This window comes from Pyxicephalus adspersus, chromosome 1, assembly GCF_032062135.1.
Source record: "Pyxicephalus adspersus chromosome 1, UCB_Pads_2.0, whole genome shotgun sequence".
NCBI lineage: Eukaryota > Metazoa > Chordata > Amphibia > Anura > Pyxicephalidae > Pyxicephalus > Pyxicephalus adspersus.
In genome coordinates, this window is record NC_092858.1 from 34,732,463 (window position 1) to 34,804,551 (window position 72,089).

The window sequence follows — 72,089 nt, forward strand, 5'->3', positions numbered from 1 at the left end:
TATTTATATCCATGTAAGGCTTAAGGAAGGAAAGTACTTGCATCCATTTTTTATTATCATGATTATTCATTTCTATAGCACCAACATCTTTATCTACATAATACATAGCAAAGATAATGGGCTATAACAATACTTTTCACAAATATGTTAATCACTAAGTGCTAGAAGCCTATACAACAGAACATAAGATCATAAATGAGAGCAGACTGTAGCATGGTCAGCCTGCCTATAGACAGGGCAGGTATGGATAAATAAAGCCCAGGTTCCAGACAGGTAGGCAGAGTGCAAACTGCCAATAGAGGTAACAGGCTGAAAATTGGATATAGCACAGACAAGTGAAATATAAACACATTCTAGTTTACAGGGAAACCTAAGGCATGGACAGATAGATCACTATTAGGGACATAAGCACATAGACAAGCAAGCTGATCAGATACTAGGTAGTAAGTACCTAGGTAAGTTCTGAGTTCCCTATAAAGGTGGTTAATAAGGGTTTAGTGTGCACAAAAGAAAAAAAAGCTGCCGGCGTCACATACTAACCAATAGATGGAAAAGGTTAAGGACATTTTATTCATTACAGTGGAATAGGAGAGACTTGATAGCAGTAAATACGTGTTGATTGGATAAATCAGTGAATATCAGGTAGTGAGAAAGATGCTATAGATCAGGGCTGTCCAACTCAATTCCCCAAGGGCTGGGATTCATTACTTTAGTATTTCTTTACCAGACAGCAGTAAATACAGTAGGTGTGGTTTATATGTTGGAACATGCTCTGTTTATATGAAATTCTGGCCTATTTGTGGTCCTCGAGGACTGGAGTTTGACAGCCTTGCTATAGATCATGCCTACACGCCTTTTTGGGTTTTCAGCATGCTTTTAAACACCTGGGTGTGATTAACTAAGGTCATAAGATGGTGTGATGTTCGTTTGGTCTCTGCCAATTTCATACTTTGATTTACTAAAGCAATGAGTGTGCAATGAGTGTGCATGATATAGACATGAATCCTAGCTCAAGACTACCTATACCCAAATTCAAAGTTAAGCAATCATTCCCATGTTCGGGATCTTTATTTATAAGTGACTATTTCAGCAGCTTATTCTCTCACCTATCTCCATCCTGCTCATTATACAATGAATTAAAATCATCATCCCAGTCCAATGAGCAGTAATGCCAAACTAAGAAGCAGCAGAGTGATCTACTCAACTAGCAAAAAATCTAATGCATCACAGGGATGGCTGGAAAAAGTTTAAATACATTCTGTACATGTGTACATGCAGTGCATGCTGGTCAGTCTAAAAATGCTTGACAGTACTACTGCACCCAGCACCCATGGACCAAGTAATGATCAAAGGGGCAATGTTTACCACCTCCTAGAGTTTACAATCTAGGAGGTGGGGGAAGTAAAACACAAAAGTAGAGGAGATGTGTAGTGGTGGGAAGTAGTGAGGGTTTTGAAAGACAGAAGACTGTTAGCCAAGTTTGAAAAAAATGGAGTTCGAGTGCTCTTTTAAATGAGCAGAAAGTAGGAGCAAGCTGAATAGGACGAGGAAGACCATTCCAGAGAATTGGGCAGCGCTATAAAAGTCATGGAGCTGTGCGCGTGATGAGGTTATGGGTAAGGAAGTCAGTAGTAGGCAAGGGGAGTATTTTTTTTTACCAGGTCAGAAATGTAAGTGGGACAAGAACTGTGGAGGGATTTGAAGGCAAAGCACAGGAGCTTGAATTTGATTCTAAGGTGAAATAGAAGCCAATGAAAAGAACTACAAAGAGATGTAGCGGAAGAGGAGCGGTAGGAAGGATGGATGAGTCTGGCTGCAGCATTCATAATAGATTGTAGAGGAGAGAGTCGGTTTAGTGGAATACCAGAGAGGAGGAGGTTACAGTAGTCCAGACGAGAGATGATAAGACCGTGTAGGAGTTTGGTGGTCTCTGGGGACAGGTAGGGGCGGGTACCAGACTAATCATATGAATCATCTTCAGGGTGCAAAGAGCAAATATGATTTGTGCAAATGTGGTATGTACTTAAAAAATGTTAAAAAATTATGACCTATATTAAGTATTAAAGTTTAAAATTTTTTTTTTTTTCTGAAGAGCCCAACATTTATGATTAACACAGAACTTTTACAAAAATTGTTTGGGTGTACTGCATGCCAAACGTGTTCACCACTAAACTGAGCGGGACTCAAATATGTTTTTAAAAAAATGAGTGAGGAAGAGTGCGGAACCCATCAGGTTTTTACCGCAATCTGTTTGTATCTGGATCACAATTTTTGGAAAATCGCTGCTCTTAATGTACCCTTTAAAACACACAATTAATATTTGGTTATCATTGCATTGTATTGTTAGCAAATGTTTTAAATCTTGGACCAGATCCATTCCATGATTATTGGATCACCCAGCTTCCCTGATGAACGTGTATCCTCTCCAGCCTTGGAGAGCTTTACTAAATCAGGCCCTTTGTTGGGATAAAAATTGCTTTAGTAATGCCCGTTGTTCAGTGTTGATCATAAGATATGTGTATATGAGAGTTTTAGATCTTATTACCTACAAAAACACAAATTTCTTTGTAAATCAAAAATACAAACGAAGCATAGCTTAAAATGCAAAGAAAAGAGTATTTATAATTCAATTTAGCCATAATGGGCAAGGCACTGTTCATCAGTTCTACCAGTTACTATCATGCACTGGCTCATTGTCCTTGGAACTTATTTTAAAATGTTGACAATGGGATTTCCACTTTTGCTAATGACCTTCCTATGTTCTATTTATATATTTCTTATCTCTTACTGTTTCAATTTCATATTTAATATAAAAGCGACAACCTAGAAAACAATGGTAATTTGGGTTTGCTGACATAATCGAGGGAAATGCTCAGCCTATTTTGTGTATAATGCACATAAGCTGTATATAGCTAACTTGCAGTAACCTATAAGTTACCATTTACAACTATTGTCAGATGTAAACTCCAGGTCTGAAATATAAATTTGTAAATTATTATTTTTTTTCCATTTTTCCTGGTGAGGTGATAAAATATATATTAGATTATAAAAAATATATCTAAAGCCATATTTTCTAGTTTGGATAAGAATACTGAAACCAACAAAGTTTTTTCTTTTTTTAAATTTAGATCAACAAAAAAACTTGGCTCCAAGCTGATATAAATTGTAATAAAAATAAAAATAGAGCATGAATCAACCCTGATACTGACCTTGCAGCAGAATTATTAATCAATCAGGTCTATCCCTTTCATCAGTGGTGTTAATCTATCCCTGTTACAATGCTTTCAGTAAGTTGGAAACACGAAGATGACTTTATAAGTGTCCTGATGCTCCTTTATTTTATTGTCCAATCACAGGCTGGGGAAGGCCCTGGACCAGGCTCCATTGCTTAGCTAATGTGCAGGAAAATAGGGTCATCTGCTTGGTGGTGCTTTCTGACTGCAGTTTCCAAATCACAAAATTACAAAACTATCCACAGTCGGCCCTAGGTTTCTGAACACTCTGTGCAAAATTAGACTTTGTACCCCCTCACTCAAGTTCCAACCAATAGGAAGTGGTTTAACTTCCTATTATGCCTGCCTACCTGTAGGTATGCCTGCCTACCTACATTTCCATGGTGATTTTAATGTTTTTGCTCCTTCACCCACCACCTACCCATGCCTACCTACATTTCCATGGATGCCCACATCCCCCTGTTGGCTTTGGGCACTAACACTCCTTACTTTCACTTACCACTCCAACCACTACATGCCTATACCTACCTAATTTTTCCTAGGTATGGTAAAGCATTCCCTTTTTGGCAGATATTAATCCCACCCTGTACAGTTACTCAGGTTGAAGACCTACCCATTGGTCACTATCATTGTCACTATCCTTAATTATATCATTATCATTTCTGATGGTATCATGCCACCTTTGATTATATCATTATCATCACAGATTATTTCATCATCTTTATTCTACATTTTACCACCATGGTTGTTAGTGATATCATTATCATCAAAGAAATGATCATTGTCAATTTTATGGTCTTCATCGACAATATTATCATGGATGATATCCTTGTCATTGTCACCATCTTATTCTCTATGATATCATCATCATTAATAATACCATGACCACCATCATGTAAAGTATGCATATGTATTGCTTCCTAAACTTTTTTGGTACTTCCTGTTAATGTTGTACAATAAGGGATTCTGTGAAAACATGTCATTGTATCAGACCCTGGTGCTACATTCAGACCCTGGCTACATTCATTCTAGCATTTTATATAGGATAAAGCTAAAGAATAATATTGTCCTTGCTACAGTTCTCTCTACTAAAAAAAAAACAGGTCTTTTTTTTCAGATGCCATGTGTCCCTGATGAGATGTCACAACAGAAGCACATAGACTCTATATATATATATATATATATATATATATATATATATATATATATATTGATAAAAAACAGTGCATGGCTGTATGGGGGATCAGTGAGTAATCTTGCAAAGAGGTCAAATAGTAACAAGAGACTGCACCAAGATTTAGAGTTAACATTGCCCCATTTATTGAGGATATATAGGAGCTCCTCAATGTGGCCAAACCCATAGGCTGTGGAAAACAGAATACACAGCATGTATAGGAGCTATAGGTTGTCTGATACACAGGGATATTGTCTAAAGTTTATTGTTATACACATGCTGCTAGAAAAAAATTTATTTCACTATATTTGAATCTACGGAACCAATTATTTTTTTCTTTTATTCCCTTTCTTCTAATGAATTTCCCTTAGTAGTAAGCACCCTTGCTTTTGCAGCGTTAGGGTACCAAGTCCAGGACCAGGACATTGTCTGCATAGCAGTTGTATGTTCACACAATATTTGAGTGGGTTTCCTCTAGACACTTCAGTTTACTCCCACATTCCAAAATTATGCAGGTAGGTTAAACATTGACCTTAGACAGTGCTAGTGACACATGAGTATGATATGGACCTTACATTGTGACCCCTTCTGGGAGATAGTTGATAATATGACCATGGATTTTGTAAAGTTCTGCGTAATATGTTGGCGCTATATAAATACTGAATAATAATAAGAAGAAACGTTACATTCAGTACAAGTGATTGCCCGCCCAGGGCAGTGCCAGGGGGTTTGACTGTTGGATTTCTTCTAAGGAACATACAAGTTGTCTGAGTCCTGGGGAGAAAAGTGTTCTACAAATGATGAGTAAACAGGATAATACAGAACCAGTCCTGTCAACCACCAATCACTTAGTGGCTATTTAACCATCCTATCTGTCTTCAGCAATTCTCTCACTAATGCAATTCACTTATTAACAGTAGTACAGCCAGAGACTCTTCAGGTTTAAAAATGGGAAATGATAATATAGATTCCCGGAACATACCACCAAAGGGAGATTTCTTTCCATTTGTAAATAATATATGGACCACATAGAATGGTTATTAGCACTATTTGTTTACCACTTGTTATCTGGTTAGACTTCACATTCAGACATCAGTTCTGATATTGCTGTTGCATTTGTATTACTTGCCTTTTGTATTATTTACAGAGTAAACAGATATATATTTATAAAACAATGTGATTTCCATAGGTATAATATACATATGATTGAGAATCTAAAATGTTACTTATCAAGACAGTACAATAAAAGGAGCATGTGGCTTCTTGTAAATGAAGCGTTATTCCTACGCTCATTTACAAGAAACTGAAGTCATATTAGTAATGCATACAAGAAACAGATGCAAATGTAAATACAGAGCACTCACAATTGCATACATTTACAATCTTAAATAAGAAAGAGGGAAGGGTTAAATCCCTTTTATACCCCCGCGCCAAAAATGAATATTAAACTCTCACAGCGGAGGTGTAGCCCATTTCAGTGTAAGTTTTTAATTGGAATTAGGACTCACATTAAATAAAGTCCATTTTAGTTAAAGCTAAAATATGAATAATTACAGATTAGTACAGCATGCATTAAGAACAAAAAGAATAAATATATACCAAAACTGAGTAGATTTACAGCCTATGTTACCATAATTACCATGCATATGCACAGTGTTATTATTCATTCCTTTGTATATGACCTCTGTAGTTTTGGCAGGTTTAACATACAGTTGACATAGCTCAGCTTACTTAATCAAAAAGCAAAAAGTAAATTGTATGAATTAACTTTGTTTCAATTCCAGGTGACATTCTGGCAACAAAGCATGAGAAATTGAGCGCCCTCTAGATGAAAATCAAGTCCATGGCCTTGGTATTCCATCAAGCAGCTATACAGTATAGTTGATTATCCAGTAAACACCGGGATTAGAAGCACAAAAGAATAATAACCAGAGGCAAATACGCACACAACTACAGATTTTAAAGAATTTGTTTCTGAAAAATGAGCCTTGCACAACTATGACCTAAAAGTCCCCAATTTTCCGAAACAAAATTATATTTTAATATTAAAGGAAAACAACAATTACATATAGGGGTAATTATGGTCTTTCAACTTTGTATATTATAAATGACAGTCTAGGATACACCTATTCAACAGTAATGCATGCCTGTAAATAATTGTTTTTAGTTGCCAACTTCAGTTTTAAAAAAATAGAACATTTTAGCCCTTGTTATCTGGTAGGTGAGAAATGTCTCCGCTGTCATTGGGTGTATAAAAATCAAAACTGTTTTATGTAGAGGATAGATAGGTTTGAGTCCTTCTCAGGTGTAAGCAAGGGAAATCCTATATTAGATACCTGTCAGCTAAACAGGTTTCCCCACTTGAATACTCCTCATATTCTTGTGACCATTTTAACATTTTGGAAAAACTCCTTGCACTGGAGATAAAATAGACAGATTAGCTAACTTGAAAAGAAGGTAATTTTACAGATAAAATGAAAACCTGCATATACAGAAACTTCAACCCAGTTTACTACAATTAGCTTCAAAGATCCTAGGGCTGTCATCCCCACCCTGCTACACTAATTAATCTGAGGATGATTAACAGATTCCTAGGATGCATCCACCTGGCCCCATCATTCTATACATCTTCTTTCTCCAAGTCTGGAAACCTTAAAGTGTCCTTCTACTAAAATGGAAATTCTATTTACATTTTCTTGTCCTTCTATAAATTCTCAACTGTAAGTAGGTGCAACCTACCAAAAACAAAAAAATTAGAATGGTATTTACCTAACCCCATCTTATCCTTGTGATGCTTGGGCAAAGTTGACGTTTCAGGAAGAGTCCTGTGGAACAGCAGCCAAAAATTCCTTGAGACCTTCTTGCAATGAACTGGAATGTCTATTGCAAGATTTTACCTACTGTACTTCCAAAAAATCTACCTGAAAGGACAGTGGTGCTATGCCCAGTCATGCAAAAGATATGGGTAGGGTAAGAGTAATTCTTTTTTGGTTCAAATTACACCTGCTAACAACAGGTGAATTAGGGTGGGGGGGCTTTAGCAAAATTAAATTGACCTTTCCATTAGAAAATTTTTATTACCTTTGGCCTTTTCACATTGGGTGTGATGTCCCAATGCCTAGTTCCTAACCTTAACCACAAGCTAACCAACCCAAAAATCTAACTCCTAACTAACCCAACCCGCCAGCACCTTAACTTTCCAGGTATCAGTATCTGATAGGTAACAACTCCGGCACTACAATATGGAAGCGCTATTTAAAATCTGAGGCGTAATTTACATTTAATTTAACCCCAACCATGCATATCTTGACTCTGGCTTCATGCAGCACAAACAGCGGTGGTGAAGCCACAGTTAATCTGCTTTCTTCTGGAATTTGCATACTCATTACCAGAGACAGCTTGGCTGTTAATTGTAAACATGTAACGAGCTGCGGTGCAGATTGCAGAGCACCCAGCCACTGCCAGCTCTGTATCTTCATCTGTGATAACATTTTATTCCAGTGCCCGATTAACCCCTTGCTACCAGTGGCCGTATCACACAGCAGCAAAAATCCTCCATTGAAGAAAAAAATATCTTTAATTGTTATAACTGCTAAACAGACATCTGTTTGGTATACTCTATTAATTACACTCATTTTGTTCTTCTTTATTGTTGACAAGATCTTGGGACCATATGAATGAGATGATAAAATTTCACTAATGGAGATGAAAAAGACTTTGTAGCAGAAGCCGACTGATTATGAAGATGTTGAAGGCTAAAAGCCTTGAATGACGAGGGTCCCTGTCATTTCAGAATAGAAATATATCAATGATATAGAATTCTGGGGAATATGGGTATATTGCTTTTATATTACCTGCCAGTATGAACATATATATTTAATGGAAGTCACAAAAGTCTAATAAACCCTCTCTTTTAAATATGATGGAACATGATAAGATTGATGAATTATTAAAATGTTGGACATTATTGCACTCAGAATTTAACATGTGTTTCATGGAGAAAATTGTATCCGGTATGCAATCGGTTAAGCGCTATACTATGTTAGATTTTTGCAGAATATCAGAAAGAAGAGCATTACAGTCTCCTCTGGCAAAGAAGTGGAATAGCTGCTGGTGACCTGAATTTCACCCCGCACCTATGAAATTCAGTGCACACTCCTTCTGTAGAGACATTGCTTCCAAACGAGTCAGAGAGGAGGTGAGCTGAATGCTAAGCAAGGCCGCCACAAGCAGCTGCCAACAGCCTAGCTCTCTATGTTACTGGCACATCCCAGCATTCTCTCTTATTTTCAGATCAAGCGCTGAGAATGCAGCCTGAATTACATTTATTTGGGGGCTTTGTTTACACAGAGAGCAGGCTGCATATTAAACTCCAGTATCTCATCTCTGCAAACATGCATTTCTTTGCCAAGTTGTGCATTTACAAACAGGCATTTAATAGCATAAGCCAGAGGGGATGAACCCCCCCTTTCCGTCAGCATTATTCAGACAGGTTCATCCTGTCTGCAAACCGTCCATCATGCCAGGCGATGGCTATGACATATTTGTAATGTTTGAACCCTGTGCACTGAATTGTTCAATGCCAATGGAATATTTCTTTATTAAATGTCCAACATAATGACTAAAACAAAGTGCATTGCTGTCAGAGTGCTTAAAGGGGCGCTTTCATCAACAAAAAAATAAAAGAAATATATAAAACGCAATAGTGACCTAACCCTTGCTTCCTTTCCCAAATCTTTATCTACATATCTTTTTTTCTGCATTTATGTGCTCATGGATACATTTTATTTTGTAAACTTTTACATGACAGCTACATCTCTGCATGCACATTAACCCATTTACATGTTTAGGAATAATCTGACTCCAAATCTATGGTAAATTGATTAGAATAGCGTCACCCAGCTGTTCATTTTATTTGGATGACATAAGAAAACATCCATTTAGGAGGAATGAGGTTGTAAAAGTGACTGAAAAAATGGAATAAATAAAAAGATTGCGTATTTTATATTATTATTTATTTATTTACTTCTATTTTTTTTTTTTTGTGTTAACATATTAGGCAGTGCATAGTTATAGTTCATAGTAATGGGGTACTAAGATAATGTTTGTATAGGACCAGTGCAGATGAAAAATGCAGCATGGTTAGTTTTGACACCTTGTACCACTTTTATGGGGTCAGCAAATATACACAGAATAGTCAATAAAATAAAAGATGAACAGAGAAATCCATAGTGGAGTAAGCTTGTGTTTGTTTATATATTTGCTCTCATTTACACCAATATTTGGGTTATTATTGCAGTCCCATCACCAATCCTGTTATAAATATTATTGTGACTGACCGCAATGCTTGGAGTTTTTATTGTGATCACTGTCATCATTGTGTCTACATATATAAATAATGGGGAATAATATTGTATCTGCCCATTGCAGACTATTAGTGCATCCACTAATAAATAAGCTGGAGGTTATTATAGCATGCACCTATAGCAATGCTGGTAGCTGTTATTGCATCCACTGAGAGAGAAAAGCGGGGGGTTATTATTGTAGCCACTGACCGTGATGGTGCGTGTTTACACCCACTTCCTCTTTGGTGTGTTACAAAAGGGGAAAGGTGCCATGCTACTAATAAAGTGCTGAAATCACACCCACTTTTTTGATGCATACCTACACACCTCCAGTTGGTGACAAGATCTGCAAGGCACAATTCCTCAAATTATTAGATTTAAGGTGTCCCTCCTAATCATCTTATAATGGTGCCAACTTAGGTTTACTATTATAACCACTGACACCAACCACCTAAACTGGTGATAGAATTGATCAATCTGGTGATAGACCTTTGCACTTCCCACCCAATGATGTAAAGGAAATTGGTACATACTTCTGACCATTGCACCCTACATTGCATGTTACATAGACCAAAGTATTTTATTTTCTTAACAGTTGTGGGCTGATAATTTTCCTTTCCAGTTTTAGCAAAGTTCCTCTCAAAGTTTGGCTCAAAAATAGTGTTAGCTCTCAATCTATAGTCTATATACAGAAAAACATATGTAACTGAAAAATTCCATTATAACAGTCTTTTTTTTACATGAGTTTCAGACAGTTCCAATGTTTTCCTATGGTAAGTTCTGCTGTATGGTGGGCCCTTTAAATACATACATACATACCGTACACACATATACTCACATACATACACACTACCTTGTGAGAACATTTACCACAGTCGCTTGCTCCTAAATATCCCTTAGTGTATTTTACATGATTTGATCTGTACCATGTTATAAATCTTTTTATCCATTACGTCTACGTACATGCTTCCCCTGCAGCTTCTCTGTCACATATCCATGTGAAATGTGATCACACGAAGCTAAGAAAATCGATAAATGATTGCATTGTCAGTAACTGGTTCGCAGATTGGTCATGTGCCTTTGAGCACTTTGATAATATGTAATTGATTTGCTGCAACTTTTATTTTAGGATCTCATCTGTTGTCAATGGCCAGATTCAATCCAGTATAATAAAATATCCAGTTCTCAGTCTGACAAAGGCTAAAAGTTGGAATACACAGTAGGTCTAATATAACCATATTTACTACATGGAAAAATTACCAATTTTGTTCATTTTCAGCATTAAAAAGTGTCAAATGCATGTAGGTTTTAGAGATGTATGTTTTGTTTCATGTTCTTTTATCATATGACAATGTATTCATTTTAACAACTTGTACATCAAATGGTCCTATAGTTGTTTTTTTTAATAAATGTTTTCCCTCAGACTGTAATTAGATAAAAAGTTCCTTTAGATGCCTGTACCTGTTCTCATTCTTCCCAATCACACCCTGCTGTCATGGTTGGGGAAACAAATCCACTGAGAAAGGGTTGAAGTATCTGCATGTGTATAGTGACATGTCGGCAGCACACAGTAGTACACATGATGACCCTGGAGTGCACTAGGGGTTAGTTGTAGCTCCAGAGACACAAGGCAAATGCTAGTGCTAGAGTGCTGGGGGTCACTGATAGCACTGAAACACTAGAGGTAACTGGAACAGGAGCAAGTAGCTTGCTCAAATGCACCTCGCTTGACAAAGTGGGTTAAATTGAGTAGGCGATAGGACAGGGGGCATTTTGTGCCAGAAAAAAAGTACAGAATAGAAAAGCTCTAGATTGAAGTGAATACCATAGCAAAAGTGGTTTATCCTTTAATTGGGCAATAATGTCTACTTTGCTATTTTTGAAGTGCTTGAAAAATGAGGTGTAACACCAGAGTAGCCCAGAAATTTACAGAGTTATCTCTCAAAGACCCAGCTTGTGAATATTCAAGAAAGTCAGAGTCCAGGGGAGAGGAGAAGAAAAAAATACAGGCTTTTGTAGGGCCAAGTGGTTTATCATAAAAAACTAAACTTTATTCGTGTCTTACAACCTAAAACCTAAACAAAGACCACATATGCTAGTCCTAGATCAACATAAGTGTACTATTTTACCATCTCGAGACCAGTTACAATAAGTTTCAACAATAATATTTTTCCCTGCCCAACACATTTCGCCCCATGGGGCTACCTCAGGGGATCAGGAGATCGTAATAGGAGAGGAGGTGCTTGTTGTATGAGAGAAGAAGTAAAACCAAGTATTGTCACGGACTAGCTGAGAAAGTGGAGGTGGAATGTCCCCTTTGTGGACAGCTGCAATCGGTCCGCGCTATACTCTAATTCTGCACCATCAAAAATCAATTCTGATTCAAATATCCTTATCTCCCTAAATACCTGAATATAGTGTTCAACCTACCAGTTTATCATCACATTATATACTACGCATCTGCCTTTAGTTATCTTTTTCCCAGTAGTTAACCCTCCACACAAAAGAGTGTCCCACAAATCTTCCTGCAATTTCATCGGTCAGTTTTGAATCGGTCTTCCACTTTATCTCAGTCAGTCCATAACAATACTTGGTTTTACTTCTTCCCTCATACTTGAGGAACAACAGGCACCACTTTTTGCCTCCTTTGAGAGTTTAAAGTTTCAGCAATCCCATTACGATCTCCTAATCCCCTGAGGAAGCCCCACGGGGCGAAACGTGTCAAGCAGGGAAATCCAGCCATGATTCTACATTATTATTGTTGAAACTTATTGTAACTGATCTTTGATGGTTGAAAAGTACCTATGTTGAGCTAGGACCAGCATAGGTGGTCTTTGTTTAGATTTTAGGTTGTAAGACGTGAATAAAGTTTAGTTTTTTATGATAAACCACTTGGCCCTACAAAAGCATGTCTTTTTTCCTCTCCTCTCCCCTGGACTCTGACTTTCTATTTTTGAAGTGCATTGGAGTGCAGCGGGGGGCACCTGTTGTAATTGTGGTAATCACTGAGGTGCCATTCTTAATGACATACTACTTCATACAAAATGGGATGTGCATCTGACAGGGTTTTCACCCAGGTTTCACAGCTTGGCAGGACTCAATCTTTTAATTTAAAAATCTGGGACAAGGTCTGAGCACAGCTATCCCTTTAATAATAAAAGAGATGTTTACTATAATTGTAAAGTTTTGCTTTATCACGGTTACTTTCTTTAGCAGAAAGCTTTACCTGTACACTATAATACAATTAACATTTATATGTTTTTTCTTTTTATAAAGTTAAATCCATGACTGTTTCAGAGAAGCCTCTCTCTTTTCCTGCATGGTGAGCATTAACAATATGATTTGTACCAGTTTTATTATTTTTCATCTACAGCACTTCAATACCAATGTACATTTTTTCTGACAGGGTTAACAACTCTCAGAGGTTTGGCAGCTTGAAAAGGGTTAAGTCAATTCCATGTGGGTCCATGGCAGATTATAAAGAAGTGAATTAAGTTAGCAGGGACTGCTGATTGCCTTTGACCAGCACACTGCACCAAAGGTCATCCATCACTTTTCCTGACAGCACTCAAGACTGGCAGAAATAGCAGAGCAGTATCACTTAGATGGGACCTGCAGCAGCAATACTGCTTACAAAATGCTATTAGTAACCTATGTGCTAATACCACAAACTTTTAGCCTTGTTTCAAATGAGGAAGCCCTGTGGTAGAGATATTGAGAAGCAGCAAAAACAGACATTGCTTGTGTTGGGGAATGTGAAAAACCAATTTTCTTATGGTTTATTATTATTAAAACAGGATTTATTTAGTGCCAACATATTACACAGTGCTGTACATTAAATAGGGGTTGCAAATGACAGACAGATACAGACAGTGACAAAGGAGGAGGAAAGGACCCTGCCCAGAAGACCTTACATGAGGGAAGTATCACACAACAGGAGGGGAGATATGGAATGGTGGTAAGTAATGAGGGTTTTAAGAGAAAGAAGACGCGTAGGCAAGTTGGGTTTTGAATGCTCTTAAATTAGCAGAAAGTAGGAGCAAGTCAAAAAGGACGAAGAAGACCATTCCTCTTGAAAAGTCATGGAACCGCGTGTATGATGAGGTTATGAGTGAGGAAGTCAGTAGTAGGTAATTGGAGGAGCAAAGAGAGCGGCTAGGGGAGTATTTTTATATCAGGTCAGAAAGGTAAGTGGGACAAGAACTGTGGAGGGATTTGAAGGCAAAGCACAGGAGCTGGAATTTGATTCTAAGGTAAAATGGAGGCCAATGAAGGTGACTACAAAGAGATGCAGCAGAAGAAGAGCGGTGGGAAAGATGGATGAGTCTGGCTGCAGAATTCCTAATACTGCATCACAAAAAAAAAAAAGATTGTCTGCTACTTGGTTTAATCCATGTGTCCTATACTAAATCAAGTGTGCTGAATCTAAATCTTAAGTCCAATTCTGCCTAGGACATCAGGATCTTAAGTTAATTATGTGTTTAGACAGATTAGCTACATTCCCTCATTCCACAGTTACTTTGTAATCTCTTAATACATAACTAACTTTTGCCTCATAGTTCCATTACATTACAAAAACATAGTTTTATTTTGCAACAACAGTTACAATTACACATAACATACCTGAGTCCTTGTTCAACACACATGTACACTTCAGAAGTCTTTCAGGCACTTGCTTTTCCATTTGTGGTTCTCCGCTGTCTCCCATTGCAGAAACCAGCAGTAGTCGCCCAATATGTTGGGGTTGCACCGGCCTTCCATAACAGAAATGTCCTGGTGGAACCTCTCCCCTTGTTCATCACTCACATCACCCAAATTTTGTGGGAAGGAGTCCAGATGGGAATGTAACAAAAATTTTGTACAACTAGCACAAATGAATCCCAAGCAGCAAGTTCAAGTGGGTTGAGTTTGTCTCTGAATGTGGCATCGCGCATCAAATTGCGGATTTGGGGACCAACAAAATGCCTAATTTCAGTTTAGCATCTGTTATAACTTTTCATCCTTCAAACTGAAAAACCCATACCATCACGATCCATTGCAACGACAAAGTTTTTCATTATTACAAGTTTAATATGAAGTGGTGGAAGGTAAACTTTCTGTGGATTAATGAGTGATTCACGTTGTACAGGCCAACAATGTGTTCAGGTCTGGGTGGCCATTCTTTCACTGTGTAATGGTTGCTGTCATCACGACTGTTCCACAGACACAGAGAGCACATATAGTTTGTATATCCCAATTGCAGGCCAAGAAGGAGTGCCACCACCTTCAGGTCACTACAAACGTTCCACTTGTGTTTTGAATAGTTAATCAATTTCAAAATGACCTCCATGGATTCGTATGTCTCTTTCATTCCCTCGGGATGAGCAAGAGGAACAGAAGGTTTAGCATTACCTTTATGCAGCAATACCGCTTTCAAACTTGCTTTGCTCAAGTCTATGAACAATCTCCACTGCTCTGGTATTTATACACAACCTAACTCCATCATCAGACCACTCACATCGGTACAGAAGCAAATGTCATTTTCCAGCTTGTAATAACCTGCAAACTTTGTGTGATGATCACGAAAGTGTAAAGTTGTGGTTTCTTTTTGTAGCAATGTCCACTCCTTTAAACCGGAGGCAGTTCAGACTTCTCTTTTGACAAAGACAGGTCCCTTACTAGATCATCTAAATTGGCTTTTAAAATGTGGCTTACCCTCTTCAAATTGGGGTTCATACCATTCATTAACATCGACATCATCCTCCTGTTCCTCATCCGACATGTAACTGTCAGTAACAACAGATGTAGGAGGGATGGTACTGGATTCTCTGCGTCATGTGGCTCTGGCTTCAGAGCAGATTCACAGACAGGATGGACGATTTTAGACTTAGTCTTCATCGAAAACCCAGCAATTTTACTCATACAGAAGTACCAGAGTGATGGTCTTTTGGCTCACGCCAAACCAATTCCTTTTCCCATTCAACCATTGCGTTAGGCCAACATATCACACCTGACAGCAGATATGACGTGCCCAGCTTTTATCCTGATCTCCAATTTCACATCCAAAGTAATACTTGTAACCAAATCTCACCCTCTTGGTTAGGTTCTTGCGTTGATCACACGTGGTGTGATCATGCATGCCACCAGGGGACGTGAATCAGCTGAGGCGGCAGCAGGCATAGTGGTAGCTGCAACTGTTATAATGTTCCCATGTAAAAATACATTAGCCAATTGCCGACCATTTGAACAGCTATAGCATGCTTATACCATAAAATCTGTACGTGATAGGCAAATTCTGAGTTCAGATTTGGAATCAGCACACTTGATATCATGTAAATCACGTGTTATTCCCAGAAGCAAAATCGCTGTTGTGCAGTGATAAATTATAGTCGGGTTAGTGGAATACCAGAGAGGAGGATGTTACAGTAGTCCAGATGAGAGATAAGAACATGTACAAGGAGTTTGGTGGTCTCTGGGGAAAGGTAGGGGGCGGATTTTGGAGATGTTGTGCAGGTGAAAGTGACAGGACCTGGAATGTTCTGAATATGAGGGGTAAATGAGAGGGCAGAATCGAAGGCAACACCAAGACAACGTGCCTGAGGGGAGGGACGAATAACAATGTTGTCAACCGTTAGGAGTATGTCAGGGGGAGGTTTGGAATTTGAGGGGGGAAGATGAGTTCTGTTTTATCTATGCTGAGGTTCAGAAATCTGTCAGACAAACATCATGAGATGGCTGACAGGCAGCATGAAACCTTGTCCAGAACTGAGGGAGACAGGTCAGGGGTGGACAGATAGATTTGAGTGTCATCAGCATACAGATGGTAATGCAAGCCAAAGGAGGATATTGTTATTATTATTACACAGGATTTATTTAGCGCCAACATATTACGCAGCGCTGTACATTAAATAGGGATTGCAAATGACAGACTAATACAGACAGTGATACAGGAGGAGAGAACCCTGCCCCGAAGAGCTTACAATTTAGTAGGTGGGGGAATTTCACACACAATAGGATGGGAGATATGTAGTGGTGGGAAGTAGTGGTGGTTTCAAATGACAGAAGACGGGTAGGCAAGTTTGAAAAAATGGGTTTTGAGTTCTCTTTTAAATGAGCAGAAAGTAGGAGCAAGCTGAATAGGAGAAGGAAGACCATTTCAGAGAGCTGGGGCAGCTCTAGAGAAGTCTTGTATCCGTGCGTGCGATGAGGTTATGAGTGAGGAAGTCATTAGTAGGTCATTGAAGGAGCGGAGAGAGCGGCAGGGGGAGTATTTTTTTACCAGGTCAGAAATGTAAGTAGGACAATAACTGTATAGGGATTTGAAGGCAAAGCACAGGAGCTTAAATTGATATGAGACTACCGAGAGAAGAGGTGTACAAAGAAAAGAGGACCGGTCCAAGGACTGACCCTTGGGGAACAGGGAGGAGAGTGGGCGAGGAGGAAATACCATTGAAAGAAACTTGAAAAGAACGGTCAGACAGGTTGGAAGCGAATTAAAATCGTTCGCGATTGTCTTGTCTAACAATCTAATGCTGAATGGCAGACCACTAATGATCGCTACTTCCCAGTACGAGGAAACCCCCATAACTCTGGTGTCACATCATTGGAATGAGGTCCTCTCTCCAAAAGATGGCCACTGTTTGGGGCAGGTGGTGGTCTGACTTTTGCCACTAGGAAAGGGGACTACAAGCTTTTTGGCAAGCCAGATTTATACTACATCACATACATTTATTACTACATCAGGGCATTGCTTTTTTAAGATAGACATATTAAGCAGAGTGTTATTTCTTGTCACAGTGGATTTACATTTTTTTAAATCTTTAAATGAATTAGGCTGAATTGGTCATACAAAGTAGATGTAATATTAAATGTCTCTTGATTTAAAGAATATACCCAGGCATCTGTATTGAGTGAAGATGCTGATATGAAGCCAGTTTTGTAGTATCACTTACCTTACTACAAAAGTCTCATTGCTATGAAGTGTAATCCTATGCCAATCTCACTCACCCAAAACTGTCTCCTCCAAATCATTCCCTGGAATTCTTACGTAGAAATAGAACTAATAAGTAAAGGGAGCAAAAAACACAGAAATGGGTTAAACAGTCCCAAATGCAATTTATACTGACTACATTGGAGTGACATTACATAATGTGTGCAGAAAGTAGGGGCAGCACAAATCTCAAAGCAATTATATCATATAGATTGTATTAAACTGTAACAAATCTAGTATATCTAATATCCCAGTCCCATATGGCTGACTAAGTTATTACCAACTCAACTGCCCATAGATGTTACTAAGATACTTGTACCAGCAGAATTCTGCTACATTTTTAAAAGACAAAGCAGAAGTCTCCGAATTATATATCACATACATAGACTTCCAGGCAAACCCTGCAAATAAAGATACAGGAGGCAGTTTTACCTAATAAATTATTTCTAACAGCACATAGAACCTTGGCCTTTTAGGAAGGTGATCTCACCTTCCTAAACTAAAGTTTAAAGGTCTCTATCATGGGAAAAGTATATGACTGCCATTGCTAATCTGAAAATCTTAGTACCCAGGGCTGTAATATTGATGCTTTGGCTTCAATACTTTGGGGTCTTTTTATCAAGCGGTGAATCTAACATTCACAGAGCATTCCCTCTGGAAGATACTCCACCAGGGAATGTTTCAGTGAAAGTTAGATTCCTCACTTTATTAATAGACATCTTTGTGTTTCTGACCTGAAATAAGTAATGATAAAGGATTCTGGCACTTATTTACAGCATACTTGCTTTAAATAATAAAGCTAAGTAACAACCTATGCTAACCACATTACATTGTGCTTTTTAGTACAGGTTGACATTGAGAATTCCAGGAACCTCCGGACCTGAGGATTTTCGAAAATTCAGAATTTTTGAAGGTTATATATGCTGTATAGATTAAAATGAAATAATACTAAAAATTAAATTACACTAAATAAAAAGCAAACAAAATTTAATGTTAACCATCATTAACATTAACATCATGTATCGCTATCAAGTTTTTTTTTTTTTTAGCATTTCCACTTTCTCTGCGATCGACAACGAACGATGTAAATGTTTTACACCTCTTTTCTTTGCTGAATCCATAATGCATACAGCAGCAGATAATTAAGAAGTAAAGCACGTGCAAGCAAGACCTCAGCTGTACTGGAGTACAGAACCATCAAAACATAAACTGCGCCTTCGGAAAACAGTGTAAATTTGAAAAAGCATTTGGAAATCCATGACAGAAAACTGAAGGAACCGGATTATCGATGGCCAGATTTTTGAATGTCAACCTGTATTTGCGTAGAGATCAGCTCTAAAAGTTATACAAAAAATCTAAAACTTCCACTGTATTATTATTAAACAGTATTTGTATAGCTCCAAAGTATAAGGCAGCACTGTACATTAAATACCATGTAAAATTTCCACTGGATGCCGTAAAGGCTCCATTAGAAAAACATTAAGGTAGGTCCTGTGTCTGTAATCTCTATTTTATAGGTAACTTTTCTGAACAGAATACCAAATGTTTTCATTATATACAGGTTCCCAAACTCTGTATACATTTATTTACCAAAATGTATTTGCTGCAAGTTATTCCTACCTGCATGAAGCCACAGAGCCTCCTGTATTTATGGCCATTTAATAGTTAGGCGGTTTATATTACAAGCGTTACCACTGTGGTTCATTTCTATGGAACCAACTCTTGACTATTAATGAATGACAGCAGTTCCCCTTTTTCCACAGGCATTTGATTTCAGCAGCTCCTTGCAGCACCTTAGGTTTGTCTCCCAATAATAGGGCCATTGTGGACTTGAAACTGACACAGTAGCTGGTAGAAGTCTATTGCCACAAGCTGTTTTCTTCATTCATCATCCTTTGACACTAGTCCGAAAAAAGGACTAGGGCTATCTGATCTCCACCAGCAATTAATGACTTGGCCCTTTGCTACAGTGAAAATATTTTGATACCTGCCATGATTTAGATCCAGTACTACCACAATGGCTGTGCCATGGTAAAAGGGTCTAATGATATATCAGGATTGCTTCTCCCCTCCCTCCCTTTTTGGTCTTTACCCTTGAGTTTTACTATTTGGTCCTTGGATACATGATCCTCCTGTCCCCTGAAGAAGCAGATATTGCAAAACGAGTCAGAACCTCTAGGACACTATTGTAATCATTGTTCCAGTAAAAACACCTTATTACAAAATAATTTCTCTATTTTTATTTTTTTGTGTGAAACCTTTGTACACAATTTTAACAGTTGTTCATCAATTTTTGTATGATAGAATAAAACTGTTATACTGACATTTTTTCAATAGTACTTTTTGAACCCCAAAAATCCCCTTTTACTTGCTGTGTGAATAGACTTTTTTACACTGTTTCTTGTTTGTTTGATCTGCCAATAAATTGAATTGAATCACTTTTCAACTGCAGTAGCAAGCAAGGACAAAGCGGCTGAAAGTTTTCAGAACTTACTAACTTTACCAAATACATGTGGATGCATGTCAACATCTTCTTCTTGGCACTCAGTTTCTACTGTACAGGAGCAGCGACGAGGAATATTGAAATCAGGGAACTGTTATGTCTGTCTGTTGGCAAAAGCTTTTTTTTCAGTCAGTTCTCATCAGCAAAATTCCTTTTCTTCTGCAAACTATATTGTTGTTAATAATATTATTAAACATTACATATATAGTGCCAACATATTACGCAGCGCTGTTCATTAAATAGGGGGTTTCAAATGAAAGACGAATACAGACAGTGACACAAAAGGAGAGGACCCTGCCCCGAAGAGCTTACAATCTAGGAATAAGCATAAAACATTTTTCTATGGTTCACCTTGTTTCCACTGAGTTGTTTCAACATATCCAGAGACAAAAGAAAGACCAGACCAAAACATGTAGCAGTAAGGTTGAATTTATTTAAGCACAATATGGTTTAAACTGCGTATACATAGCTGTACCTACTACAAAGGGAATACATATACAATGGACAGTGTTATGCAATCCCAACATTATAATACAGAGCAAAGAGTGACATACCTTTAATTATTAATTTCCTGCTGTATGTCACAACTGGATCTTTTCTCTCTCTGAGAATATTTCTCCACACACACATTGATGTCAGATATATCACAAAAAAGGTACCAAAGACTTTATTAGGTGTCACCCAATCCAAGCGATTTCTTTTACATTCAGCATATCTATGACTGAAAAGTGATACACCCCCTGATTGTTCTTGAGGAAATAGTGATTGTCTGTATATAAAATTATTGGACAAACAATACAGATTCCTTTTGTGTACGGGAATTGTCTTTATATCATTTCCATAATTAAAAAAGAAGAAAATGTGCATATTTATTGAAATATTTTTTTTTAAGAAATGTAGTGTTGACATAAATACGTAGGCTGCTACTGTTGAATCATTATCTAAATACTGCTTGACTGGCTGTATCTAGAAACAATACCCTGACCCAACCCAGCAATTACTTCAGTTTTCCCAAATCAGCATACTTGATTAGCATTTTAATGAAGAATATTCCTCTAAACTAGTGTTTCCCAATCAGGATTCCTCGAGGTTGTTAGGGGTTCCTTGAGTAACGAGCACTTTGTTCCTCTCTGATATTAATGATATTTTGTACCTATCTGTAGGGGTGACATTCTTTCCATTGGTCAGCAATATAAGAGTTATTCTTCCCAATTACCAGCATGCTAATGTACAGTGAGCTGTGAAAATATAAAATATAGCAGGGGTTCTCCCATGTTAGAAAGGGCGAGGAAAGGCTGCTCTAAAGACAAGTTTCCTGTAAAAATTAAGTTATTCTATTTTGAAACTTCTGACCACAGCCAGCCAGTATAATGGATCTGCACTGGAACTGGAAAAATAAAAATCAGAAGGAAACCATGAAACTCTGCAAGCTAAACTCTGTATATTTAGTCAAGAAAACAAAAAATCCTCCTTAAGTATGATCTTTCGATATACCTGTACTGAGGTGCAAAATTACATTACCAGGGCATTACAAATTGTACATTTTTGCTTGACATAATTTACAATGGATTGTGTTGTCCTTCCCACACGGGGGGATGTACTAACCTTTAGCGTTAATGCAATGTAATACTGGATGCAGAATATTGTCAATCTGCAAAACATGTCAATACATCCACAGGCAAAATGCACAAAACTGGAAAACATCTATCCTTATGGCTTACAGGTTACCAAACTGTGTGCATCTGTGGTTCTCTATTACATACTAAGCAAGGTCCTAATGACCCAACATTTGTTTCAGAGGTTTGGCCATACATTACCAGACATATCGACTGTTTCTGCAAAGGTTATAAATACAGACAGAGCATCTTTTGTTGTACCAGAAATGTTCCATTGATGTCTCGCTTCAGTAACAGAAAAAATAAAACCTACCAAACATCACTTGAATGAGTATACGGCCATCTTTTAATATTTACATCAGATACAATAATTGACAACATAAAAATAGGGTTAGTATACTACTAGCAACTTGGTGCAAATAGCTATATTATAACCTACAGCATTGTTAATACACTAATTTTCGCCAATCTAGCATAAAAAAAAATTCTAATGAAAGCAGAATGAGCCTTGTAAGAAAAGTGCCTGAAAATGCTTTGCCTATAGCAATCAATCTTCCTTTTTTTTCCTAATAAATGAGAACTGGAATCCGATTAGAGGCTAATGACAGAGCAGTTCCTACCCTTTCAGACACTCTTCATACATGACACCCAATATTACTAGCTATTAAGGGGTTATAACACATTTCAGTACAAAGGATAACTATTTCTGAAGCTTTCACAATATACGTATGTAAGGCATTCAATATATAAACTGCATTCACCTAAAGACATGACATAAGGTTTTCAGGCTGCTATCAAAATAATCTGCCAGCGATCAGAAAAATAGAAAGCAGACTTCTGGCTTTTACAAAAATGCACAAGACTTTCTATACATACAGAACAGTTGATAGGTCCCTAGATAAAACACTGCATTTCTCCATAGAAGTTATCCTGCAATTCTGACAAATCGTCAAAGCGGCAGGAAGTTTGGGGCTCGGGATATCACTATTACTGTTCCTTTTAATTAGAAGAGCGTGGTTTAAATAAGCAATGAGGCTACTTTATTAGCACAATAAAACTCTGTCTGTGCCCCTTGCCTCGCTGCATCTTCCACACATCAATTAGACCTAACAAGCCGGCCACCTCATCTTGCTGCATTCCAGACTCTTCTTCTCCGCGCACATCACTTTCTAATACAGAAGATGCCAACAGCACTGCATATGGCAGCGACAGAGAGAAAATGCACCTGCTGTCAGTGAAGCAGTCTCTCTCACCACACAGCGGTGGCTTGTGAACCAGCAGAGGTGATGCTGTACAATTTGCAGGAAATCTACTTCTCACAGACATCAATGCTTATTGAAAACTTGATCACACAATGTTATTTTACAGTTCTGTGATCTGTGCCACATGAAGGAGTGAAAACTACATGCAATCAGTAGCTGTGGGGTCAATTTATCAACAAAGATTGTAGATGCAGGTATTAAACACACGTGCAGACATGTGCAGGGAAACGGATACAAATATAAGAAGGTATGCAGCTTTCTGCTGCCCCCAACACATATGGTAATGCTGAAGGAGCCGCTGCTAGGTAGGAATGCATTGTGTGCAATAGCTTATTATCTGAGAACACCCCACAGGAGCGGCACAACTTTAACACTGAACTAAAAAATATGAATAATTGTGTCCTCTGAATGGTGAACACAAGCACAATATGGATGTATGGGGTTTATTTAATGATGGCTCTTCACCTAGCAAATATTGAATTTGGAAAGTGTATGTTCATAATAAAATGAATCTTCATAAATAAGGTAAATCTGTCCACACACTGGGTCTGATTTAATAAAACCCCCCAAACTGGAGAAGATAGGTGATCCAGCAATGGAATGGATTTGGTCAAGGATTGAAAACATTTGCCAAATAATAAGAAATTAGTTTTAAGAAATCCATTCTAGGTTTGTGGGTTCATCCAGGTTCACCCATAATAGTCTTGGAAGGCTTATATAAATCAGACCCAATGAATACCCAATCATTTGCTAGGGTTATGTAAACAACACATGTGTGGATATTCAAAGTGAACACAGCTTCACCATATTTAGGAACATTCATTCTGCAAAGTGAACTTCACCAGTGTTACATTTTTCACTACATGCATGCTGTACAATGCAAATTTCCCTTTATCGCACATAGTCATAAAGTTATGTGTGATAAATATAACTTTTTAATTCTCCCCATAGCCTTCTTTCTTTTATAGCAGTCACCAAGGCTCATTTCCACTGGTTTTCAGCTATGATATAACGGAGCCTTCACCATTTGCCATACACCTTAAACGGAAATAAATCGATTTTCCTGCCAACTGCCAATTGCACAATGATCTTCCAAATAAAGAACAAAATCTCTTTTGGCTAACTTCATTCCTTTATATACACCCTTGTTGGTGGGGAACTTACAGAAGGCTTATCATTAACCATTGAAATTTCAGAATATGAAAAAAATAAAATAAACCCCAAACAAAACACTGTTCACAACAGCAAAGTTGCCAAAAAAAATGGAGACTAAACTAAAAACACAATGATATTGAAGTATAGGTTTGATCTAAAAGGCGCAATCTAGCACTAATACATATTTAAGGGTTAAACATAAAAAATAAATGTAAAGTCTGTAAACATAGCTGTCCTTCTAAATACAAAGCAAGCACACCGTCTAGCAGAGTGCACTGCAGATTTGTACTGAAGAGGCTGGAGGTCTGCAATAGTCTGCTATACCCAACAATAATGTGAAACTGCTCCTAAGTCAGTGGCCGGCACAGACTAATAACAAAGCAGTGACAGAAAATAACTGGGTGGGATATACACAGACAACTGCCCGTCTCTGCATAAACAATAAGCTTTATAATGCAAAAAAGGACAAGAACTGTATTCCTAGTATAAATAGTTACACAAAGCACTTACAAACTGGATGCACAGTTGGTCACTGAAGCAAAAAGGAATGGTTTTAGGTCTCTACTCACAAGTCCTTAAATGGCAAACTCCTTGGTCCTTGGATATGTCAAGCTGTGATGATATGATACAACATTTTATCATAAGACGATACTGTAACCTAGTGGAAGGATTTTCTTCTATATAAAATGTACCAGTTACAAGTTATTTTGTATGATGAACCAAAAAAAAAAACAATTATTCACTGTAAGACTAAGTCTGGAACATGACGGATATCACACCATGAGGAAACCGCTACATTGAAAAGACAAAGGAAACATGTGAAGTTGTTCATTGAGATAATACTACTAAGTTTTTACCTAGATGTAATATTGGTTACAAACTATTCTACATTATATTTTCTTCAACAATTCCTAAGATAAACAGCGAATGACCAGGAAAAATGAAGGAGACTTTTTTTTTCTACATTCATAACACCGATTCTTGATATTCACCAGTAGGGAATAACAAAATTGTGAGATAAAGTAGCCGATACCATCTACATAATGAAAATCTGTCCATAAAACCACAGGTGTGATTCTTGGGATTTGTTTTATACAACATGTGAAGGTCAGGCAGCAATACTTAATTGTATGAATGTTCCATCTGTCCTTCAATGTGTTCCAGCATCACTTGGCAATCCTGCACTGACATTTCTGAAAGGCTGTCTTCAGCGGAAAGTGCAGTGGCTGCTATGCAGTCATTTAGGAAATGTTCTTTGTTCTATGTTCAAAAGGATTCAAAATTTTTGTTAACGGTTTACTATATTCTACAGTATATAGAAGTGTTTTACATATTCCATGAATACAGTCCGTTCCATTTCACTGCATCGTTCATACAATTGTTGACTTTTGAACAAGGCATAGTGTGGTACAAACAATGAAGAAAGTGGAGTTATTGATGTAGTGTATCAGTAACCATGTAGTCTAATCATGAAAGGTCGGTCCTTTTATCATTCAAACAAACAGTGACAAAACTCCCAGGTCCTGGAGCTGTGTCCTTACCAAGCTGTCCCAACCTTTATTGGCCTGAGGGTTCCTGGGAGATGGGTGCATTATACCCGTCACTGTAACATCTGATCCTTCCCCAGCCAGAGCTTTTCTAGCCCTCTGCTCAGAAAACTTGCCCACTCCAACCACCAACTTAACCCCGAGTGCCTTGACAGCTTGGCATAAGGCTTCATCACAGATATCCAGGAGTACATCTCTCTGAGCTTTAGGAAGATCCATTGGGGTTAGGTTTTTACCTGCTTGGTTCATGAAGATGAGGGGGCAGTGGTTGTGAACATAGCAGTGCTGGAAAAAATGTTCAGGCTGCCCACAAAGGGATTTAATGAGACCCCAAAATCGAGCACCGCTGACTTCGCTATGGGGACATTCAAACCCACGAATGGGCCTTTTTGGGTGCTCAATTTCCGGCTTATAAACATGGCCCTCTATTTGAAGCCAGTCACGCACATGTTTAACTTCCCCAAAAGGAACCTAAGAAAGAAAAAGAAGAAAGTTAATGGCTGTCTGTAAGACTTACCATTAGTCAAATTGTGTAAAGTGTAAATTAGATTTTATGTTCCCCAAACTGGCCACAGTCTGGTTGTTATGCTGACTAGCTTTACGAAAAGATGAGTTACTACTCCTATACAAGTGAAAAGATCAGATTTTTTTCCATCTATTGCCACATACTTGTTCCATATCTGTTAATCAAAGTAATAAAGTCAGAGAAAGCCCAGCAACAATACTTTTGTCAATACTTTTGGTTTAGCAAAACACACACATATTGATGCTGCTAGTAAAATGTTTAGCTTGAAAGCTTCGAGATTGCAACTGGCCATACAAATAGATTTCTCCAATATGTTTCCAATAACATTGACACCTACAGTGAGGGAAAGAAGTATTTGATCCTCTGTTGATTTTATAGGTTTGCCCTCTGACAAAGAAATGACCAGTCTATAATTGTAATGGTAGGGTTATTGTAGCTGTGAGAGACAGAATAACAACAAAAGAACCCTCAAAAACCCAGTGTTCAAAAGTCAGCTTAATGTGCATTGTAATGAGTGAAATAAGTATTTGATCCCCTATCAGCCAGCAGGATGTCCTAGGTGTCTTCACTGTATGCAGGTAACGAGCTGAGATTAGGAGCACCCTGTGTAAGGGAGTGTACATAATCCAAGCTTGTTACAGTACCTGTATAAAGGACATCTGTCCACAGAAGCAATCAATCACATTCCAAACTTGCCACCATGGCCAAGACCAAGGAGCTGTCAGGGACAAGATTGTAGACCTACACAAGGCTGGACTGGGCTACCTCTCTCGCCAACCAGCTTGGTGAGAAGGTGACAACAGTTGGCGTGCTAATTGGCAAATGGAAGAAACACAAAATAATTGTCAATCCCCCTCGGTCTGAGGCTCCATGCAAGATTTCCCCTTGTGGAGTCGCAATGAAGGTGTCCTGTCCCCTTTGTCAGAGGGCAAACGTACATAAAACAGCAGGGGATCAAATACTTTTTTCCCTCACTGTACATTCTTGTATTTGTAATGGTTTTGTAAATACCATTCTGCATCCCCCACATACCCCTATGTTCCTATGGTCATTTCAGGTCTACTACCAGCAAGTAGATCTAGAGGAGTAAGCAACAGAAAGATCTGCCAAGCTGGGACTTGTCTGATTGCATTCTATACAATTTGGACCAACTTTTTGTGATGACTTATTTCTTGCAGATGTTAAATATCTATAGCTGGTCACCAGATATACAGTTAGGTCCATAAATATTTGGACAGAGACAACTTTTTTCTAATTTTCTGTTTTAATTCAGTGGGTTGAACAAAAAGATTGCATAAAAATGTGAAGAACTAAAGCTTTTTTAACACAATCCATTCATTTCAATGGATGGCTCAAAAATAATTTGACAAATTAAAAATCTGAAAATAAAATGTTCATTTCTAATACTTGGTTGAAAACCCTTTGCTGGCAATGACAGCCTGTAGTCTTGAACTCATGGGCATCACCAGATGCTGGGTTTGTTGGTGGGCCTTTCTGTCCGAAGTTTAGTCTTCAACAAGTGAAATGTTCCACTTCTTTGCTTTATTAAACTCCTGGGTTGCTTTGGCTCTATGTTTTGGGTCATTATCCATCTGTATTATGAAACGCCTCCCAATCAATGTGACTGCATTTAGCTGGATTTGAGCAGACAGTATGTCTCTGAACACCTCACAATCCATCTGCTTCTGTCCTGTGTCACATCATGGATAAACACTAATGTCCCAGTGCCACTGGCAGCCATGCACGCCCAAGCCATCACACTGCCTCCGCCATGTTTTACAGATGATGTGCTATGCTTTGGATCATGAGCTGTTCCATCCCTTCTCCATACTTTTTTCTTGCCATCATTCTGGTAAAGGTTGATCTTGGTTTCATCTGTCCAAAAAATGTTTTTCCAGAACTGTGCTGGCTTTTTTAGATGTTTTTGAGCAAAGTCCAATCTAGCCTTTCTATTCTTGAGGCTTATGAGTGGCTTGCACCTTGCAGTGCACCCTCTGTATTTACTTTCATGCAGTCTTCTCTTTATGGTAGACTTGGATATCTATACGCCTACTTCCTGGAGAGTGTTGTTCACTTGGTTGGCTGCTGTGAAGGGGTTTCTCTTCACCGTGGGAATGATTCTGCGATCATCCACCACTGTTGTCTTCCGTGGACGTCCAGGTCTTTTGGCGTTGCTGAGTTCACCAGTGCTTTATTTCTTTCTCATGACGTACCAAACTGTGGATTTTGCCACTCCTAATATTGTAGCAATTTCTCGGATGAGTTTTTTCTGTTTTAAAGATGGCTTGCAGCTTAAGGATGGCTTGTTTCACCTGCATGGAGAGCTCCTTTGACCACATGTTGTCTGTTCAGAGCAACATCTTCCACATACAAGCACCCCCCCTAAAACCAACTCTAGGCATTTTATCTGCTTAATTGATAATGACATAACGAAGCCTATGAAATTGCCTTTGAGTCAATTGTCCGATTACTTTTGAGCCCCTGAAATGAAGTGATTGTGTAAAAAAAGGCTTTAGATCCTCACATTTTTATGCAATCTTTTTGTTCAACCCACTGGATTAAAGCTGAAAGTCTGCAGATCAACTGCATCTGAGTTGTTTCGTTTACAGAACTATATATCTATTGCTACTAATTTTAGAACTGGGTGGAAAGAAATAAAAATCCTTTACCAGTTAAAACTTTAAATTAAACAGTATTTTGAGTCTAAGGTTATGTACACACGTCAGATGATTCTCAATAATCACCTCAGGGCTGATATTAGACGTGAATCTGGCGTGTGTACAGGGCTAGTCGTTCATGGAACCATCCTGGCAGATCCACAAACAATTGTAATGGAAGGGAAGGGGAGAGAGCACAGCAGAGTGCTGCTCCGTTGTTCTCCCCCTCTCCTCTCCATTAAGCAGAATGGTGCTCTATGTACAGAGCTCGTTCAGTCTTTTGACGTTGGAAAGGATCAGAATTAGGTTGTCACTGTAAAGAGAAATATCAAATTTAGGTTAGTAAAGAAAAAGTTAAACAATAAAGCCGAATCACAAAAAACAGTGGAAGGTAATACAGAGATCGCTACATGCGATGACGCTTTTTTCCGTGACACCAATCTGGCTAGCAGCTTGAAGCAACATGTAGCCACATAACTCTTTCCCTATGCTGAGGTATGACGCAGTTTGGCATGATCTCAAAATGATCACACAGCTTAATAAAGGAATGGGGCAGAGAGGTGTAACCAATTATCACAGCCAGCAAGACTGTCTGACCTTTTCATATAGTGTCACTCCACCCACTCCCAGTCAGTCTCTCCATCAGCCATTAACAGATTTTTTTTCCTCTTGAGTGGCAGTCTCCATGTCAGGCCTGGTATTTAATTGAGCTGCAGACACAAGTGAGTAGGTTGGTGTTGGCAGACCTGGTATATGGCAGGTATAATCTTAATGAAGTAAACCATGATAGATTTATTGCAGGAAAAAAAGGACGGATGAACAAATGCTTTACAAGTGTCTTTATCAGAGATGAGTTAATGGTACGAAATGTTGAGGACATCTTTAATTGAGCAATTTTATGCAGGTTAATATGGCACTGATGCAATTAAACTTGAAAAAAAAAATCAATCCCTACCCTTGGAAGAAAAATAACCTCATTTCATAAGATCTTACCCCTGTCTGAGCCATGCCGTATGGTCCCGGGTTCATTCCTAAAAAGAGCACTTCCTTTTTTGATTGGCAGTAGGTCCTCACAAACCTCTCATGTGGGTCCCAGGCATAGAGCAAAGGATTGTACACATACTTTACTGGGTCCTGAAATACGAGATTCCCCAGCTTTAGATTCAGCTCCAATTCCACTTGTAGGAAGTCATCTGCGGGATTTTCCTCATCAGAGTTGCTGGCATAGGCGCCAGACTGAGCCTGGGAAAGAATCATTCCTCTGCCTTTTCACTACCTGCAATGATGGAAGACACAGTTCTCTTCAATGAATGAATTCCTGACATCTTTTGAAAAAAATTAAATACAAGCACAAAAGTAATAAAGGCTTTATGAAAAAATTAAGGAAACCATCCACAACGGAGGCAAAGAGGGGCGAGCAACAGAAAGCTAGGAAATGCACAAACACCAGTGACAGAATCCATGTAGGAGCAGTGATCACATTGCTTTGTTTACCTTTAGCATGTCTGCAATATACAACATTACAATTTAAAGGGAACCTTTTACTCCCAGATTTCCCCGGCTTATGTTAATATGGCTTTATTGTAAAAAAAATGTGTTATTTTTCAATATATTCCATGTATCTGATGTGGTAGCCAGTGCCTTCTAGGAAGACTACATTACCAGTGCCTTCCAGGGAGAGCACTCATACCCAATAAGGGGATCTAGCAAAACATTATTAATAATAAACAGGATTTATATAGTGCCAACATATTACCCAGCTCTGTACATTAAATAGGGATTGCAAATGACAGACAGTGACACAGGAGATGGGGAGGATCCTGCTGCGAAGAGCTTAAAATCTATGAGGTGCATACAATTAGGGGGGATATGGAATGGAGGGTGAGTAGTGAGGGTTTAGGAGACAGAAGAAAACGGGTAGGCGAGTTTGAAAAAATGGGTTGTGAGTGCTCTTTTAAATGAGCAGAAAGTAGGAGCAAGCCAAATAGGCGAGGAAGACCATTCCAGAGAGTCAGGGCAGCTCTAGAGAAGTCTTGGAGCCGTGCGTGTGATGAGGTTATGAGAGAGGAAGTCATTAGTAGGTCATTAGAGTGTTGGCAAAAGTATGCAAGATATGGAGAAAAAGTTAATTCTTTGCAGCAGCACCTGGGGTGAGATGTGTGAATATGAGGGGTGGACTTTGGATTGGGACAATAAAACAAGCATTTAGACCAAATAATCATTCTGATCTGCAGAATGTTTATTGGGGCTGCTGGCTAATTGTAAGTGTGTAAGTGAGGAGTCAGGGTCGGCTTTAAAAAAACTGTTCATTGTCCTCCATACCAGTGGACATTTAACATTCATTTTATATTGCACATGTTTAATTACTGGAGAAATGTTAAAAAGCAGCTAGAAGCATGCTTTCCCTGTAAGGGTTTAACCAAGATCCTACCAATCCAACACCACATTTTCATTCCTGTTGGTTTAGAACAAATATTTGTAGTGAAATATTCGTTTTAAACCAACAGGAATGAAAATGGCTCATTAGTGCCCATCGTCCTATAAGGAGAAGTTCCAGATCCCTCCATTTTAATGACCATGAAAACAAAATATACTGGGATTTTATTAAGGAATTTTCTCCATTTTCACAATTACCTATAAAGACATAAATATATAAAAACCGGGAGCTTTATTTTTATTTAACGATTTAGATGTAACACAAAATACAACAATAAAAGGCAAAGATAGTGTTATAAAATTATCTGCCACCACCTAATTTCCTATATAAAGATAGCCGTCTGAAGTTCAATTTAACAATATAAATGTCAATTTATTTCATAATAGCAAAGAAGTGATAAGTTTGAAAAACTGTATGGGGTCTATTTTTTTTAAAGAACCTTAACCCAACATTCACCAAAACATTCCCTGGTGGAGAATCTTCCACGTCCATATGTGCTCAATGGCAGTAATTGAATAAGGGAATATTTTTGTAAATTTCAGATTCACTGCTTTATAAATTGAACCCTATGTGTTTTATAAAGATAATGATTAGGAGTGCAGAGACATAGAGTGTAATTTTATAAAGTTCTCAAAGACTGGTAAAGATTTTGTATGCGGCTTCTCCCACCTCTTAGATTGTAAGCTCTTCGGGGCAGGGTTCTCTCCTCCTCTTGTGTCCATATACGTGGGATTGACTTAATTTACACTTTAAGGAAACCTGCAATTTCTAGTGTGCGATCATCAATGAAATGCTGATTCCTAAAGACCTGCAAATATATCTGTTTTTTAAAGCAATGAATCTGACATGTACATAAACATTCCCTGGTAGAGAATATTCCTGACTAATATGCTTCAATTGCAGTAACTGGTTCTTCACAGGGGAATGTTTCAGTGAACGTCAGATTTACTACTTTAGAAAAAGACCAATTTCAATGAAATCCCAATTAAACAACTTCTACTTTAATATTTATTCTGCTATTGTTGACACATTGCTGCCTCAGGGGAGAGGCTACAAGTAGATGATAACTGCCGCAGCCCAATTGAGAATGAATGGGGGGGGGGGGGGGGCAGGGAGAGGTTTAGCACCGCTCAGTGCTGCTTACTGTCAAATCTGCTGCTTTTAATGCTGAAGTAAAAGTGGCCGAGCTTGGGATCCCCTTATCAATGCCCTTAATGATTGAGAATGCAGTCACTGACCCCAAAAAAATTCTGTCAGTTCATGATTTTATCAAGTGTTGGCTTCAAGTTTATTAAAGTAGGCCAGCATTTGCATTCTTGGTCTTCTCTCTTAACATGTGAACATAAAGCTGACATTTCAATACACAGAGCCTGATTTATTAAAGCCTCTTCAAGGCTGGAGAGAATACACTTTCATCATTGAACCTGGGTGATCCAGCAAACCTGGAAGGGATCTGGCCCAGGATTCAAAACATTTGCTAGCAAATGACTTTGAAGCAATCCATTCTAGGTTTGATGGACCACCCAGCTTCACTGATGAAAAATCTTCCATTAGGTGCGCGTCGTCCCGGCATCCATCTCCCAGCCGGCACCCCACCATCTTCATCTCTTCTTCCGGTTTGGCGGGAGATCGGGTAACGTAGGTTGGAAAAAAAATTCTGATCTCACTGCACATGCGTTTTACCTTTTCACAAAAAAGCTCCTTCTGCGCATGACTGGGATGCTCGGGCATGCGCAAAAGGAGCACTTAAGAGGTGACGTAGGTCTCCCGGGAGGCTCTGCGCTACAATTCATGTCTGATCGCCTAGGCGATCGGGAATTGGGGGGGTGCTGCACCCTTTAAAAATCAAAAACAAATCAGAATTTTTATCTTACATAAAAGAGTTGTCTACCTTTAGGCATACGCTTTAATAAATCACACAGGCACGGCTCACGGTTGCCATCACTAAGAATGAATGCCATTACCTCTGTGTGGACAGGAAGAAACTGCAAAAAGGATTCAGGAGATCAGCAGCACAGAGATAAAGAAATAATGATAAAGTGATAATGTAATTTTAATAATTGGTAAATTAGAATGACATTTAGTGACATAATGTGAAATGCTGTGTGTTGCAGGGATGTGATTGATTCCTCCACAGATGATATTGATGGTGGCAATGCATGCAATGTATGATTAGAATCCTATGGGACATCTCTGACATTGCTCATTCCATGCAGCAGCTGGATTTCTGTTTCCTATACAATTCCCTGCACATTTCCTCCCTATCCCAGCCATCAGCCTGCATTATGTGAAGGCAGCGCCTGTCAGACCGCCCTGGCCCCGGCATAGCGGAGATTTCTTAGTAAATGTGAACAATGCTGCTTTCCAGCCAGAGCTCCCACAATGCACTGCGGATAAACAATCCTGATAGAAAGGCACCTACAATACAATGGCAGTGCGGTCACCAGGGAGGTCTATAGAATACACAGGCGGTGATTGTATAAGGCTGACAGCTTCCTCCCCATCAGCCTCTCACAGTCAGCGCCGCTTCCTTGTCATTTATCTCTATGGCATTTACCTTGCACTTCGATAGCAGCCAGTTCCCAGTCAGCGAAAAGGGGCCTTGGTGATACCATAAAAAGGTTGTCCACCCTTTTATGTATCAAGTCTCCATTCTGCACAGGAGCGAGCAGGGAAGCCCTGTTCATATCTAGGAGACATCTGTATGTTGGATGTCCTTAATTCGGGGACTACCTGTAGAGTCTGAAGTATTCTCCATCACTGCTCTTTATCCTAAACCAGAATATTGCAATTGTTTTACATCACAATAAAAATATTTGTTAAAACTAAGTTTCCACCTTTTGCTTCTACATCATTGCTCTGAATTTAATTAAAGCAGAACTAAACCCAGCCGACTCACCTGTCTGTGTTTCAGCACTGGCTGCCACCATCTTCCTTCATTTCTTCTAGTTCCGGACAAGCTTTAGCCGATTGGCTGTGTTGGGATGATAAATTCCCGCTCAAGTAGTTCATTCATCCCGACATTAATATTATTAATATTACACAGTATTTATATAGCACCAACATATTACAGAGCGCTGTACAAAGTCCATAGTCATGATATATGAAAAGGAAGTTTGAATTGCCAGGTTTCCTTGTTAACCAAAGCTGGCGCTGAGGCTTTAAAGCTTTTATTCCGGAAACCCGTTGCAATCAGGCAGGTAGGAAGCTTTATTGAAGAAGAGACATCATCTGTACCTTTCTGCAATAATGACCTGCCTGGGCATGGAAACTTTTTCTAGGTAAATGTAGTGTTTAGAATATGGGGAGAGGTAACACAGAGTTTATGGTTCATGGCAGAGTTTCTTCTTTTAACATGGACGAACCCTTTAAAACCCTTCAGGTCCTCAGGGAACCCCCTGATAAAATTACTATTGTTGGGAAACACTGGTGTATGGGGAATGTGTTGACTCTCAATGATAAGCCTGAAACATTTTTATTGAAATATTTTCCTCAATTGCCACCAATGATTCAAATCTAATATGTGCGCACCAAATGCTTCTCAAACCTAGTATTGCAATATAAACAGCGACAACCTCCCAGCACAAAACCAGTGCAGAATGCAGGAGATGTGGGAGGCTCCCAGCAGGCCCGCACATTACAGGCTGTCTGTATAGAACTGTATGGGGGGGTGTATACAAGACCAGACAGCAGCAGTGACAGGTCTGTATTACAGGAAATGATTTACTCTGGTATACTACACTGATCAGAAAGAAGTAAAGCACACTAAGGTTCAAGGAGGAATACACACGATTATTGTACTTACATAATATATACATATCCAGTGTTGAGTACAAACTTTGTTTTAAGCCGGGTGGGAAGAATTTGTAGGCGGGTGGCAGTCTGTTTTGTAAACCAACTCTTCAGTAACCGCCCAAAAATAGCTGAAAAGTGCTGGGTGATGCATCCGGCTAAAAAAGGATAGGGGGAACACTGATATTGGATGTAAATGCTGTTTGTGAAATAATGCTCTTTTTTATCCTTGGAAATGTCTGAATATCCCCTCCTAACTGCTATCATTGTAGTTGTTAAAATGTTGTTAATAATGTTAAACTTCTATTTTAGAATAGTTTATATTTCTTAAAATGAAACCAAACCTATAATGTAGAGGGAGGTTACAGTTTTTGTCGGGTTTTTATTGCTTTCTTTGACTTTACTGGGTAGATTTACAGTTTTTTTTCATGTCTTGGTGACCATTTTTAAGAACTGAAGGTGAAAAAAAATTTGAAGTTGTCACCCTAATACTTGTCCCAGTCACAAATGTCTAAGAAGAGATTGCTCAGACTGTCTTCTCACTTCTCCTGCCCGCAGAACAGGAAATAAAAAAAATCCCTAATTGTAAAGATAACAAAACAAAGTAACAAGTTTTATCCAATTTCTATTGTATGTAAAACTAAAACTTTTTTTGGCTTTAGTTCTACTTTTATTTCTATATTGTAGAACGAGGCAGCTGCTGGTCAGATGAATGTGCCAGATAATTATTGAGATACTGATTATTCAGATGGTTCTTATGAGGTGTAATTGATCTCTGCATTTTACAACTACATTTTAAATTCATTTCTAATACTCCATCCTGAAAAATGAAAATTGAATTTTTTAATATTTAATTCACAATAGCAAGCTACAGAATAAGAAGAAACCATGGTTGAAGAATGTTTAACCTGAAGACTAAACTCACACATAAGTAGCAGAAGGTAAAATGATATTTCAATAAGATGTTCACTCAGAATTATCATCTATTGAAAAGAAATAAAAATGTATAATTTCTTTCATTTCCAATGATTACTTTTTGCCAGAAACCTAGTTTTAGTTTTAGAATTGGGCTTTCATTTCATAGATAGTAAAGCAGATCAGAGCCTTAAAACAGGAAGTATCTGGATGTACAATTTTATTACAAATCCTGAAGCGACTAGGTGCTAATATACTAAAGTTCCATGTTTGCAAACGCCTAATCAGGCAGGTCATGATTGCAGAAAACGGATAGGTGATGTTTATTTTATGATTATTATTTTTAACAGGATTTCAATAGCACTAACATATTATGCAGCGCTGTACATTAAAAAAGGTTGCAAATGACAGACAGATATAGACAGTGACACAGGAGGAGAGGACCCTGCCCTGAAGAGCTTACAAGAGGTGAGGGAAGTAACACACAATAAGAGGGGAGATATGTAGTGGTGGGAAGTAGTGAGGGTTTGAAAAGACAGAAGATGGGTAGGCAAGTTTGAAAAAAATGGGTTTTAAGTGCTCTTTTAACCTCCCTGGCGGTATGAATACTAATTATTTTTAAATGTAAATGCGGTACAAATGTTTAGGCGGTACATTTAAAAATAATGGCACACACTCGCAAACATGCCCGGCCGGCATCTGCTTCCCCTGGCCTTATGTCCCCAATGTTCACACGCCGGGGACGCACATGCCGGCTGGGCATCGCCAGGTTACACAGATGCCCAGCCGGCATCGCCTGGGGAAGAAGATGCCAGGGATCGCTGGAGGGCGCCGCTGGAATGTGAGAACTAAGTAGGACTTTTAAACTCCCTGGCAATTCCACCCTGAGTGTGGCTGGAGGTTACTGCTTTTGGTATGGAAAATTCACCACAAGCCACACTCGGGATTACCGCCAGGGAGGTTAAATGAGTAAAAGGTAGGACAAGCCAAAGAGGACGAGTGAGACCATTCCAGAAAGTTGGAGCAGCTCTAGAAAATTCTTGGAACTGTGCATGTGATGAGGTTATGAGTGAGGAAGTCATTAGTAGGTCAGTAGAGCGGCTGGGGGAGTATTTTTCTATCAGGTCAGAAAGTAAAGTGGGACAAGAACTGTCTGATTTGAAGGCAAAGTACAGGAGCTTAAATTTGATTTTTAGGTGAAATTGAAGCCAATGAAGAGAACTACAAAGAGATGCAGCAGAAGAAGAGCGGTGGGAAGGATGAATAGGACAGAAAGGAGAGGTGATTCACCTTTTTTTTTTAAAGGGTATTGCATTTATAAAAAATAATATTTTTTATTTTATATAAAAGGTAATTTATGTAAAAACTTTGAGTTTAGGTCCGCTTTATGTTTCAGGAATCCGGTCTTTTTCCATTGATTCAATTCAACAGTTGATTCTTCAGGACGACTATTTACATAGTCATTGCAACAGGTAATCAGTGTTTTCTAGTTGGATCTACTATCAGAATAAGTAGATGGCATGTGATCTCTTTGTAAACAAATATCCTCTTGCCTTCAGGTTCAATATTTAATGATATCGCAGAGCAGAGGAAACCAGATGACAAATGATAATAAATGCCTTCTAAGCCTAGCTGTTCTTTACTTCACTATTCAGTGACAGGCCTTGCTTTGTGTGTGACCATTGGTTTACATTTCTTTTTGATGATCCCATTTATTATTTCTACACAGAGTTCTGAGAAAGTCATGCTGCTGCAGGCATACCTGCTAAACATGGCCAAAAAATAAATGTCTATCCCTTATTCTACAGTGCAAATAGTGAGAAAGAAGAATCCTGGTTAAGACAAGTAGTTTGTTGGATTCTTTTGGGATTATTATTGTTACACAGTTTTTATATAGTGCCGACATATTACGCAGCACTGTACATAGTCATATCACTAGCTGTCCCTCAAATGGGGCTCACAATCGAATGTACCTACCTCAGTCATATATCTTTAATACAGTCTAAGGTCAATTTTGGAGGGAAGACATTTTACCTAATTGCATGTTTTTGAAATGTGGGAGGAAACCCACGCAAACACAGGGAGAACCTGCAAACTCCATGCAGATAGAGTCCTGGCCGAGGTTCCAACCTGGGACCCAGCGCTACAAAGGCCGGAGTGCTGACCTTTTAGCCACTGTGTTTATTTTATAGTTTAGTTTGTTACAAGGTTGATTGGATATGCAGTTTCATTTTGTGTTTTCTAATAATATGGATTTCAATTTGATTTTTATTTTGTCATTTGTTGTATTCCTTTGTCATGTGTTCCTGGATCACCACCTGTCCCTCCTCTGGCTAACCTCATGAAGTCTGGGAGGATTGACTGGGCATGTGATTTCCGATGCGGGATATGTGAAGTATTATACCTAGAAAGGTGGAGGGGTTTGGTAAATATTCTCCTTTTCTCTCAGATCTGTAAGTGCAGTTTGTGTGATAGACCAATGATCATGGACAAACGCTGGCACTTAAACATTAGGGGCTCTATTTATAAAACAGGGAATCAGACATTCCCTTATGGGAATGTTTTTTTTTTTTTCAAAACGGTGAATCTGGCATTCACTGAAACATTCCCTGGTGGAGAATCTTCTAGGACAATGTGTTTCAATGGCAGTAATTGTTTCCCACCAGGGGATGATTAAGACAATGTTTGATTTGGTTTTATAAATAGAGCCCTTTGTGTTTATATTGAAGCAAGGAACAAAGTGAGTATTCAAACTATTGTTCATATTGGATGGTTGTTGTGTACGCAATGTACAGCCAATAATTTTTTTTTTCACAGTCAGCATCCTTATTTCTGTAACTAAGAGGGGTAAATAAAAACATTGCTCTTTGTTACTAAACTGGTCCATTGCCTCTGTTTTCATCTGTTTGAGTGGTTATGGAAATAAAAAACACTTTTAGGCTTTTGTATGTCATTTTTTGTTACTTTAGCTGCATTTTTTAATTAGTGGCAGGATCTTTTCAAGTGATCCCATAGTACCCTTCAGTGTTCTGGCCAATTGAAACAGCACAGCCTACACTTCAAATGTTTAGTGGTCGTGGTCCTTCCACTAAGTGCAACACAAGTTTATTGTTTTTCTCTATTCAATGGCTGCCTAGTCAGGACTGACCTTTGGTTATTTTGTGCTTTGTCTTTGATGTTTTTTTGGCATTGGAACTCTATGAAACCTAAAGTAAAAACCACATGGCTTTCCATTCTTTTTCTCAGGATTCCTGTAGTGCAGGATATTTACTACTATTTTGCTACCTGCTCCCTTAAAGGGTCTCTCGCTTCACGTTTACCAACTTTCCTCTAGCAGTAGATGAGGTCCTTGTACTTCTAGGAACAAAGCTTGTACTGTAAGTTGAGTAGATCACCGGTCTGTAAGGTTTATAGGTATGAGACAACCTGTTACCCAAAGACCAGCTTTGCTTTTAGTCATTTCAGTGACAGCCTAGCAAAAATACTTGGTTATTCTACCATGAACAACATTGTTTATTCACTTTTGGTTATAGAATGTCCTTCCCTTGTCTCATAGTTGTGCCCCCTAATTATCACTATGTCACACAGCATGCAATGAACAGTTTTCTTCAAAATAACTTTATTTTTTATTTATTCATATTTTAAATCAGAAAAGGCTGATCTCATATACATAAATCTCATCATAAATACTTCTATTGGTGCAATACTATGGGGAATGAATTCACAGTACCGTCAAAAGACCGATAACAAACTACCAGTTGTACAACAGTTTCACTACCGACTTACCATGACTTGCTTTACACTTGGACATGAATTATTAAAGCTCTCCAAGACTGGAGAAGATTGACTATCATGGGAATACCAGAACCAGATTCATTCCAGGTTTGCTGGATTACCTAATTCTCCCATGATAGTCTATCTTCTTGTAAAAATCAGGCCTTTAGGTTTTTTTAGAGTGGCCACCTTGGTAGTGGAGCAGGTCCTTGCCTCCTGAAGTTGAGAGAAATCTTGTTTTTTTACTGCAGATTTGGGGTATACATGGCAAGTTATTTATATCACTGTACCACAAGATGTGCTTATGGCTGATAGTAGACATATAGCCCAACCCTTCTTTAGAAGATAAATGGGCAACCTGCACCCTCTGCAGCTCACTTTAAAGATGGAATTCCTTCATCAGGTCAGTGTGGGGGAAATAGGGTAAGGTGAGGGAAGAGCCCCATTTGGGATGAGGTACCCTGCCAGAAACAAAATTGGGTTTTATTAAAATATATATGTAAGCCTGTCTGTGTCTGTCTGACACTTGCAACCCCTATTTAATGTACAGTGCTGTGTATTATGTTGGCGCTATATAAATACTGTTTATTATTATTAATAATAATAATAAATATTAATGTGTACCATAATTCATTTTTTACCATAATTTTTAATTCATTCCAGTTGCCATTTTAGGATATTTCTTATTTAAAGATAACGCTGAAAAAATCAGTATTTAAAAATGTGTTCTTTTATGTGATTTCTTTCTGTTAAACTTCCAGATAATATAAACTCCCCTATACTTATATAAATATATAAAGAAAAGATGTAGCTATAGCAAAATCTTATTTAAAACATACTTCATACTTCTGAAAGATGATTGTACATACGTACACTGCTAAACACCACTCCATTTCTAAAAATAGTCCCCGAAGTCCTCTGGGAAACTGACTCCTCCACTAGCGTTGATCACCTTGGTTCCCTGCGGTTCTCAGTGGTTCCTCCCGCTAACATCCAACATCATTAGCAGAAGAATGTGAACTACCAGAAAAGCATTGGACTCCAATATAGTTTAAAGTACCCAAAACAGCGGACCTATTAAAAAGACATTAGATGTGGTCTCTTCAATAGGGCAAATGTAAACTAATATTTAGACATCAAGAACCGTTCTCCAGCTCCAGGTACCTCGTATACATAAACAGAGAAAATACATTTAGATATTGGTTTTCATAAAGGGAAAATAAACTATTATTAGGTATCATTACACCATTTTCCTAAAGGTATTTTTTTTTGTGACATTCACATTTGCAATATATTGTTATTCCATAATTTGAATATTAATTTTTGTATAAAGATTTGTAAATATCCCCTCTATAGTTAGGTGACTTCCATACAATGTAATTAGCACACCTGCCTAATGACTACTCAGATGTGTTTAGTTAAAGAACTGTAAAGCACACTTATGATGTAGTGCTTCTGATAGGAAAGCAAAGTCTGGACTGTATTTTTTTTTTTTTTTTTTATAATTATGTCATGGGGAGAGAAGTGGAGGCCATTTGAAGATTTTTTGATAAACCTGCCCATAGACAGGTAGAGGTCCCCCTCCTCATATCTACTTCAATCTGCCATTATATTCTGGACATCCCATCCAATTTGTAAATCAGATGGTTACCACTTTTTTCATTTTCTTTACCGAAAAGAAAAAGGATAGACTTTTCTTTTCAAGCAAGTAAATATCTCTGCATGTTGTAATGAGCATTTCCAACATGGTCCCCATGAAGTCTGAGCAACACTTGATTGGTATTACAAACAATGCTTGATTCGGGTTGTATACAGCCATGATATGGGCTGTGCAGTCACAGGAGGGTGCCATTTGTTTATATCTTGTGTGAGGGGTTAGCTCCAAATGTATTCCAGATACCATTGCACATTTCACAAAAGAAAAACTCTAGAGGGATCCTAAAGTTCAGCCACCTTCCTGGGTTTGAGATGATTTCAATCTGCCTTTTCTTGTCTGCTTGTTGAATCCCAGAGATTGACATCCCAGAGATTGACATACAAGTCTAGCGGACTTCAATATCAGCCCAGTTGGAGAAAAACATAGTCCATGGGATTGGGAATCCACCTCACCCTCCTAAAGCCATTCTCAGTTTTTTTCTGAATCACCTGGGTACAGATCTATGTTTCCTTACCCTAGAAACTTCCTGGATTCACTTTTGGCTGCTAATGTATTTATACAAACCCAAAAAATCAAATATTTTCAGTGCTTACTTGCAGTGTTTTTCCTTTCCAAAAATTAATTTATTCTCTTGTACAGGTATGCTTGCATAGACGTTATGAATAGCTGTTTCCCTGGCAAAGGTCTCTGCCTACTTCTCATAACCATAATTCTCTTCTTCTGGGGGGTCTCATTATCTTTTGTGCTGGCCTAACTTCTCTGTTGACCCCCTTTACCTACCAACATATTCATTTCTGTAGCTACCAGAGGGTGAGTGAAGATGAATGAGTGACAGATCCCATCCAAAAACAACAATTTTGAGAGCTTTTGTGTGGCTACACTAGGGAGGCAGTTTTAGTAAATAATTTGCCTAAAATATGTAAAATGCACATATAATAAAAGGATTTTTGTTGGAATGGTCTGGTAAGTGACTATCCTTATTCTACTCTCAAAGCTGAATTCAGGAAGCTGTGTGAATTTGCTTTTCTGTTTTCTTTCAGGTCTTCTATAAACTCCCTTTTTAGTTCTAATATTTTGCTCATACTCTTTATGAAAAAAAAAAAAAATGACAGTATAATGTTGTGCACAGTGTTATGACCTCTTAAAAAATGAGTGCAACTGAGCTGTAAAGTATATCCTACAGAAATGCCACTGGAGTAAAAGCCACTGTGCTCCCTAAACCTGTAGGTATGTTTGAAGTATCTTACAACACTGTGCTTAGTCTAGTCCTCTTTTATTACAATACCGTGTAATGGTTGATATAAATCACTGCATACCCACAACATATTGTGGGTGGACTTTTGGTTATCCTAAGTTTTAGGGCATCATGAAGGGAGGCTTGCTATTTTTATAGCATATATAAACTCATTCCAGTTATCAACATATAGATAAATCTGCGCCCTTGTTCAATATTTATTTACACAAAAATCATTTGTATTTCATTTATTAGATTTGATGGATGTTTCATATTCACTGGGTAGCAAAATAATTAACTAATCTGCTGTTTTCAGCTGCTACCAGTATCTCCTGGATGTCTATACCCAGCAGAGAGAACTAGGACCTGGCTGTGTTTTGTGGCAAGGATTCATTGGTAGAAAAACTGGCTTACTGGAATGATACACCATTTAGGAAATAAATTATTCCCTTACATAAAGTATGTGTTTTGGCTATGTAGTTGTTTGCCTAAGGTTTAGACTTTAAAGTATACTAGTTTACTAATGTAAACTCTGACCATGAATTTTGCTACCTTTAATCTGTTAAATATATGAATTAAAATGTTCAAATGTTATATCCATGAAATGTTATATCCATGAGAGCTAAAATAACTCAAGTACTAGGAACTATGTGGTATTATGACAAACATTGTTATCAGAGCTGCCCGGTATTCCTCTGTGACCTACAGAACACTTTCCCTATGTTATGGGTATGAGGGACAATTTTGTAGAAATAACAATTAACACCCAAATATGCAGCAGAATAAATGTTTCTGTTCAAGCACTGGATAACAGTAAAAACCTGGCAGAGCTTATACCTCTTCTCTCTCCTAAAGAAAAAACTGTTTTGGCTAGAAAAACATTCCAGTGTTTTGCCTGACTTTTCTTCCTATATCCATCACAGTATATTACTTTCTGCAACACAGATATACATTTTTTGTGACTAATAACTAAGAAATGTGTGGACTGTTGAGGAGTGCAGTGCTTAAAATATCTTAATACTAAAGAAGCTGCAACATTAATTTAAGTGTGGAAAAATACTTTTCTGTTTACCTGTGGAATCCCCCTTTAGAATGAGGTGTGAAGTGAACCTTCTGCTCTAGTTTATAGCAGAAAGTGCCACAAACAGGTATTTGAAATCCTGGTGGGATGCACAGCATGTACTGTGTATATACAGACTTACAGATCTATTATTTAAACCTTACTGCGAGGTAGTGGATACCTACAGAATTATTCTAATGAATTTTTACTATATTTATTCAGCTAATTGTGCCTTATGTAGCTGCCTAAAAATGTGGTGTGATCATTAAAAATAGGATTGTATGTTGTAATGAAAGGCATCCATCCAGTCACATTTTGTTTTTTTATTATTTTACAGAAGTTAAGGTACTGAAACCTGGTATGTGATTTGTAACTACAAGCAAACAGGAAATGAGATCTTCAATTCTTGGCCATTAAACATGTTGAGAAAAATGTATTCTTCCTGACAGCTACTAACAAATTTATAGCAGGTATGATAAGGTGACCATATACAGTACTATCGTTTATACTCGCGTGGCTCCAATAATATTCTAGAGCTGCTCCAACTCTCTGGAATGGTCTTCCTCATCCTATTCTGCTTGCTCCTACTTTCTGCTCATTTAAAAGAGCACTCAAACCCCATATTTCTAAACTTGCTTACCTGTCTTCTTTTGTCCCTTTAGCCTTCTGGCACTTGCAAAACTCAACCCAGCGGTCAATTGCAGAAGTATTGATTTATAAGGAGGCTGTAATGACCAGCATCCCTAGCATTCTCTAGTAACAAGTGACCAGTTTCTGACACTTGAATGCAGACTAACCCTAGGCTCTAAGCACAAGTATAGCATAACTACCTCCTGTTGTATGTCCACAGGTTCTGACGGTCTTCTGTAGATTATATAAAACATCATCTTCAGCCCTTTGCTGCAGTTGGGATTCTTTCAGCTGCAGTGGAGGTTCTCTATAAACCAACCACAATTGGTACATACTGTGATAGTTACAGGCTGCAGAATTTAGGGGGGATAGAGCATGTGATGTGGTATTTTCTTGCATCATTCCATCACAACCAGAGGGTGCCATGAATATAATTCTTGTAACAACTCAAAGTAAAAGTACTTGTCAAAGTAAAAAAAGGGACAACTGTGGAGCAAAAAGGGACTGAAGGGTTTTGTTCCAAAATAGGACAAGTCCCTCCAATTGGAAGACAGTTGGTAGCTATGTAACAAGGTGACATAACACAACAAAAAGGAATACGTCTAGCTAAAAAGAAAAAAAAGTTGATAAAATGCTTTTTGGGTGATAGTGTGACTGCAATATACCATTCTCTGTGAAGGTGTAGGACAGAGGAAGGGTTAACCCCTCCCCCTACGCTGTATACTTACAGATGCAGTATAACTGAGACCCTGTATTGTACTTAGAGCGCCATCTATTGACTCACACCGCAGAGCTGTTAAGAGCTGGCTGGGGCCAGGCATCTGTGTCATTTTCTGAGTATCTTGAAGAAGGCAATCATGTGTACCTGACAAAATCAGAACAAGTCAATAATGATTTTTAGAGTCTTCTTGCTAATAAAGCGATATTAGATGGAGTCTTTCTAAGTAGCATTTTAGAGTAGAGAATGACATAAACAAATGTTTTTATATGTATTAAACCATGTACCCAAAAACAAGTGTTTATCAGTATTGCCTGGTATGAGTCACTTTGCTCCTGGCATGCATTTTTTTTATTGTTATTGTTTGATTAAAAAAAAAGAAGAGTGGCGAGGTAGAGGTAGCCCCAAAAAAATTAATCTTTGTGGTATGCAATATAGAAATCTGTGTCATTCATTACAATGAACAAAAATACATTTTAGGATCTGCACAAGCTGCCTATTACTTCTTAAATGTGCAACTGAGTTCCAGTGTTTCCATAAAGTGACATGGTTAGATCTCCCAAGCATACATATTTGTTACGAGATAGGAAGTAGGATTGAGAGAAAGGATTGAGCACTAGAATACCCTATACAACATGGCAGAAGAAAGCCTGTTAGGAGGTGATAATAAATGCACTCGATAGGAAAATATTTCTAGGATGTCCACTTGAATGTTGTTGGTATGGAATATTAGTTACATTTTGTCATGGCACTACATGTACACTCCTATCTTCATCCTGAAAAAAGTACTGTTTGTGTTATGACTTCCCTTGTTCAGGTATGGCAGGCCTATTTGCTGATATCCCCATGTTCTGAGTTTCCACATTTTCAACTTTGCATGAAGTGTAAAATGTATTTCATTTCGGTTTTCTAATTCGCCCTCTCTGTGCCACCCCCAGAGGATGCGCCATGTGTAGTGATCAAGGTGGGTCATAGCTTAATGCCAGTCAGGAATGGAATCCAATAGCTATAAGGAGACAGAGAGGCTGAATAGAAGCTGGACCTTGTATGCCATCCTTAGGCAGCACTTCTTTTTCAAATATTTTGTGTTTTCCACAGTAACTTTGAAAGTTATTTAAATAATGGTGAGTAAATAGAATAAATGCAGCTGCACATAACAGCGAAATAGAAAGCTTAGTAAAAAATTTAGCAGCTAGGGAGCACCAAAACACAGAGATAGAAATACTCTAATATTATGTATGTAAATCATATTCAGATATGCAAATGAGTATGCTTTACATCTCCCTCATATTCTTATTCTCTCACTCCCTGCTAGTTAGCAGTAGGTCAGTGAGGATTAAACAATGAATCATCGTTACTGAAGAATGAAATGGCTTTAAATAATCAAAGTTTAAATGGACAAGGGTTGGACACATAGCTGCACTTATCACTAAATTTACTAAAGGCCTTAAAGACAGTCAATAGACTTCTTCTTGGCCTTTAAAGTTAATAATTAGTATTTAACATATGAATTGTTTACTGTAGGTGCGTATGCCCAAAATGAAGTGAATTGTGATTGTTAAATAAATAAGTTTAGTGTATAACATGATGCTTCAGTCTTTGACTGATCTATTAAATGTGTTGTGTTGAATATTTCGGAAGGACGTTGTTCTCTGATTTTTTTTTTTTTTTGTAGAGAGGAGTGACAGTTGTCTTGTGTGTATGTCAAGTACATGACAAGGTCGAGATGCATGCACCTGTTTCTGGGGGAATCAAGAAACAGAGGTACGTGGCATTTCTGATTGTTTGATGGGGTGTGAAGTATGTGCCCCTAGTGATTCTCAGCAAGGTATGTGTCCTTGATGAATCTCTATGATAGAAGTAAGAGAGATCTAAGCCTAATGAACGTGTAGGAGGAGAAGATTGAGTTCATTGTCCCTAGTGTGTCCTATGTGCGCACATATGATATACACCTGGAATTTCAAAGGGCGTGACTCATACAACGATGTGATGAGTTTAGGCTTTTCAGGTGCACTTTGGGTCTGTGCCCTTGTATCTTCAGAAGGCGGAATGAGAAGTTCGTGTCCATGACTTATCCAGAGTATAGGCCAGAGTCTGGAAATGTGTTTTGTGCTTCATAAAAAATGAAATGCATATGTATTGGATAACACACTGTACATATTTCATCCAAAGCTCCGAAGGGGGGACAGCAGACCATTTCACAGATAACCCATTTGCAGCAGAAACAATACAGAGCATCGCCTTGTGCATCTTTACTCATTTTGTTTCTCATTGATTGCTACCAAACCTTCATTGGAGTTGATTAGGAGGAAAAAAAAGACTAGGGAGGGTAGGAGTAGAAAATTGAGAAAGGGATGAGAAAATTAAGTTGGTAGAGGAAGAGATGAGCATAATGAAAAAATGAAGAGGAAAGCAGAAGAGGAGAAGTGAGAAGGAAAAGCAGAAGAGGTGGGGGTGAGCGCTGCAGGGAGAGCGGAAAGGAGATGGATAGCTTTGTCCTGCAGATGAACCCGCCCGGCAACACGGAGGAAGTTATGAAGGATTCATCAGTCAACACACGTCCCTGCGCTTCCCTGAGGTGCTGCTCCCCTACCTCCAAATCTCATTTATATCTCAGAGGGCGGAGGGAACAGATACGCTGCTCAGTCTACCCATGGACACCCTTTTGCATTTGGGGCACGCTACCCCCCTTTTTTTTTTTTCTTAGTATTTAAGCTTTGTTAGATTGTGAGGGTTTAAAGGCCATCAAGCACTAACCCACTAATTCCCTGAGTCAAGGCACTGTTAAGCAGATTTGTGACTAACACAGTACACAGAACTGAGGCACTGCAATGTTGGGTGTCCTCCCTAAAATCTGCTCAACAGCCCTGGGGTTCAGGACGTACGTAAGTGACTTCTTACCACTCCCAATTTGCCCTTTTCTTTTCCAAGTCTTAATATAAAACAAAAAATATTAGTCTGCAGGTGTTTTTGTGCCATATGTCTGTGGCTGAATATGTGTTAATTAGCAGATAGATGTGTGTTTTAAAGGCAGACCGATAACGCCTAGGTCTCCCTGTCTTAGACATGTTAGCTAAGCGTGCCTAGCCTTCCTAAATATCACACGGCTTCACTACTGCCATTATATTTTGGATAGCTGAACATGTAAGGATGAGGTCTAGCATCATACATATTCTTTTTTTATATAGACATCATTCTTAACCTTAACCTTATGACAGACGTCTTGGTTACGTAGACTTTTTTCGTCTCATAGTTTCTAATTTTTGGTGACATTTGTGAATGGTTAAAAACAGGCCTCAGTAATCTTTATATGTCATTTGTCTGTGAAGTTCAACTCTTCCTCTTCACCTTTTTTCCTTTGCTTCTGTACATACATTTGTAACAGTTCAAGTTTGCTGCCCTTTGATCTGCGGGAAACGGATTACTTTTATATAAGTTTATGAGTTGGCTTTAATCTTTGCTCCTCACAATGTAAATAACAATATTTAAAGTGCTGTTTGTGGCCTGGTGTACCTGCAAAATCTAGCTAAAAAAAAAATACCCCTTGAGTGTAATGCGGGTGAACTTTTGCACTATAAACAATAAAATAAGGTTATTACTCTCTATTGACTTCTTCCCCCTGCATTTACCAAGCAAGTCTTTCAGCTTTCATTGTCCCTGAATTATTTTGCCCCTTAGTTTTTGTATTTTTATGCCACAGTACGCATTGGCTATTTGCTATTTCCTTCTGATTTTACTATTTTGCAGCCACTCTGTACTGTAATTTAATTTCCTCTGCTTATGTTCTTAGCTCCCTAGAGTCTCAGGATATAAAATCTCTTTTTTCCCTCTTTGCCCTGTTTCCTATCCTGACATCAGTGCCCGTGTATCTGCCCATTGGAGAGGAATGGGTCTCTGCACTGAGGCCATGACTGAACTCTTGAACCGACGGAAGATAAGTGAGTGGTATAGGGACCCATCGCTCCTGCTTCTCTCTTCTGCTCATTTGTCTCTCACTTTGCCCCTGGAGGGGATTATTTCAGCTGAAAAGATGGGAGGGGAAGCAGAGAAACAAGTGTAAGGCTGCTGTGAACATCAGTTGGCAAATCTTATTGGAATGGGTTAATTGGTCACATGCATCCCGGCACCTAAGGGGTTATTTAGTCTTCTTTCCCCAGATTCATTAAACAGAGCCCTGCGGCATCCAGTCTAACTCCTGCTTTCTCTGTACAGTGTTTAATGTTTCTCTTTTTATAATATTGGTGATTTTTTAACCTTTGAATTGGCACCTGTGAAAGGTAGAGCTTTGCACAGTAATCAGATTTGAGTATCCAATGTGTTAAAGGTCTGATTCTCATTGCTGCCGTTGTTTGATTTCTCTCTGTCCAAAGCCTTTGTTTTAACCTTTCATTATTTAGGAAAAAGGAAAAAATCTTCCAATTACTTGTTTCTTAGTTGACAGGAAAATTTGTAAATTTAATCATTTCATCCCAGGATGGTCCTGCTTGGCTTGTGACTAAAATGTCAATTAATGTCAAATATCCACTCTTTGAAATGTCATGTGCACCTTTGACTTTTCCCATTCATTAGGTATGGTAAATAATAACTATTATTAGAAATAGTCTAATATTGAATAAAATGGGATTCGCATGTAGTATAGATAATACTTTACTGTTATCAGATGAACAATAACATTAACATCTGCTGCGATTAACTTACTATCCTCATAAAGGGGACAAAGTTGGTAAAACTTTATAGATGTGCATGCAGTACACAGTAGTAAGGCATAAGGATAGATGCATATTATATAGAATATATATATATATGTATAAAATAGTATTCTTTATAGTATTGAATACTCCTAGAAGTGACTTAACGATACGGTATGTTTGCTAATCCATTTTTTCATCATACAAATCATACAAAATCCATTGTGTGCATGAAGTACAGGAATAATACACAAGAAGGAACTCAAAGTTTAATGTTTTGTATTAAAAATAATTTAAATACTGAAATTCATTAGCGCTAACTTACTAACCTATTAAGATATTTGTATGAAAAATCCCACAATAGCCCTTGCTGTCTCTTCCCTAACTGCTAGTCATTTGGTGACACTTTCTTCCAGGTCATAGACCTGCTGGACATAGAACAAAGGCTTTTCTAGCAGCTATCAGTTTGCAGGACAGCTCCTCTTTGTCTGTATGCATTACCTCTAGAGCGCTACATGAAGTTACAGAACAAATATGATCTATGGTGACCATTGCACTTAGGAGGTCATTAGTGAATCTTTATAACATGGTCTCCATTGTTCAAATTGCTAAAAGATTTTTCAATGCCACTGTTCACAGGTATATTGGCTCTAAAAGGAATTATTTTATCACAAAATAGACAAGAAAGAAAAAGTTTTCTCATAAATTCAGTACCTTGTTAGAAAGTGTTCACCAAGAATCCTTTAATGACACATTTAGAATGAATTCTGTGCTATTAAGTCAATGTTATCACTTTGGTTTATTTGTTGGAGTGGAGACTGACCTGTTAGGCACTTAGGCATTACAGGTCAGAAGTAAGTGACTCTTCCGGCTAAATGTTGGGTTTAGTCTTTGGAACAGGTGTATGGTAAAATAGTATTTAGACATACATCAAGGCAGATTTCATGTAATCTAAATATTTGGCTCCCACTGTCACATTGTGACAGTTTTCTCTATTCTCTTCAATGTTAACATTAGCTTTTGATTTAGACAAATGTTCTGTTTAGAAGTCTTTACCAGGGCTTCTTAACTCTGGTCCCCAAGTACCCCTAACAAGTCATGTTTTGAGGATTTCCATCTGTGAGAACAGATAGGATAATTTCTGACCCAGTCAAACAGATTACTCCACCTGTGTATGATTAAAGATATCCGCCAAATCTGACCTGTTAGTGGTTTGTTAGCTCGAAGCTAAGGAACTGCCCAATACTTTTTCCATAACCATCAAGAAAGACTTTTTTTTGCAACCTTTAGCACTTCTAGCCTTCAAATTTTCAATATTTCTAGCTTATGGTGCAATGCTGTCATTCTGTTGTAACTATTATTTGTTTGTTCCCTGGTATTAAATACGGTAGTATATTACTTTTATAGTTAGATATAAAAAGCATAGGAATACCTAGATTGTACAATTTTGTGCTACAGTCCAACAGCAAAACACCCATTTGCTTCGTTCATACATATTTCCATGAATAAGGCTTTTAGGTGACCTTGAACATCTTGTTTTCTTAAGATCTGCCATTATTAGATTTCTAGTTTGGTTATATACGTCGGTAGAACATACTTTTAGGGAAGAGTAAATACATCATCATTTTAAATCAATTTCGCTAAGTGAATTTGTGTTTAGGATCAGAATCCCTAAATAAAATTTTTGGTATAAAACCCTGGATAATATTATTATTATTATTAACTTGCATTTCTATAGCGCTGACATATTACACAGCGCTTTACAAAACTGTCCCTCAGAGGGGCTCCCAATCTAAAAGCAGAATATGATATTACAAAGGACAGGTGTAAATTCTAGTTTTTATTTCACTATCTTAGATTAGTTATATTATTTTATTTTTAATCACGTGTAAAGCAGGTCAGTCATTGGTCATATAAAAACACAGCAGCTTCCTATGGAGTGGTTGTAAAGGTTTGGAGATACTTAAACCTGTGTGTGAAACAATTTTAGTACAATAATTGATAAAAATTCAATTGTTTCAACATGAAATGAACAGGAAATTCTGATATTTTTTTTTTCTTATATGTTTGGCTATTTATAGCAGTTGTCCTTATAATCACTTTTATTGGGTTATTATATTTTTTTGTTTCATTTATAAAATTTCTAGTTATTCCAGTGGCTGCTGGTACTTAAAACTGAAAATTAAAATCTTCTGTTGCTTTTATCTAGACACCAGCCCAATTAGGGTTGTGAGGAGATTTGCCACTTACAAGCTGTCAAGCTCTCAGTGAGATTTTGCACTTCTTGACCTGTAGAATTTGAACCCCATTGAAGTTGGTGTATGAGCCATGTCAGGAAGGAGAGTTCAACTACACAGATACTGCAACTGAATTTCTCAAATTCTGAGATTTCAGCTGCAGATAAACCAAAGCAACCCTATGCAGACTTTATGCTATTTTATGTTTTTAACAAAGTGGCTCCAATTATTCTCCATTTTTATCAGACTGTTTGAGAATTTCCTGCAGATCTGTGCACATACAAAAAGTCATTTTTAGACTGTGTCTACATTTTCTTACTGTTGTAGATAGCGCAAAATACCACTCGAACAATAAGCAAAAAAAGTGTATAAATTACCTTGAATTAGACTTATGTAAAAGAAAAGAAGTAACAGAACAATTTTGTTTTGCATGTGCAAAAAAACTAAATCAAATTCCTTTTGCAGTAGCTGTTCGACATCTTTCCTTGTCAAAAGACAACAGAATGTTACACCGCGATGAATACAGTTCACGAACTGCAGTTAAAAGAAGATCATTTATACATTTACGTAGATTTAAATTGTGTCTTAGTTTCTGTAATCAAATCTACCAATAAATGCTGTCAGTTTAACCCAATGCTGGATATGGGACACGTTTCGGAACCCTTAACCTAAAATCCATCTTTAGTACTTGGTAGGTGTTGCAATGCAAATAAAAACAAGCAGAAAAATGGAAGCTAATGAATAACAAAGGTTTATTCATGAAACCTAAACAAAAGAAGGCGTTTGTTTTTAGGTGACAATTTCTTGCAACCCTTAAAATAAACTAATAATTAGTCTTTGATCAAACCTTCTTCTTAAAGCCCTGACTTGAGCACAGTATCACTTCATTAACCCCGATCCAGCCAGAGACCTGCGCCGCAAAGAAATGGTAACTGGCTCTGCACGTGTCATGTCTCTGCACATCTCTCATGGATCCTCCCTCCGATGCTGACCTCTGAACTCAGGCCTGGGTTCACGGGAAGGTCAAAAAGAATGATCGAGACCTAATAGACAAGAGATGGAAGAGTTCACAATAGCCTAAGTGGAAAACAAGCAGACAGAGGAGAGAGACAAATATATAAGACTACTGGGTGAATGAGATATTGAGCAAACAAATAAACCAAGATGCTTATAGCGTTATTGTTGCAAATAGTACGTATCAGCGGCTGATTTATTTTTTAAATGGCCAATCAAGTAAACGGTCGTTAACGATAAACTTTGGCTATTACCGCGTAGGTAATATCTTACATAATGTGGTAACAAGCAAATATAATCTGTCAAGTAGCAGCCAACAAGTATGATGAGATATTATATTCCTTTATAATGTCATTGATTTCCACGTGGAAGTTTTAGGGCTATACGTTTTAAGTGTCTCAAACAGCATTGTGTGTAGAATGACCGCTATACCGCTTTTTCCATATCGGAGGCGAACCTTAAAAAATGTCCATACTACTTTACCGATTCAATACAAGCTGTCATAAAAGGCGCTTTTATTATTTTTTGCTTATTAGCTGTAATGAAATCTACTGAAAAGCAAACGCTCCTTTGAAATAAATGAAAAGGATAATTGGTATTTTTGCAAAATTCTTTTTTTTAGCATGGCAAAAATTAATTACTTATTAATAATGTTACCTCTTTAATAAAATTCCATTTAATACACTTTTTTGTTAGATGTTACTGTTAGGTGTTTGAATAGCTATAGTAGTCTTTGGGTGCAAATAATTAATATCTATGAAAAATGTGTAACTGACCCCACCATTTGTTAATTTATATATACATATATACGTGTCGTACTGCTTTGCAAAGGATACATTCGGAAATATATATATATATATATATATATATTTAGATAGTTATTCTATAGTGTATTTTAATTACAAATATTTTAAACACATCTTTAGATTTTATTCTCAGTCTTTTAATATTAACACAGCAATGGCCGAATTCTTAAAGGGTTAACGTTTGTTTTTTCGCTGAAACACTTCCCTCTACTGGCCAACGCAGAAATGGCACTGTTGTATTCTGCAGTGACATGTCATCCGCTGAACATGGTTTGATGTTTTGTGGCCATTGTATTTATATTGTGCTCCTTATAATCAACTCACTTTATTAACTCTTTACGGAATAAGTGTTGGTGTTTCTCAGCGCTGAGGTTTAAATACAAATCAGAAGATTTAATTGGGTTGAGGAAACATGTTGGACTTTGGGCATGGCATGTTGGGACTAGTAGTTCCTCCATGGGCACTGGCTGTCCAGGCATGACTATCAAAGGAATCTTTTAAAGGAATAATGAATGGCTATTTACACACGTGCTATGTCATCAGGAAATACTGAATATGATTTATTTGTGAAAAGAATCTGAAAATATATCTATATATAAAATAATTGAAGTGCAGTATTGTAAATGTATCATAAAAAAGCACTGAAGATATATTACATTTTGATATAATGGACTGTGTAGTTACATGTGGTCTGTTTTTTTTCTTTTTTCCTTTTTGTATATTAAAAGACAATTTAGGCTGTAAACACTTTGAGGAAAGTTACTCTGCAATATCATTATAGGACACAGGACTGGAATTGTTTGCATTTTTATGCAGGACAGCCCCCCCCCCCCCAAGCACCACTGTATTTTAAACTTTTTGGAAATATTGTGTGTTTTTTGGTATGTCATTATATACTTGTAATAGTTTTTTTTTCTTTATATAAGCCAGCTTGCATTTTAGGTTTATTGGTCCTATAAGCAAAATCTTATGCATCTCTACTTATTACCAGCATGTAACAAAGCCACTTTGGAAACATTTCTGTATTGTAAAGTGTAAATGTAAGGGTTTTGTTTTCTAGCACTTATTCCATACAGTCTGCGGAGGAATTGGCTGCAGCATTCATTGTTTTGTGCTGATGATACTGATAGCGTGGAACTGGAAGTACCAGTATGCCTTCTGGCCTGTAAAGAAGTACATAGGATACGTGAAAATCATTGACAATTTGCAAGATGGCTGATATTCCTCTTGGTCTTGTGTTTTAGCTTGATTTAGGAAAAAAACAAAGAGTTTTTGTGTGACTTTACAGGTGCATTTATATAGGTTTAAACAGACATTCACTTAATCTTTCCTTTGTAAATACAGCAAAGCCAATTATTTGCATCACAAAATCCGAGGCTTCCTGCGGTTTGGTATTTATTTTTAATTCCGTTTTCCATTTCCTCCAATTTACAATGTTTTGTTATGGTGCCCTAAAAACGCCTAAATGAGAGGTTATTTTCCAACAAAAAGTATCATAAAAAGGCTATGACCAGAAAAGAATAGAAAGGTTAACACTTGGCAGTTTGTTTGTTTTTTTGTCTAACAAAAGCTCTGACCATTCAAAGAAACCCTAAATGGTCAACACACATGAAATGTTTTTGTGTAATCCGCGTTCTATAAGAATGCTGTGATTGTCCGAAAAGCAACACACTTTTTATGTTATTAAACATCAAGGTCTTGAAACGCGTATAAAACATAAGACGTTCACTTTCTGTAAAATTTTGGTATGTGTGAATAATCTGTTTTGGTCATAACTACCACAAAAATTACCTAATAGTCAAAAACTCGTATAGTGTTTTTTTATCACAATGAACAGTATGTGAATGGTTTTATTCATTTTATATATTTTGTTTTATGGGATTCTGTTTAATTGCTTTACAATCACATTGTGTGCTGCTTTGCAGAGGATATATTCTGCATTACCAAAGAGCCAAAAAGCCGCGGCTTCTGTGTCTTACAAACCCACATTTAGCCACATTAGAAACTATTAGCTTAGTCAGTCCTAGAACATTGCAATCAAATGTTGCTATCACACTTTCTGATTTTCAATTTCTTTGCTTTCAGAATAGACGTTTTCCATTCTTATACTTACATGTTATTTGTTGTCTGGGTTGTGTTTTAAAGTACACGGCCACAGTTATGAAATATCTCCTGATTTGATATATTTTGTCCATATCAGACACTTATTTCCATTTTTTTAGAAACACATTTATATAGCAGCAAACACCCCCAATTAGCCATTTGTGAATGTAGTTGATCGCTTAGGTTGGACTTTCCTGGTTAATTTCTCTTATCCTCTCCTATTTCTCTTATCCTATTATCTTATATGTAAGATGAGTGTTATAAGTAATTGCTCAGAAATTCATCCTTCAGCTTTTGAGACCATTCCTATGATGTCTTTGATACGTTTTAATATAGACCTGCTAAACATTACCAATGTGCAATATCTGTTCAGCTTAATAGCATTTATTTGCTTTTCAGCTGTTTTTTTATACCCATCGTGCTTGTAAATTGTTTGTTATTTAATATTGTATTAAATAAATGTTAAATGTTGGTCTTGAATTCCAAAATTACAGCAGATATAAACACCTAAATACCTGACACAGTCATAGCCGCTTGCCATATCGTCATCACTAAAGTCTGGCGTTGTCCGAGTGTTGCTTGAGTGCTTTTATTTGTTTTTATGATCACATGCTGTTTATATCCAGACTGGCGATGATATAGTGATTCCGATTAGCTGTAACCCTGCACCAGTGCAAAATCCATGCAAATTGACAAGAGATAAATTGAGAATGAAAGAATTGCTTTTACTTCTTTAGAGAATAAAAATGACCAATGACATTGCATGACTAACTTCTGATCTGTACAGTTTGAACAGGTTGGGGTAGCTGTTAGGAGAATGTTTAACAAAACGTTTCTTTTTAGGATTGGAAATGTTTGAACTGTAACCAATCATTTTTACTTTGAGAGTAGTGAAAAGCAAGGTTACCTCCCCATATGGAATGAATTCTTTACTTTAAGAGCTGTAGTCTTCCACAATAGCTGGTTCTTGTGGTTCCAGTGAATTATTGAAAATTTGGGTATGTTTGGTACTAAGTGTACAAAATATATAAAAGTCTATATATGAATAAAACAATATTGCAGAATGGTGATCCAGGGAGTTAGTACTTCGCCTTTTTTTTAGAGCAAATTAGACCAGACTTTCTATGGGTTTTTCTATGGATCTGGATCATATGAAGCCTCATGGTTCTGAATATTTTTGTAACTTAGTTTGCATTTGTTTTATCATTTTTTTGGTATGTTGTATAACTATGTAACAGGAAGGGGAAAGCTGAAAGCTATTTAGTGGAAAAATAAACACACACGTGTCACAGGGCATGGATATTTATATGAGAAACAAAGGTCCAGTACTTATCAAGTGTTCGGTATCAATTTTTATTTATAAACTTTTTAAAACTAATTTAGAAAATTTATTTAGTACTTCTTGCAGGATAGAATTTAGTGTCTTGTAATTATTGACTTACAACCGGCTGTCATGTTTTGTGTATAGCTGGCTTCAATGTTGAATGTCAATTGCCAATATTTTCATTTTCCACATTCAGTCATTGTTCTTGTTAACTTTGAAAAGACCAGTTTATAAAGAGACACTGAGATCAAATAATGATGCAGTGTTAAGGCTGAGATTGATCTCATTTATTTATATATATATATATATATATATCCCATCAATAGGCTAAACTTAAGTAAAACTTTACTTTATTCTTCGTGGGATCATCACTTTGTTTCTGAGCTTCTCAGTGCAATGCAGGCAGATCATGTCTGATGGAAGGGGGCTGTAGGTTGCTGTACATTCCTCCTGGAAACATTACAGTACACTGCCCCAGGTAGCACTAACATGCTGAGCCTCCATGATTCAAAGAACAAAAATCAAAGGAATAAAAGTGGTGGGCTAGGAACAATTGGAGAAGGCTGGAAGGAATAGGGAAGTAGAGGGATAGATGACAATGGAACTTTTTCAATCAAGAAATAAGGTGAGGCTCTGACCTGCTGCAGGTTCTAAAGCACACCATGAGAAGCAGACTTTTTGCAGTGAAATTGGTGTAAGCAATTTCAATACAAGAAAGCAGCCTGTACAGCCGAGCATGACTGAAGGTGTAGTTGATGCCTAACTTTAAAACCTGTTGATCATGTTGGTGGAACACAGAAGCAAACACTTTACTAAGCGCATTTTGTATTGAGCCATTTAGGCCAACATGTACAGTACTTTTGCCTGTAAAGTTTGAGAAGTCCTAAGCAGACATGAGAAAGATGTGCCAGGCATCGTCTTCTGATGTATATTTGTACACGGACTGTATGAGGTATTTCTGAGAATTATCTTATGGTAATATCAAATAAAAGACTTCTTTGTGCATAATTCAAAGGAACAATCGGTTATGATAAACTAAGAGGAAAATAATGAGCAAAAGGAGAAAAGAGTTTAAGTAATGAGAGAACATTGGAAAGATGTGTGAAAGCTGACAGCCAGCAGTGAGCAGTGCATTAAGGTCGGAGGTGTCTAGGTGGAAGTGATACAGTTTGTGAGCACAAGATTGAAAAGGAGCAGTGAACACAAGCAGAGAGTGAGAAGAAGAGAGATGCCTGTATAAAAGCCTCATTCCTCATGCTGTTTCTGCTCTGCCGGTCAGACAAAAGATGTATTAAATGTCCTCATTAGCAGCATATTGAGTGCTGAAGTGGATACAAGTGCTGCTCCATCAGAAAGCCGTCGGCGAGTGCTGAGGGTGCCCAGGGAGTATATGCATGCAGAGGCAGAATGAAGCCTAAACTTACAGTCAAATGTGCCAGCGATAGTTTATGATTAGGATGATAACACAGAGTGGTCATGTTGTGCGCTTCTTGTTTTGTCTAATTTATACTTTTGCTAGGTAAAAGCAACATTAGAAAACACAAAACTTATCCACGTTCCCACTAAATGTTTTGAGGTTTTCTCTTTTTCTCTGCATGCAACCTGTTTGTCCATTTGTCTGCCCCTTCCACACACCTACCTGCTTTATTCTTTGTCATTTGTATATCTGTTTTATTTTGCATATATATCCGTTTTCCAACAGGGCTGCTTTTTAAAGCAAGAATGAGTGAATTAAAGCACCACTGCGATATTCAAGTCCAGATTCAAGTGTACTCCAATGTCTTTCTGGTTATACAGCCGACACACTGCAGCTCTAAAACTTCATCAAACCTTTAAAAAGTGAAACAATATATGTAGAATAAATAGTGTTTTTGTACAGCTGTGTCAACCCACAACATTGTTAAAAAAAACAACAATACTCTTACTACTAAGTCTGTTTACACTGTTTTACTTTCTTAACCATTGAACGGGGTGGAGATGCAGCTCAGAAAAGGCATTGTGTTTTCTAAACAACCTGTCCTTGGAAAAGGTGTATCTGGACTTGAATATCATGTGTTTAAAAGAATAATTTCATCCAAAGCTGATTCATCTATGTATTCAATTTCCGACCCACTACTTTAGGTGACTAAAGAGGTTTGACAACTGAGATTTCTGTACCAGGAATCTGCATTCTCTTGCAGAGTAAAACCTCCAGCAATACCCTTCCAGGTGTCAGGTGTGTCAGATTCCTACATCACAGTGGTGACAGAGACCAGCAGGGAGAACAAAAATGCATCAAATGTAAAGAATCCATCAGCAGCTTTGCTGTGCAAGGGAGAGAAGATTCCAGCAATGGATGACAGCACAGGTAAGTTACCAGTAGGGTAATTTTTTATTTTACATTTCACAATAGTAGCTTGAAAAATACTTTTCAAAAGATTAAGTAAGCATGAGTTTCCTTTTTGTTTTCTTTTTCACTAGGCCATAACAAAGACGTAACTGTTTTATTCACTTTTGTATTCCACGTTATGGGAAATTCTTTAGGAGTATTATTTGGCTTTGCAGTGACAAGGAAAGTTAGGTTATACTTTAACTATGAAGGAGACATCCCATGATCAGAAGTGAAATCCTAAAGTTCCACTTAAAAATATGTGTAATTCTATCAGGTCTTTAACGCAGAAAGGGACAGGTAATGTCCCTTCTGCAATAAGCATTTTTACCTTCCTGATCACTCACTCAAGCTGCCAAAATTTTTGTTGCCAGGATACCCGGCATATCTGGCTTCCCTTGTGGCGGCCGGGTCTCAATAAACTCCCACATATGTACATGGGAGTTATATCATCCCAAATTCAAATCAAGGAAGAGCAGAAGGAAGAAGATGATGACGGGACAGGTGAGTATACACTGGGCTTATTTCTGCAATACATACCAGGACATAATTCAACTTTCCAGCATCAACCCAAAACTAAGGCTGCTTATATGTTCAGTTTACTTCTAGTGAATTCTATTGTCCCCTTTAACAGATACCGTACCTTTGAAAATTTGTGTGAAAACATATCTTTGCCAAACAAAATAGTAATGGTTTGCTTTTCTTTGTAAATTGCAAGTTGGAACAGGGGTGTCACAGTAACTTGTCTCTTGCCTAAAAAGTTGTCCTGATTTTGAATCCCTCAAAACTGAGCTGTATGATACATAACTAAACAGAGTTTAAATTATGTAGAGTAACAGTGGATCGTTCCAGCAGAGGGCTCCAAACTTTCTCCCCCTGTGAGGCTCATTGAAATATAACAAGTGGCAATAAGCTATTTAACGCTGCAGGCAGCAAACTCACTAAATGCACATTTGTACTAAGCTATTCAGCTTAATACAGTTATATTGCATTGAATGTTTGGTGCAAGTATACACTGAATGCTCCCTTCTGGCACTTGTACAAAAAAGCACCTCCTTCCTAGAAGGGTAACTTCTTTCATAAATGTAAGTAACATTATACTGAGCAGAAATACTTTAATATAAATGCTTCACTTACTTCATGTACAATCATTTTCCTTTCTCTGTAGATGCATCACCACAATATGGTATACCAAGAGCATGGAAATGTATTCCCTTGCCAAAAAATCTTGTCGTCAGTGTGATGGAAATGTTTTCATTCCTCTCTTTTTATTCCACTACAACACTCGAGTTTCTGTATATTTGCCAGATTTCATTTTCCTGTGGCGTCATATGGAATTTCAGTGTGGAAATTCTTAATGTACAAATCTTAAACTGTTGGAATGAGGCTGAACAAATGACAGACCTAATACTAAAGAGGCTGATGAGGTTATGCCATCTCATCATAAAGCTATATGCTCACTGCGACTTGTATAAAATGAAGTTATTAGTGTTTTTCTTACATTCTGTTTCAATACTGAAATAGACCAATCTGTGCACTGCTCAGACACTTCTCAACAAATGCCATTGTTTGATGAAGCATGAGTAGAGGCCATGGGTTCGTGGTGCAATATTCTAACTGGGGACCTTACACAGCTTATTAGGTTGCTATCCCTACTGGCTGTAATGAGTTCACCAGAATTGTTTTCCTAGTTCTCACTGGCTTTTACTCATCTAAATTCAAACCAAGAAAATCTTACCCAAGCTTTACTATGGATGTTTGGTGCAAATGCACAGTGAGTCAAAATTAATGCTGCCAGGATACCCAGCACATCCCGCCTTTCCCTGCATTTGCAGCCACTGTATGAATTTCCAGACGCATGCAGGAGTTACGCCATCTTGGCCTAGTCAATCAAGATGGCCAAAGATCACAAGAAAAAAGAGAAGAAAGAAGAAAATGGCAATGTTCCGCAATGGAACAGGGACAGGTGAGTATCCCTGGGTATAGTTACAATTTAATTCCTGATCATCCTGCCATGAAGGTCCTCGCTCAGGCAGTTCATTGGGTATGAACTGTTTCTAAATAGTCATGTACATCCTTTGTTCAAGTGGCTAAAAGAGTACAGAGGAGATGAGCAGTACTGCGATGTGAAAAAGGTTACAAAAGGTGAAAACCCTTTTTCATGAACAAATAAACATGACATTTGTATCTGATACACTGTGCCTTATCAAACTTAATGTCATCCAGTTAGGTGCAAAACCCTTGCTAAATGGCATTTAGAACATGCTAAGTTGACATCATTTTAGTTAAGTGGCTCCCTTAGCACACCTTTAGGAGCTTTCAAAGTTGCCCAATTTCAGCTTGATGAAGCAAGGTTACTCTGTATATATGGAGAGACACTGACTCTTGGTGATTGGGAATTTCTAAAACCAGCCCCATGTGCAGTACATTAATGAGGAGCTGAGGCTCTTTAGTCACCCTTTTATTGATATACTGTAATTTCCACATACTTGATGAAGTACAACATCTTTAATCACAATGCCATTGGAATCAGTTTGTTAATTCAGAAATTGTCACACAGACCAATTTGTGGCTTTCTGCAGTCACCCTGCTGAGCGCAAACCAAAATAAACTTTCTGTAAATTATTTTTATGCTCTCAAATATTTCAGTTGTCTGTGTAATAACACATTACAGTGTTGTGTAACAAACACATTTACATGTTACAGAAAGAGAAAACTTTACCTTATAATGGAAGTAGTCCTTCCTACCTCAAGAGGTCCTTTACATGATACATGCTCATATTGATCACAGTACTAACGCTGGGTACTTAGGATCTTTTACGATCCTTTCCAACAACAAAAGACTGAAGAGCACTGTACATACTGCACTTTTCTGCTCTATGGGGGGGGGACAACAGAGGGGCACCCCGCTGCGCTCTCTTCACTTCATTTTCATTACGATCGTTGCATATTAATTGGATCTGCCATGAGCGATCCATTAACGACGAATGATGAGCGCTGTACACGGATTCTCGTCGGATACTAGCCCTGAGGCAATTATCAGACGAGAATCATCTGACGTGTACGTAGCCTGCCTAAAGAGAATCTGCCACAGTGCTAAAAACACTGAATTAGGTAGCTGTGTTTTCTCTGGTCTGGAAAGGGTTTAAAAACCAGATCAAGAAGATCTAGGTGCAAATTGTAAGTAGCAAGCTAACTGTTAACGCATGATGGGGGCAGAGCAGCTAAAAAGCAATCAACCTCTCTATGGACTAAATGACTAAATCAAAGTACAGTGTTGCTCACCACTATGGAACCTTTTTATGCACTTTAAACATCAGAGAAATAATTTCTTTTATTCTTTGTTACATATGGCCATATTTTGACACTATTTGGCCTATCACAATTTAAACTAAGAAAAGGAGCAATTATTTTAATCCCCGCTCCATCTAACCAAAACTTTTTTTTTTTTAATATATTTTTGACATTGGGGAAAGGATTAGATCCACTGTACGGTTGTTACTGCTATCCAGGGCTCTGTTATAGAGATTTCCCCTTCCAATGACAGTTGTTACACCAGAAAGGAAGTGTAAATAAATCTCTAAACGTGACCCAGAACGACTGTTTAGTAATAGAAAGCTAGAATCAAATTTTGTTTTCTTCCCTCTTTTCCCTCACTTCCTCAAAATCAGCAATAAAGACACAACAGAAGTTCTAATGCCTCCCCACTCTATTTAGGTAACAGAATACCACTAACCCCTTCTTCCCGCTTTTTTTGTTTCCTCAATGTCCTCTCCTTTATCCCCTCCTCTTCATCACCTGATTACAGAGCCCGACATCCCCTCACTATTTCTTCACTCTCTTCTTCTTCTATTCATGCCACCATTTTACATTAAAATCCTCCACCCTGTGAAGCATTTTTCTAGGTTGAAATCCTTTATATGTATTTTGGGTGATAACATAGTCCTGGTTCCAACCCCGGTATTATTTATGCTGTTTGAAGTTACTGAAATTACTTGAATCGCTAAACAAACATGTCATTGTAATGCCTTTATTGTCCCATATTCCAATAGAAATGTTTTTAATGTGTGCTTTATACAAATAAAGGAGAATAAAACTAAAAGAAATGAACAAAGCTTAGCACACATTTTTAAAGGTATTATTAACCTTTATTCCTGATTAAACCATGCCTGGGCACCCCAGGCCTTCATCAGAGGTCCTGGTTGAGTTAGGATTTTAACATCTAAAATTCTTCTTCTAATACTGGATTACACAGATTGTGTCCTCAGGGGCCGAATCTATAAACAGGAAAAGCCACCAAGTGATGGCTTACCCTTCCCCAATAATGGTGGCCAAATACATGAAATGTGAGCAGGCAAAGGAGCAGCTGTAGAATGCCTACTGTGAGCTCTATATCCTTCACAACTGACTTGTCTTGCACTGGTTTAAAGATAAGGTTGCCTCGAGTTTACACCATGCTTTAATTATACATAAATGGATTAAATGGTGTTGTTTTATAGCTGCCTAGAGTTAAGCTTTAAATGAACAGTTGCTGAGAAATGCCAGCACTGGGGATCTTAACTTGTGCTGGAGAGTCTGTGAACCCCCAGCTGTGCCAAATATACCAAATGTCATATCTGGTGATACATACAATGCAGCACTGTATATCATGATTTCATTTTTAGCTGTACACTCTCAGAAATCTGACGTTCAAGGGAAAGTGCAAAATTATTTTTTGACACAATATATTTTTCATTGCCAGGGTATCACTGTAGAGCTGCAGGTGGTCCATGGGCTGCATCTACATTGTAAAACACTGCAAAGGACACTTTCTAAATGGCATTATGCATTTGCTGTTTCAGCTACATAAACCAAAAAATGACATAAGAAAAAAAAATGGTATCAGCTAGTTAAAAATTTCAAAACATATTATGTATAATTTGGCACAGAAGGGTTAATATTTCTTGGATTTTTGACCCAGCTGCTTTTAGAAAATCTAAGGTATGTTAATTCACAAAAAACATGCAACGAAGTGCAAAAAGGAAGTGCTGTTTCACTTACAACTTGTAGCCTGCAGACCTAAATCAAACTTAATGAACTGTTACACATTTCTTACAATATTAATTCACTGTTAACTGCATTTTACCGTACTTCTCTCAGTGGGACATATTCCACAAATCTAAATCTGATTGAACATTTTCCTTTGCAGATCCCCATTGGTGGTTGAGAGTATACTGGTCTTTGCTTAATAAAATGACACCCAGGAAGGCATAGAGGATTTTATGCTGAGTAGCTTTATAGTTCTTATTATAAGAATTAGATTAAGAAGCCAGGATGAATATGAGAATCGGGTGTACTGGTTATTTTTAACATAAGAATCATGTGTGTCTTATTTTCAGATATCCAGAAAACAAGTAGGATTCAAGAAATTTACTCTATCCTTATGTTTGTCATATTACAATATCATTCTCATGTCACGTATGTGTGATATATGAGAAAATGAAGGTGAATGTGAAGGCAAAGTAGCAGAGACCTGGGCTATATTCAGGGCAATTATCTGCAAATTTTGAGATGATCTTGAACTACCTACACTAATTGGTCATTCAGACATGTAAAAAACATAAGGCCCATTCACACGTGTCTGTTGTGGTGCTCTGCATTGGCAAAAAAAGTCATGTTGGTTGGGGTTGCAGTTGTTTCTAGAGAACTGGCCCATATTCCCTTGTGGTGCACAAAGGGAACTGCACCTCAACAAGGCATTTAACAAACGCCTCCGCTGACTGCCTCCAGGCTCTTTTAGGAGTATAACATTGTATAGGCGTTTAGGAGCAGCTAACTACTTGGAAATAGCCCACACCTCTGAAAGAAACCATTGTGCCAAAAAGCTTTTAGAACCTATTTCCAGTGGAGTAAGAAAGGTTTTGAAGGTCTGTGTGGATTCCTTGCTGTTTTTAATTTCATTAGGGAAATTTAACTTCACTTCTTGTTCAGTTGAGGAGTCAGTGAGGAAAGAGAAGGGGAAATTTTCCTTTGTAAGGACATAGATAGTATTGAAAACCTGACAATAATTTTTAAAAGCATGTCTGCAAATTTTTAACACCTTTTTTTTTTTTTTTACTTTTATTGAAAGAGAAATTTTCCTAATTAAATCATAGTTAGGTAAATAAACAAGGTTTCTGGTCACCCACATGATTGCCAGCAGCAATAATTTAATTTATAGCAACAAATCGCGTGTTAGTGACAAAACGCTAGCAATTTTAGCAAGTAAATCTCTGTATAGATCAGGCAAATTGTGCCCAGGTCAGTTTAACTGACACCAATGATTTTGGCTATCATGACATTGGTCCCACTGGCCAGCAATGTCGGAGGTATTCTTCCTACTATCTACCACACTAATGTACTGTGAGCTGTGGATATAATAATTATAGCAGGGCTTCTGTGACGACCTGAAAGTTATTTCAAAGATTCCCCCATGTTAAAAAGGTAGAAAAACACTGATTCAGATGGATATTTATCACTGGACATAGTGATTTGTAGCAGAGAATATTTGCAGCTAACCCTTAGCTTTTACTTGAAAAAAATAGGTTGTAAGAATCTGACCTATTTTTTGAATCAGACTGTGGGTATAAAAAACAGATGGTCTTCATGTGTTTCTTTAGCTAAATTTCATGCAGCACAGAGAATGGTAAAGTCAGCCCCACCAAATCTGGATGAATCTGTACATATGGCGTATTGTGCACAATCTGTTACATAAATGTATTATTGATGCACGCTGTACTCTTCCTGAGACAATTCAACATTTCTGCCATGCACTGCTCAGATATACAATCCCATCATTTTTTTCTTTGCCATGTCATTTTTTTCTTTTCCTATGCAGAACAAATATAATAGATGGCAGAGATAGTTGCCAATGTGGCAAGTGGTACACAACACAACTGTGGCAAATCCTGCCTTTCCCCAAGCAAGGTTCTGTTAAACAAAATGAGGAAACCTACTGTCTTGCTGCAATTTCTAGAAATGCTCAGAAATGTATGTAGTCATAAAGGGATTCCATCTTACAAATAGTAATAGTTTTCGTCTAGATTTCTTCTAGGGTAGTTTTATGCTGCTGAGTACACACTATTATGTCATTATGTCCAGTTTCATCATCTGCATTTCACATTCTGTGAGCTCAGAAAGCGCCATCGAAGACCGAAGGAAATGTAATTTTGTTTGTGCCATATGCTCATATCATCTCCTTTAATATATGATTGTCATGTCAGGTTCCTACCTTACACAACCAATATCTTGCCGTCTCTTTCACAAGGAAAACTGGTAGAAATGTTTGCTTACTAGACAGCTACAACCTCCCTGCTGTTCTGTTAATGGGTGTTTAGGCCACAGTGGTATTGAGTGAATGACATGTTTTCTGGCAATGGTGACTGCTAGACATTATGTGGAGACAGCACAGTCAGTTGTAATTTGTTGACTACATAATCTATGTCAGTTCTAAATTCTGCTTCAGAAGTGAAAATGTACTGTCCTAGGCTGTCAGTGCCTTTTAAGCTTAGTTTTAGCATTTACTCTGTTATTTTTCCACAGCCCCCTTTTCCCCAACCGTCCATGCATGAAAAATGCATTGATAGCAATATGTTAGTATAGACGTAAGAAGATAGAAGGCAGCACCGTTGAGAATAACCAGAAAACAGCTCAAAGTAGTGTCTGGGGCAATAACTGTGTGGTGAAGCAGGGGGGTATTTTGCACATCCTTTGCATTTAGAGGGTGACAAAAGCCTAATTTAGCTGCTCGACAAATGCTATTTGATGTATCAAATCCACAGAAATTGCTGCATAACCAGTACAATAGTTGATGTGTTTATGGTCTAACTAATGTTTTATCTGAGGGAGTATAGCTCAGGAAAAGAAATATATTTGTGCTTTATGACTGATCAGAACTGCTGTTGTGTTGGGTAATATAATGCACATGGAGTAGTGATGAAAATGACTGCAAGTTGGCTGATACTAAAGGGTTTATTTATACACAATCTACATGGTGACATGCTCATGTATTCATATTGTGCATGATGAGATAGGTGTGTAAACGGACTTGAATAGTAATAAGTGTAACTACAGTCCCCCTTTGAACTTTGACAATTCAGGTGTATACAGAAAGGGACAGGCAATGTCCCTTCTGCAATAACTGTTCTTTCCTGCCTGTTTGCTGCCCAGCTCTCTGATTTTGCTGAGCCAAGATGGCCAAAGGTTGCCCACAGGAAGAAAAGAAGAAGGAAGATGGAGGCACCTTGTGACCGAAAGAGAATAGGTGAGTATCGCAAGTTTAGTTCCACTTTAGGTTGACATAACAGAATGTACTGAGAGGTGCTTCAACTACTAGCCAAAGGAAGTGTCCCCACTGTGTATATAATTCACAGGCCGAAAGCCCATGTGTACATTACACAGTTATTGTTCAAATTGTAAGCTCTTCGGAGCAGGGTCCTCTCCTCCTCCTGTGTTACTGTCTGTATTTGTCTGTCATTTGCAACCCCTATTTAATGTACAGCGCTGCATAATATGTTGGCGCTATATAAATAATGTTTAATAATAATATTCACCGCCTTCCGGACTTTATACAAAATAAACTCAGCAAACTCCATTCACAGGCAGCTTTGTCCCTCATTGCGATTACATTATCATAGCAAAAAAAATCTTGGCAATATGTGGACAGAAAATGGTGACAAATGGGCAACTGTGTCAATACAAAGGAAGGAAAGGAGTAAACATGATAATACCAGGGCCAATCTTCTTTTTTTCATTGTTAGCTCCTAATGTCTATAGTAATGCAGTGACTGACCATCAAATCACTGGGTTTTCCAACCATGTAAATGAACAATATAAATGTCTAAGGTAAGGTTAATAACTTAAAATGTTCTCACTATAAGTGGATCATAGTTTACCCTTTTTATACTATAGTAAGCACTACAATCCAATTACACCCATTTTTCTGGGGTGGTTTATAAAATGATGAATATTGTCAGCCCCACAGACATACTGCTGAAATCACCCATCTAAAATTGTAAGAGGAGATATGATCAGCAGCTCAGCTCCCTCCAGTCAAACCTCCTCCATGCTGCTATAGATGGCACAGCTCTTAGTAATCTACAGGAACTGGATTATCACCTGCTGCACGCTAATAGCATAGCGGTGTACTAGAACAGAACGGCAGAAACTGTAACACACCCCATAACAAATCATTTTAAAACAGTATAATTTTATTCACTCACATAAAAAGATGGTAAAACAGCACATGAAATGATAAATAAATCCCATAAGTCTTCCAAGAGAGGTATCAGAAATTCTTACAGTAAGAAATTGAAAAATGCAAAAGCTGGCAGTAGTCTTCATAATAAATAAAATTAGGAAATAAAAAACATTGGAAGATGAACAGACTTCACAAAGTACCATGTGCCTTTTCTTCATCAGAATCTTCCTTTTTTACTGTGCCTTGGAATTGTATTTTAAAGGGTATGTAAACCCAATCACTTGAATCTCATACATTTTTATTACTTTTCAATCTTCAGTGTTCATTATAATAATCACTGGTGGTACCACCAGGTCCTGGCACTTCCTGATATAGGGCAACAATACTTTGTCTGAGCCTCTAAACTGTGCTCCTGTGTTGTCACCCTTCACACAGACTTCTGATGAAGAATCCAACTGGCAGTTTCAACAAAGATTGTCAAGGTATTGTCCACTATGCTAAACAATCAGAAAGCCGATGATGAAAAAAGAAGCCATTGCTGGAGTGCATACACATAGAGAAGTGGCTGTATGAAATCAGCAGCACCAAAGATAAAAAAGTGAAAATATTTAAATTGTTTAGGATATGCAGTGGGTTAGCAGTGTCAATGCTAGTTATGGTTTATACCTACTTACACCATTGTCAATGTATTTTGAATGAAGTGTCAATGGTGCACAAAATGAAATTTGTCTTTGTCCCCAACAACCCATCTCATATTTTCTTCCATTTCATAGGTGCTAAGAAACAGCTGCCATTATATTGGTTGCTATGGATTTCATATCTCTGCATCACTTTTTTTAATCAACCCAATTTTTTCATAGAACATACAACTTAATTATTTATGGAAGAAGAACTCCTGTCTTATTTTCACAGTTTCTTTTAGAAGAATAATTTCGATCCATACATGTTTGTATTGTACCCGGAAGCTGAGAACACAGAAAATCTTGTAAACCAAACATCCACCATTATTTGTTGTCCGTGCCCATCCAGTATTGACATCATTGGCAGTGCATGGGAGGCACCCTGTCTGTGCCCACCCCTACTATTGCTCCTTACCAGTCCTTCGATATCGTAGCTGATTTGTTTTACTCTTTTGAAGCTTTTTTCTCTTTATTTCAACCTGGTAATCTTGCCAGTAATACACTTTCTAATCTGAGGTGTCAAGAATCACTTAATATATCAACTGAGGTTATTACCCCAGGACTGTAAGTTAATACGAATTACAAAAACACTTTCAACTCTTTTTTCTAATATATGTGGGAGGTGTCCGGTACTCAAAAACCGAGCACAAATAGGGCATTCTGAGGCTAGTGAATGTAGTTAAAAAATTTTGATCAAGCTGGTAAGTTTATTTTATTGCAGATGGAAAAATGTCTGTCTCTTATGAAATAAAGAACCTGCATGGTCACATTTTTTTAACAGGTTTAGTTTTGCTTTAAGTTTACATAGAAACTATAGCTTATATATGAGATGGCACTAGAACAGAGTACACAGAACACATGACTACACTGGACCAACAGGTTTTTTTTAAATTTTTTGCATTTATTGAACAGATGTAACAAACTTTCAATGGAACAGACCAAAAGGAGCAAATACAAGAAGAATAAAACAACTGAAGAATTATGGCACATTAGTACTAAAGCATGGGAACAGTGATCATTTTTGATGTATTTTAATTTAGTTCATGTATCTCTATAAAGGCTGCTGTAAAGGCAGTTAGTGTTAGTTTTTTTTATATTAGTACATATGTGCTCTCTGAAGTAAGAAAAGTAAATAGCTTGACATTGCCAACCATTCATTGCCTGATCTGCAAACAAATGTGCAGATAAGGCATTCTGACTTCACTGAGTACATATGTGATATCCGTGTGCAGCACCAGCCATGTAGAATATTGGATAAAAGTTACTCCAAATTGCAGATGTTGGTGAGGGGTGTTTGAAGCATTCAAGCTGTCCTTTGCACTTTACATACCCAGCACAACCCCATCGTTTTGCACACATGCAGATCACATTGTCTATGAGATCTTCACCCAGTTATGGTGGGCCATGTTTATTTTTTGTGTTAATTAATATGAACAGAAAGCAGATATATTTGACTAATTCTGTATATCAGCCTATGCCAGGCCCGCTCTTTGTATCTGCCGACATTTCCTCTGTACTTCAAGAATAAATCTCGTTTCCTTCCTTGTTATTATTGATAAGCCTCATAATAGATCTAATGTCAGAGAATCCATGTGACAGTCTGAAACTTGGGAATGCCAGAAATACTCCCACCATTCCATCTTTTTATTTGTGAGTGTAATTTCCAATGCCCAGAAATGTTATACAAAGCATTTAGCATGTGCTGCCCTTAGAGTCTCCCACACTCCCACAGCTGGAAACATCCCTCCTGTGCTGGCTGTCTGTAATAGCGGCTGTAATCATGGGCCACAAAGACACTGATCAAACAAATGTACTAGAGCCATTACAAGGAATGGTGGTCCAGATGGATGAGGAGAATATGCTGCTTGATCTCTTCCTGCAGCATCTGCATCCAAGAAAGTTCACAAGAGATATCAGGGCAAATGACCCATCTGTGGAACACAAGAATTTGCCTTTTGTAATAGGGATATCTATTGGAAAAAAAAGACTTTATCTGTCACATATTGTATGACAGATTCATACACTGCACCTGATTTAATAAAATAAAAAAGAAACGGAATCCTTAGATCTCAGGCCCACATCTATGTAAATGTTAGTGAACATGATCACTCAACTCATATACCTATGTATGTACTAATGTTTAATGGCCATGCTTGAAATAAAGACCTAAAGTCAGATAAAAAGGTTTCAAAATAAAATGGCAGACTTAATGGACCACTTGGTAGTTTTCTAATGCCATATGATTCCATATTATAAAAAATAATATTGGACTGGAAATAGGTGTGTGTGAGGTGGTGGGGGGAGATGTATCATCCAGGTTCTCTCATGATACTCTATATTCCCCAGTCTTGGAGAGCTTTATTTATTCAGGCCCAGTATATTGATAATGAAGAGTATTAGCAGGACTGAAATACCTACCTTTCCTGAAGGAGACAATATTCCAAGATC

At 37.8% G+C, this 72,089-nt stretch overlaps 1 protein-coding gene across 1 annotated transcript; it reads right to left on the bottom strand.

Annotated features, from left to right (window-relative positions):
• Positions 1 to 20,637: 20,637 nt before the first annotated feature.
• SMUG1 (single-strand-selective monofunctional uracil-DNA glycosylase 1) lies at positions 20,638 to 34,034 on the bottom strand. The gene is made up of 3 exons (XM_072406239.1): positions 33,982 to 34,034; positions 29,981 to 30,263; positions 20,638 to 26,275 (listed from the first exon to the last, which is right to left on the bottom strand). The coding sequence occupies exons 2-3, from the start codon at positions 30,242 to 30,244 to the stop codon at positions 25,751 to 25,753; spliced, it is 789 nt and encodes a 262-aa protein (XP_072262340.1). The 5' UTR covers positions 30,245 to 30,263; positions 33,982 to 34,034; the 3' UTR covers positions 20,638 to 25,750.
• Between the last annotated feature and the right edge of the window lie 38,055 nt (positions 34,035 to 72,089).

Bases quoted from the DNA above. Each gene is read 5' to 3' on its own strand.
- SMUG1 (XM_072406239.1), bottom strand. From the start codon at position 30,244: ATGATTCTTTCCCAGGCTCAGTCTGGCGCCTATGCCAGCAACTCTGAT. The intron at 26,276-29,980 runs GTAAGATCTTAT...TTTCTTTCTTAG, and splicing joins ACGGCATGGCTCAGACAGGG to GTTCCTTTTGGGGAAGTTAA.